The following is a 72,089-nucleotide window of genomic DNA, read 5'->3' on the forward strand; positions in this document are numbered from 1 at the left end:
TTGGTTTGGGGGTACGTAGGTATATATAGGAGGAAGAAGTACGTCGGTGGAGCAACATGGGCCCCACGAGGGTGGAGGGCGCGCCCAGGGGGGTAGGCGCGCCCCCTGCCTCGTGCTCTCCTGGTTGCTTTCTTGACGTAGGGTCCAAGTCCTCTGGATCACGTTCGTTCCGAAAATCACGTTCCCGAAGGTTTCATTCCGTTTGGACTCCGTTTGATATTCTTTTTCTGCAAAACTCTGAAATAGGCAAAAAAAACAGCAATTTGGGCTGGGCCTCTGGTTAATAGGTTAGTCCCAAAAATAATATAAAAGTGTATAACAAAGCCCATTAATCATCCAACACAGAATATAATATAGCATGAAGCAATCAAAAATTATAGATACGTTGGAGACGTATCAAGCATCCCCAAGCTTTTGCTCGTCCTCGAGTAGGTAAATGACAAAAACAGAATTTTTGATGCGGAATGCTACTTGGCATAATTTTTTAATGTAACCCTCTTAATTGTGGTATGAATATTCAGATCCGAAAGATTCAAGATAAAAGTTTAATATTGACATAAAAGTAGTAATACTTCAAGCATGCTAACTAAGCAATTATGTCTTCTCAAAATAACATGGCCAAAGAAAGTTCATCCCTACAAAATCATATAGTTGAGTCATGCTCCATTTTCGTCACACAAGAATGCTCTCATCATGCACAATCCCGATGACAAGCCAAGCAATTGTTTCATACTTTAGTAATCTCAAACTTTTTCAACCTTCACACAATACATGAGCGTGAGCCATGGATATAGCACTATGGGTGGAATAGAATATAATGATGGGGGTTATGTGGAGAAGACAAAAAAACAGAAAGTCTCACATCAACGCGGCTAATCAACGGGCTATGGAGATGCCCATCGATTGATGTTAATGCAAGGAGTAGGGATTGCCATGCAACGGATGCACTAGAGCTATAAATGCATAAGAGCTCAACAAAAGAAACTAAGTGGGTGTGCATCCAACTTGCTTGCTCACGAAGACTTAGGGCATTTGAGTAAGCCCATTGTTGGAATATACAAGCCAAGTTCTATAATGAAAAATTCCCACTAGTATATGAAAGTGACAAAACAAGAGACTCTCTATCATGAAGATCATGGTGCTACTTTGAAGCACAAGTGTGAAAAAAAGGATAGTAGCATTGTCCCTTTTTATTTATTTTTTGGGCCTCTTTTTTTTTATTTGGCCTTTCTCTCTTTTTTTGGGGGGGGGGACAATGCTCTATGAATGATGATCATCACACTTCTATTTATTTACAACTCAATGATTACAACTCGATACTAGAACAAGGTATGACTCTATATGAATGCCTCCGGCGGTATACCGGGATAGGCAATGAATCAAGAGTGACATGTATGAAAAATTATGAATGGTGGCTTTGCCACAAATACGATGTCAACTACATGATCATGTAAAGCAATATGACAATGATGAACGTGTCATGATAAACGGAACGGTGGAAAGTTACATGGCAATATATCTCAGAATGGCTATGGAAATGCCATAATAGGTAGGTATGGTGGCTGTTTTGAGGAAGATATAAGGAGGTTTATGTGTGACAGAGCGTATCATATCACGGGGATGGATGCACCGGCGAAGTTTGCACCAACTCTCAATGTGAGAAAGGGCAATGCATGGTACCGAAGAGGCTAGCAATGATGGAAGGGTAAGAGTGCGTATAATCCATGGACTCAACATTAGTCATAAAGAACTCACACACTTATTGCAAAAATCTACAAGTCATCAAAAACCAAGCACTACGCGCATGCTCCTAGGGGGATAGATTGGTAGGAAAAGACCATCGCTCGTCCCCGACCGCCATTCATAAGGAAGACAATCAAAGAACACCTCATGTTTCAAATTTGTTACATAACGTTTACCATACGTGCATGCTACGGGACTTGCAAACTTCAACACAAGTATTTCTCAATTTCACAACTACTCAACTAGCACAACTTTAATATCACTACCTCCATATCTCAAAACAATCATCAAGCATCAAACTTCTCTTAGTATTCAGCACACTCATAAGAAAGTTTTTACTAGTCTCGAATACTTAGCATATTAGGATTAATTTTCCTATTTAAGCAAATTACCATGCTGTTTAAGACTCTCAAAATAATATAAGTGAAGCATGAGAGAATAATAGTTTCTATAAAACAAAACCACCGCCGTGCTCTAAAAGATATAAGTGAAGCACTAGAGCAAAAACTATGTAGCTCAAAAGATATAAGCGAAGCGCATAGAGTGTTCTAATAAATTCTGAATCATGTGTGTCTCTCTCAAAAGGTGTGTACAACAAAGATGATTGTGGTAAACTAAAAAGCAAAGACACAAATCATACAAGACGCTCCAAGCAAAACACATATCATGTGGTGAATAAAAATATAGCTCCAAGTAAAGTTACCGATGGAAGTAGACGAAAGAGGGGATGCCTTCCGGGGCATCCCCAAGCTTTGGCTTTTTGGTGTCCTTAGATTATCTTGGGGTGCCATGGGAATCCCCAATATTAGGCTCTTGCCACTCCTTGTTCCATAATCCATCAAATCTTTTACCCAAAACTTGAAAACTTCACAACACAAAACTTAACAGAAAATCTCGTGAGCTCCATTAGCGAAAGAAAACAAAACACCACTTCAAGGTACTATAATGAACTCATTCTTTATTTATATTGGTGTTAAACCTACTCTATTCCAACTTTTCTATGGTTTATAAACTATTTTACTAGACATAGATTCATCAAAATAAGCAAACGACACACGAAAAACAGAATCTGTTAGAAACAGAACAGTCTGTAGTAATCTGTAACTAACGCAAACTTCTGGAACTTAAAAAATTCAGCCAAACTAGAACGACCTAGACAACTTGTTTATTGATCAGCAGCAATTTGAATCAATATTTTATCACGTTCTGGTGATTTTTAACAATTGTTTTCGTGAACAGAAAGTTTCTAGAATTTTCAGCAAGATCAAATAACTATCATCCAAGAAGATCCTATAGGTTTAACTTGGCACAAACACTAATTAAAACATAAAAACAAATCTAACCAGAGGCTAGATCAAAGATTTATTCCTAAACAGAAGCAAGAAACAAAAAACTAAAAATAAAATTGGGTTGCCTCCCAACAAGCGCTATCGTTTAACGCCCCTAGCTAGGCATAAAAGCAAGGATAGGTCTAGGTATTGCCATCTTTGGTAGGCAATCCATAAGTGGCTCTCATAATAGATTCATATGGTAGTTTAATTTTCTTTCTAGGGAAGTGTTCCATGCCTTTTTTAACGGAAATTGGAATCTAATATTTCCTTCCTTCATATCAATAATTGCACCAATCGTTCTAAGGAAAGGCCTACCAAGAATAATAGGACATGAAGGATTGCAATCTATGTCAAGAACAATAAAATCTACGGGCACATAGTTCCTATTTGCAATAATAAGAACATCATTAATTCTTCCCATAGGTTTCTTAATAGTGGAATCCGCAAGGTGCAAGTTTAAAGAGCAATCATCAAAATCACGGAAACCTAGCAAATCGCATAAAGTTTTTGGAATCGTGGAAACACTAGCACCCAAATCACACAAAGCATAGCATTCATGATCTTTAATTTTAATTTTAATAGTAGGTTCCCACTCATCATAAAGTTTTCTAGGGATATAAACTTCCAACTCAAGTTTTTCTTCATAAGATTGCATCAAAGCATCAACGATATGTTTAGTAAAAGCTTTATTTTGGCTATAAGCATGAGGAGAATTTAGCACGGATTGCAACAAGGAAATACAATCTATCAAAGAGCAATTATCATAATTAAATTCCTTGAAATCCAAAATAGTGGGTTCATTAATATCTAGAGTTTTGATCTCTTCAGTCCCACTTTTACCAATTTTTGCATCAAGATCTAAAAACTCTGAATTTTTGGAACACCTTCTAGGCAAAGGTGGCTCATATTCAGTCCCATCATTATCAAAATTCATATTGGAAAACAAAGATTTAATAGGGGACACATCAATAACTTTTAGATCTTCATCTTTATTCTCGTAGAAACTAGAAGAACACGCTTTCACAAAGCAATCTTTCTTAGCACGCATCCTAGCGGTTCTTTCTTTGCACTCGTCAATGGAAATTCTCATGGCCTTGAGAGACTCGTTGATATCATGCTTAGGTGGAATAGATGTAAGTTTCAAAGAATCAACATCAAGAGAAATTCTATCAATGTTCCTAGCTAATTCATCAACTTTGAGCAATTTTTCTTCAAGCAAAGCATTGAAATTATTTTGTGAATTCATAAACTCCTTAACACTAGTCTCAAATTCAGAGGGCATATTATTAAAATTTCCATAAGAATTGTTGTAGGAATTACCATAATTATTAGAGGAATTACTAGGGTACGACCTAGGATTAAAGTTTCCTCTATACGCGTTGTTACCAAAATTATTCCTACCAACGAAATTCACATCCATAGATTCGTTATTATTCTCAATCAAAGTAGACAAAGGCATATCATTAGGATCAGAAGAAACATTTTTAGTAGCAAATAATTTCATAAGTTCATCCATCTTTCCACTCAAAACATTAATTTCTTCTATCGCATGCACTTCTTTATTAGTAGATCTTTCGGTGTGCCATTGAGAATAATTAACCATAATACTATCTAGGAGTTTAGTAGCTTCTCCTAAAGTGATTTCCATAAAAGTGCCTCCCGCGGCCGAATCCAAAAGATTTCTAGAAGCAAAATTCAATCCGGCATAATTTTTTTGTATAATCATCCAAAGATTCAAACCATGAGTAGGGCAACTACGTATCATTAATTTCATCCTCTCCCAAGCTTGTGCAACATGTTCATGATCAAGTTTCTTAAAATTCATAATATCGTTCCTAAGAGAGATGATCTTAGCGGGAGGAAAATACTTAGAGATAAAAGCATATTTGCACTTATTCCATGAATCAATACTATTTTTAGGCAAAGACGAAAACCAAGCTTTAGCACGATCTCTAAGTGAAAAAGGAAATAGCTTCAATTTAACAATATCATTGTCCACATCTTTCTTCTTTTGCATATCACACAAATCAACGAAGCTATTTAGATGGGTAGCGGCATCTTCACAAGGAAGGCCGGCGAATTGATCTTTCATGACAAGATTCAACAAAGCAGCATTAATCTCACAAGATTCAGTATCGGTAAGGGGAGCAATCGGAGTGCTAAGAAAATCATTGTTGTTGGTATTCGTAAAGTCACACAATTTAGTATTATCTTGAGCCATCATGACAAGCAAGCAATCCAACACATGAGCAAACAAGAAACGAGCGAAAAAGAGGCGAACGGAAAAAGAGAGGGCGAATAAAACGGCAAGGGTGAAGTGGGGGAGAGAAAAACGAGAGGCAAATGGCAAATAAAGTAATGCGGGAGATAAGAGTTCGTGATGGGTACTTGGTATGTTGACTTTCGCGTAGACTCCCCGGCAACGGCGCCAGAAATCCTTCTTGCTACCTCTTGAGCACTGCGTTGGTTTTTCCTTAAAGAGGAAAGAGTGATGCAGTAAAGTAGCGTAAGTATTTCCCTTAGTTTTTGAGAACCAAGGTATCAATCCAGTAGGAGGCCACGCTCAAGTCCCTTGCACATACACAAACAAATAAAAACCTCGCAACCAACACAATAAAGGGGTTGTCAATCCCTTCACGGTCACTTACGAAAGTGAGATCTGATAGATATGATAAGATAATATTTTTGGTATTTTTATGATAAAGACTAAAAGTAAAGAAAGCAAAATAAACGGCGCCAGAAATAGCTTGTTGACGGAAGATTAATATGATGGAAAATAGACCCGGGCCATAGGTTTCACTAGTGGCTTCTCTCAAGAGCATAAGTATTACGGTGGGTGAACAAATTACTGTTGAGCAATTGACAGAATTGAGCATAGTTATATATGAGAATATCTAGGTATGATCATGTATATAGGCATCACGTCCGTGACAAGTAGACTGACTCCTGCCTGCATCTACTACTATTACTCCACACATCGACCGCTACCAGCATGCATCTAGAGTATTAAGTTCAAAAGAACAAAGTAATGCTTTAAGTAAGATGACATGATGTAGAGGGATAAACTCATGCAATATGATATAAACCCCATCTTGTTATCCTCGATGGCTACAATACAATACGTGCCTTGCTGCCCCTACTGTCACTGGGAAAGGACACCGCAAGATTGAACCCAAAGCTAAGCACTTCTCCCATTGCAAGAAAGATCAATCTAGTAGGCCAAACCAAACTGATAATTCGAAGAGACTTGCAAAGATAACCAATCATACATAAAAGAATTCAGAGAAGATTCAAATATTGTTCATAGATAAACTTGATCATAAACCCACAATTCATCGGTCTCAACAAACACACCGCAAAAGAAGATTACATCGAAGAGATCTCCACGAGAGAGGGGAGAACATTGTATTGAGATCCAAAAAGAGAGAAGATGCCATCTAGCTAATAACTATGGACCCGAAGGTCTGAGGTAAACTACTCACACATCATCGGAGAGGCTATGGTGTTGATGTAGAAGCCCTCCGTGATCAATGCCCCCTCCGGCAGGACGCCGGAAAAGGCCCCAAGATGGGATCTCACGGGTACAGAAGGTTGCGGCGGTGGAATTAGGTTCTCGTGGATGCTTCTGTTGGTTTGGGGTACGTAGGTATATATGAGGAAGAAGTACGTCGGTGGAGCAACGTGGGCCCCACGAGGGTGGAGGGTGCGCCCAGGGGGGCTAGGCGCGCCCCCCTGCCTCGTGCTTTCCTGGTTGCTTTCTTGACGTAGGGTTCAAGTCCTTTGGATCACATTCATTCCGAAAATCACGTTCCCGAAGGTTTCATTCCGTTTGGACTCCGTTTGATATTCTTTTTCTGCGAAACTCTGAAATAGGCACAAAAAAAGCAATTTGGGTTAGGCCTCCGGTTAATAGGTTAATCCCAAAAATAATATAAAAGTGTATAACAAAGCCCATTAATCATCCAAAATAGAATATAATATAGCATGAAGCAATCAAAAATTATAGATACGTTGGAGACGTATCAGCCAGTTGCAAGGCTACTGGCGCACCTTGACTTGCACAGTCGACATGGTGGTGGTGGTGGCGCCATTTTCCTAAAGCAATATGAGCAAAGGATTAATGATCCACTTCATAGGAAAGAAAAACAGTAGCATGTGATATTTTTGGTTCTTCTTCAGTTATATTTTCATAGCTTACTAACACGTAGAATAGAACCAACAGCTAGCAGGCAAATGCCAAATCTTGCCTAATAAGATTTGGTTCTTCTTCCGCGAGAAGCAATTTGATTCTTCTTCTGCGAGAAGCAATTTGATGGAAAATTATAATCCTAAGATCTAGTAACATATAAGATGACAAGGTACCACCTACCAAAGCATTTCAGTGGCACCTATTGCCGGAGAAACTTTTCACAAATATCTACCAAATCAGGGTACCACCTACCAAGACATTTCATCTAATTTGGCCCCTATTGCCTAAGATAATTGATTAAAAAACAAGTGGCAAATTTAACTAAATTGGCACCTACATTTTGCCAAAAAAATAACTTATTACAGGAAAACAAAAGCATCTAGCTATCCATGTACAGAAAAAATAACAATAAAATGGTGCATTTCTTTCCAAGCATCTAGCTAGGTGGTGCCAAATCTTCAGAGCTATCAACTAGCGTACTAAATCAACTAAATCAAAATGTTCTATAAATCAACTAGCCTACTAAATCAACTAAATCATATCAACTAAATCAAAATGTTGCATATGAACTAGCCTACTAAATCAAAATGTAGCAGGGAGGAGGGTTTGTGGATGGAGGAGGGAGGAGGGAGACGGAGGGCGACTAGAGGAGGGAGGATAGAGTAGGACGGAGCAGGAAGGCGGAGCGAGGAGGGGCCGGCCGGCGGCGAACGGAGGAGTGGAGGGAGGACGGAGGAGGAGGGCGGTACCGAGTCCAGCGAGGAGGAGGAGGTGACGACGGCACAGAGGGAGGAGGGGTAGGCGACGGCGGTCCGCGGGGGCGAGGGCGGCCGGCGGGGGAGGACCGACACGGGGGGGTTGAGGAGGGAGATCGAGTGAGTGTGATTGGATCGGAGAGAGGAGAGTGAGGGGTGGAAAATATAATGGCTTAGCAGTAGCGTGCTACAGCCAAACGCGCTACTGCTAAATGACCTAGCAGTAACGCCTTTTAGTCACAACGCGCTACTGCTATATGCCAGCACATAAAAATTAACATAAAAAATACATTGATCATCAATGATCTTTTTGTGTATAATCTGATTTGTCAATATGAGTCCTCACCAGTTTAGGAACTGGTGAAGACTCATATTGCGGCCATAAATTCTACACATAGAGTTCAATGAAGACCAAGTGGTTGTGATAGTTTGAGAAATAACATATTTAAGGCGGTACAAACCCTGTTCGCGAAGCAAGGTGGGACTAATTTTTTTAGTAAACTTAGCAGTAGCGGGTATTAAGGGAATGCGCTACTGCTATGGTCTGTAGCAGTAGCGCTCTTCGTATTAACGCGCTGCTGCTAAAACTAGCTTTGCGGCGGGGTCATGGCAATTATAGCAGTAGCGCGGCATAGAGGAGGCGCACTACTGCTACTTTTGTTTCAGCAGCGAGTTCTGCTGGAGCGCGCTGCTGCTATATAGCAGCAGCGCCTTATTTTAAAACACGCTGTTGGTAAGATTCTGTGTATAGGCTTTTCCCTAGTAGTGATCGTATACTATTTTCTCGAGAGAAGCCACTAGTGAAATCTACGGCCCCCGGGTCTATCTTTTATCATATTTGCTTTTAGATCTATTTTTCACCGCATTTGTTTTCAGATCTATTATTTCAAAAACCCAAAAATTCTTTGGTGCACTTTTTATTTGCATCTTTTATTCCGTGTTTTATTCAAATCTATTTATCCAATATCATACAAACCAATCTATCTTTTTACCGAGGAGGGACTAACAACCCCTCTTACGCGTTGGGTTGCGAGGATTTGTTCTTTGTGTGCATGTACCGTTTACATATATAGTGTTGCTTGGTTCTCCTACTGGATTGATACCTTGATTTCATAACTGAGGGAAATACTTACCATAGTTGTGCTGCATCATCCCTTCCTCTTTGGGGAAATACCGACGCAGTCTCAAGCCGCGTCAGAGCGCTTCGTGGACTCACACAACCGTCACCCTTTGTGGGTTGAAGTCTCCATCAGCGTTGATATACGATAACACCACCTATCGGAACCAAGCCAAAAATCACCGTGTCTTCGTTGCGTTTGATTTTCTCCAAACTCCACCCCATTACTTTCTCGCAATTGCATGTCATTTACTTTCCATTGCCCATACTCTAGATATGCATGTGTAGGTTGTATTGCTTCACTTAACTTGTGCTAAAATATGCCTAAGTACCAAGGAAATTAAAAATAGCACATTTTGCCTTGTTAGTGTCTATTCACCCCCTCTAGACCTATTCTTTCGATCCAACAACTATCCCAATCACCAAGAACATATGAGTATGACCTATATGTAGAGAATTTTCTCAAAATAAGCAAATTTACCCAGCTCACAGGTCAAAATTTTCACTACACCTTAATAACCAAGGACAAATAGTTCATTCACAATTCAAGTTTGCATCGCCTCAATCTCGCAAAATAAACACAAATAAATAGAAACAAACATAATTTGTCCTTTTTTCTCTAGAGACGACTTTGGTAATCTTGCTAAGTAGAGCGACCAGTAAAAACTAAAATGGTAAGCCTACAATCATGCCAACACACAATAAAACAAGAAAAAAATGTATAGAAATGGTTGAATTTACTTGTATCTGAACTATTATTTCACTTGTCTCGGTCTAGTATCTTCTATAAGGGATGAGGACTCCAATTTGCATCAGCTTACATCCTGATGGCTTTTGCAATCGTCACAATCATTGACTTCTCGTTGTAGATGAATTGCAAGTCCCTGTTTGCAGCCAGAGCCAAGAGCTCACACTCATCGGACCCCCGTGCCATGCTGATGCTGCACATGTTTGGTCCTGCTTTTGCAAGGGCATCCTTGAACTTCTTGATCTGTAATTCGATCGGATTGCAGCAGGCATGCCAACATTCCTCAATTTCATGTCTAAAAAACATATACACTTGATATTTTGTATTGTGAGTTGAGTACAAATTCTAAGGAGACTTAGAGATGCGTTGATGTAGTTGAAAATGTTGATCGTGCTCTGAGCTCTCCGCAGCTTGGCATGCATCACCCGCCTTTCACATGTGTAATCAATGGGAAACCCATCTTATAGATACATGGTTGTAAAACATAACCTCAAATACAGCTGAGTTGAAAACCAAACCAAAGACCGAGAGAAAGATATGAATGTCTATTGGTCTATACTGTAATTACTAAAAATTAGGAAACAACATCATTTGTTGGTAATACAATGGAAATTAAGAGGCATGATAGTCATAACATACTACATTAAAGATTATAACAAGTTGAAAGTGCTATTTATTTATGTATGCCCAACCTAGAGACGAATTATGGCTGAAATGACATGCCATGAAATTGGAGGTGTAGTGCATGTTGGGGAAACATGATGGAAGTTCTTCTCAGAGTAAATACAGGAGCCACATTAGTAATAACATAATGATCACGTATCATGGAAAGACTTGTTAGCCAAGTACTATTATTTTCGCATACTACAGAGCTAATGTAATCATTCCATAGACATAGAATAAAGCTAGAAATACAAAGAAGCACACATGCACAAATGGACATTACTTACATTCAAATTATCACACAGAGATCATAATTTAAAGATTCACGGAAGAAACTATATGCTAACCTGCATTGTGGAAATATATAGTAGCATGGTAGAAAATAAATAGCAATGATATATCACCTTGTAATGGAGATAGATATCAAAGGCGCCGATCATGGTGTTGTCAAGAGCAGACTGTCTATGTTGATGAGGTTACGCTTCTCCTTCTACCATACATTGTTGAACATGTATCACCAACACTTCTAAAACAACATAGAAAGGAATCTCATCATCTAAAAATTGGGTTATATAATAATGCTACATAGGCAATCCGAGTAGGACATGATAATAAATACACATGATCCGTAAACTTCAAAACCATACAACAAATGAGCATATTGCAGAAAGATAGAGATGCTACATGAAGGATGCATATGAAGAAACTTAGGGAAAACACCTTCACATCATCAAATGTATGATGCATGTTGTCAATGCCAAGGAACACCCAACAAAGAGTATAGAGAGTCTATCACAACCCTAGTCCTATTAAATCCCTAAGACAACATCAAACCTCAATCATAGCCAAGAATATAGCCACAACAATCAATAAATGAAGAAACCATGTAATACCAACTGACTGCATCAATATGACACTTTCCTGCCCAACTTGCTAGCATTCTTCTTACTAAGACCTGGCTACCCCAGTGAGTCAATCATAACTATTATCACCTGAAATAAAAGCCAGTGAACCATAACAATTTATTCTACGATGTAGGATTTGAAAGCTAGTCAACATTCACACTGTTTAGAAAATAAAAAAGGTGAATGGACACCTTAATTAGTTGTACATATTCAAAGCACACACCCAGGATTTGAAAGTTCATCAACATTCACACATATTTAGAGAATACAAAAGGGTGAATTGACACCTTAGGTGTACATATTCAAAGCACACACCCAACCAGATACTTCCAAAAATTATGCAAAAACAAACCATATTCATGATCTCTTTACTTTGCTATTCCCTTCCATGTTCATGGCACACACCTATATGAGAAGAAATTAAGTAGCTTTGTAAACATGCTCCAAAAACAGTGCTAACAGTTTTAGTTTCTAACACAACACACATGGATGGGGCATAGATTGTGACATTGCAGAATATGGTAACTGCAGATCACAACAACTGTACAAAAAGCATTTATACACATACCATTTAACCGAGCGGACAACGATGGATCCTTCCCAGCTGGAGAAGAATTTGTCTCGCCAAAATTGATTTATCGCATGTCGAAAACCAAATTTTGTGCTACCCTAAAATGAAGCTAATTTCGTGAAAGCAGGAACGAAACCTAAGCAATGACAAAGAAAAGAAGCTAATTTGCGCCACAATTTGCATCCAAAGGAGGAGGGGGAGGAGCACCCTCAAAGGTCTCTCTCATAGTGCCATATGAGGAAGAAGCCCTTCACCGTGACGTGCTCCATGGCTGCTGGGTCGGAGCTCCATGCCCCTCACTCCTCAGCCGGAACAGACTTGTGAGGGTTCCGCCTCCATGATGCGACTCCTCATGTGAGGTGGGATCTGACCCCCTCACTCCTCTCCCGGAACGAATTTGCATGACCACAACGGAAACAGTGCTTTGGGCGTGGTGGATCTAGCCTCCGCCTCACCCGCTCGAGAAGGGGAGACAACAGCGATGGGCACTAGCGTTGATGGGAGAGAGGGTAGGGGCGGTGCTGTGGTTGGGGGTTGGGAGAGAGGAGATCGTCTGTGTGGGCTGAGGGCGGCGGCAGGTTTGAGATGGGAGAGAGAAGGAATCGGCAGGGGAGGAAGGGCTGGTTTAGGTTTGGGGAGAGGGAGAAAGAGGCGGCTAGGTTTTCCATCGCAAACGTTTGGGCCTTGTACATACCTCGTGGTGAAATGACGAAAATGCCTCGGTGGGGCCGGATATTACGAGGGCTCACAACACAAGGGTAAAAATCCGATGATCGGGATCGCGTTGTAAATCGAATCTGACGGCTCGAGAGGTGCGGTGATTTCTAGGGTTTGCTTTTACCCCCCTCTTAACTTTTGGGATTGCGTGAGAATCCCTTGGGGCCCGCACCACCTACCACCATCGCTTGTTCCCTCCCCACAAAACACAATTATAAACAAATAGAGGGGGCCATTCGAAAGAGGCCACACCTCGGAGACGGCGCGTGGGGGGGGGGGGGGGGGGGGGGGTTCTCCTGGGTTAAAACCATGCCCTCCTCCACCGCACCGCGACACCTGCCGTTCCTCCTCCCCACCCCACCCCATTCCCCACTCCCCACACTCGCTCTGATCCCCTCCGCCCCCACCATGGCGGTGAAGGGGAAGGGCAAGCAGATCGCCACCGACGACCCGGGCTCCTCCTCGGGCTCCAAGCGGCGCGGCGCCGGCCGCGGTGGCGCGGGCCCCTCGTCCTCCTCCGCCAAGCGCCGCCGCGGCCGCTCCGGCGTCCTCCAGTTCGTCGACGACGCCGCCGGCGTCGACGACGAGTACGAGGAGGACGAGGAGGAGGAAGAGGAGGAGGAGGCGGAGGAGTTGCAGGACGACCTCGACGACGGTACGGAACCACGGATCGGCTTTCCCGAGGCGGCGAACCCTACCCGCGTTGGTTGGGTGGCATTGATTAGTTGGTTCGGCTGGGGTCTAGGGTTCGGAGCAATGCATTCTCCGTTGTGCTTCGATGTCCTTGTTAGGTCTATGTGCTGATTGGGGTTTTTTGTTTGTCTTTGGTTGGGATTTCGTTGGTTGGGGTTTTTGTTTCCCCATCCTTTAACAGCAGTAATCTCTAGATAGCCGTGGCAAAATTCAACCTAACCCCAGTGTTGCATTTTAGAAGTCCGGTCTTGGGATCCCAACCAATAGATTTCCAGAAGTTCTTGTTTTTTCGGTGTTATGATGCGTGGCCAATTGATTCGCGGTATCGTATTTTTTTCTGGGAATGGAAGGTTTCTAGCAAGCGATTTTGGGAAGTGAAGTGATGATATGTTTATTGGCGTGGTATGACTACAAAGGGGGGTTACGATTTGTTGCTTCTCCTTTTGCTTGAACCACCTGTTAGGAAAGCTCACTTACAATACAGTTTAATGGTACGCAAGTAAGTTTGCTTGCGTACCATAATTTACTAGTGTAGTGTCAAAAAAATTCTTATATTATGGGACAGAAGGAGTACGTGCGATTGAGTTGGTGACCATTGCATTAGCCATCAGGGATAGAGCATGTCTTGTATATATATTGTATTATGTGTCGTTGATGGTTGCCACAGCAGTTTGGATTTTACATGAACCATTGTAATAATGGTTTTAAGATACATAACTATGTTAGCTTTTGCACTTCATTGGATGTGGGTCCTAATCGAGTTGTTTTCTTGCATGAAGTTTGTTGTGAGTTACTAAGTCAGACATGTTAGAGGTCATTGGAGCCTTTTCCTTTTACAATGATGGCACACATTTAGGGGCACATATCAACATTCTGCAGATTTGCAACTTTTTACAAGGACACAAGGGGCAAAATTATTAAATTCATGTTTGTGCACTTGCCCTTGTTTGTCTGTAAGGTGTTTTTTCATAAAAATATGAAATAATCTCAGATTATAAGGGTGACATCTTTTTCGTTCATAATTTTTGAGTAACCAAGGAGTGAATAATATTTATAGTTAGTTTCATCTGCTGGCTTTTGTGGTGCATAGTGAGGACTATGTTTATAACTTTATAAGTTGTCACCTTGTGGTCGATCAGGTATCAAGGTGCCTGGGTTGCTGCCCCGCCTTGCTTGCTGTAGTAAAGATAAAAAGGGGAGAGTGGGAAAAATAAAATGGCAAGGGAAGGGAGAGGGATAGATGGTGGGAGGCGAAGGGAGAGGGTGAAAAAGAGGAGAGGAGGCGAGGGGCATGAGGGGTGATTGTAAATTACTGGTTTTGATGTACAGGGTCCATAGACCGGTTATAAAGTTGACGTTTTCTTTTGAACAATTACCAGGGAGTTGTAGGTTCTTTTCCTTTCTAGGCACCAACAATCAGTTTACCTTCACCATCTAAACAATTCTTTTGCAACTTCTGCTGATGTCATCCCACTGATGAATATTGCAGGTTTCTTTACTGCGGGGAGGACAAAAGGTGTAAGAGTTGAAAGGTCACACCCTCTTCCATTTCTTGGAAATGTAAAGGAAGAGGAGCTGAGCGGTGATGAACTTGAGCAATTTATCAATGACCGTTACTCTAATCGTGTGAGATATGCCGGTTATGGTGGCTCTACTGAACAATATGATGATGATGAGTCTACCATGGATGGTGTAAAAGATCCTATCATCTGGAGGGTCAAATGCATGGTTTGTGATTGCTAGATGTTTTGACTTTATGACGTCCTAGCATTTAATAGCCGGAGACTTATTTATGTAGCTGCATTTCAGGTTGGGCGGGAGCGCCAAATGGCTTTCTGCTTCATGCAGAAGTTTCTTCATCTGCAAAAGTTCGGTACCAAAGTGCCAATTATCTCAGCATTCGCACTTGATCATGTGAGAGGATCTGTTTTTGTTGAAGCTGAGAAGGCTTGTGACGTTACTGAGGTACGTAGTTTGATCCTTCCATTAAAGAATAAACATATCCATGCTCCTAAGAACAATTTAAACAACATGAGATGATGTATATCCAGCTATGCATTACACTATGTGGTATCAGATAATATTGGGTGATACTTCAACATCAGATTTGTTAAAGGTTTAAAATGTCTTGTTTTCTCTGTGCATTGCAATTCATTTTTCCTTCTACTTCTCACACACTCCAATTCAATTTTCTCTTCCATATAAATTAATAAAATTGGAAGGTCAGAATGGAGAATAAATGCTTCTCATTGGATATTCGAAAAACAAAATTTATCTACAGTTGATAAAGCTTTCTTCCCCTCCTAAGATTTGCCCATTTATATGCTGTACAGAATTTTTTGGTTGCAAAATGACCCACTGACCATATGGGCACCTCTTGCTACAGGCATGCAAAGGATTTTGCGATGTTTATGTAAACCGAACTAGTACTGTCCCAGTAGCTGAAGTTCGTAGCTTGCTATCAACTCGTGCAAAACCATTTGAAGTCTCTCCAGGTACATGGGTGCGCATGAAAAGTGGAAACTATAAAGGAGATCTAGCACAGGTATCATAATAGGGGTGTGGGATATCTTAATATATTCTCAAATTCTTTGTTCATCAATGCCTTTTCTTTTAGGTTGTCAGTGCGGATGATGGGCGGAAAAAAGTGCTGATAAAGCTTATACCAAGAGTTGATCTCCATGCTATTTCAAAAAAATTCGTAATGCTCTTACACCTTTGTCTGCATCCTAAATTTTCATTATTGCAGTGAAAGCTCTGGAACTTTTTTATTGGCTTGAGTTCAATTTATGCCTGCTTATGCCATCCGGTTTTGTAGTTTGATAATACTTCCTGTAGCTGCAAACTTGTTTTGTTGAACTTGTTGCCTTTCAATCATGAGATTATGTCTGCTGATTTTTACTATGTGTTGGTCTCTACTTCCTGTAACTCTTGCGTCGCCATTTGCCAGCAGTGATGAACTATGTACTGCATTTAAGTTTGTATTTATTGGGGGCTTTAGCATCAAGCTCAGACCTTTGTCCTAGAAACTTAATTTTCATATTATTTTATAGCACAATAGAAATTATGACACGTGAGCCCTTGCGATGTGCATTGCCTGTGATACCATGTGACCTGAATGTTTAATTCTATTCATGTGCTTGTTAACAACTACTCCCTCCGTTCCTAAATATTTGTCTTTCTAGAGATTTCAATAAGTGACTACATACGGAGCAAAATGAGTGAATCTACACTCTAAAATATGTCTATATACATCCGTATGTGGTAACCATTTAAAACCTCTAGAAAGACAAATATTTAGGAACGGAGGGAGTACTTCCTCCAATCATGAATATAAGGTGTTATAACTTTTTTCTGAATCGGATTTCTGTGGACACATTTTTAGTGTGTTTGTTCACTCATTTCAGTTCGTATGTAGTCCATATTGAAATACCCAAAACATCTTATATTTATGAACGGAGGGAGTATTTCTTTTCACTTCCCCTTTGCATCTTGTATGGCTGACAGTTGGAATTACCACTACGGAACTCATGTTATGTGCGTTGGCTTTTGCAGGGTGGTGCTATTCCCCTAAAAGGTGCGGCAGTTCCTGCACCGCGACTAATCAGCTCGCAGGAGCTAGAGTAAATGCTTCTGTCCAATGTTTCTTTGTCCCACACCCAGTAGCCTTCTGCTACCATTTGTTTCTAATCAGGCTCTGCCATTGTTTCCATGATCTTGTTGATCCTAGGTTCTTTGGACCTCATATCGAAAGTAAGCGTGATCGTCAGACTGGTGATGTTTTTGAAGTGCTTGATGGTCTGATGTTCAAAGATGGTTTCCTGTATAAGCGAGTTGCACTTAGTTCTTTGATTTACTGGGGGATACAACCAACGGATACCGAGATTCTCAAGTTCTCTTCTAGTCCAAGCATTAAAAGTTCTGCCGATGACATGGATTGGGTCTCCGGCATCTATGGTCATAATAAGAAAAGAAATGTGCCCAGAGAACCGGATATGAAGAAATCAGCATCTTCTAAAGACAAAAGCTCCAAGGCATCAAATCTTAAAGGTTCCACTTCTACTGAAAACTGTGACGATGATGACGATGATGCTCAATTCAACCTCCACGATCTTGTAACCTTTGGGTGAGTCTCTGTTTTCTGGTTTTTATTCACTAGTCACTATCAACTACTCCCTCTGTTCCAAATTATTTGAAGTTCTGGCTTTGTCCTAAGTCAAACTTCTTTAAGTTTGGCCAAGTCTAGAGAATAATGTATCAACAGCCACAGCACAAAATCAGCTTCATCATAAAAATGTACTTTCGTACTATATATATTTGATGTTGTAGTTATTAGCACATTTTCCTATAGACTTGGTCAAATTTCTTTTAAGTTTTGACTTGGGACAAAGCTTGAACTTCAAATAATTTTGAACGGAAGGAGTAAGTACTTGCTACAGGATGCAATAATTATTTCTATTTCCTAATGAGCAGCCGAAAAGATTTTGGAGTGATTATTGCTGTTGAGAAAGATGGTTTTAAGGTAGTATTCTTCTCATGCACTCTCGAGTTCCGCATTTTTGTGTCGTACCATTCTAAGAATGATTGGTTTTCTCGTAGATTTTAAAAGGTGGCCCTGAAGGATCTGCTGTGACAGTTAGAAAGCAAGATATTAAGAAAGGAATTGTAGACAAAATGTTTACAGCTGTTGACCATCAGAACAAGTCAATATCCATGAATGACACTGTTAAAGTTCTGGAAGGACCAGTTCAGGTGAAATTTTTATTTCCATTCAATCAGGAGTCTGCTATTATGAAGTGTCTTATTTTCTGGGCAGTATGTGGAATTATGCATTTTTTCTTCTATTGATTAAAATGATTGGTGTATTGAATGTACTTTTGTCAAGTATCTGCTAATTGTTCTAACCTTGCAGTTTGTAAGATGAGTTTTTGTTCTACTAACATGCTCCATAGCTGCAAATTATGATTTTGCAGTTCCTGTAATTATTTAATAAACCAATTCCTTCCGTCTGGCACCTTTTTGATCTGTTTGATGTTATCTTGCAGGGCAAGCAAGGAGTTGTTAAACACTTGTATATGGGAATACTTTTTATATATGATGAAAGCGAAAGTGAGAACAATGGATTTTTCTGTGCTCAGTGTGGGTCATGTGAAAATGTCAAGAAAAGGAGGGACGTGACAAATTCGGTATGTTTAATGCACTATGTCCACTTGTCAATGAATCAGAAATGTTCTTTTGGTCACTTTGTTTTTGATGTATCAGGACAACCCTGTTCCCATGTTCTCGGAGTCAGCTTTCATATCATCCGAGCAAAATGAACAACGAAATAGTAAGTGTTCCATGATTTTTTTCTATGTATTGTCGTTTGAAGTTTGATGTTTGTCAGCAGAAGTTAAGTTCTGTTCTGATTTCCTTGATCATACAGATGAAAGGCCTTACAGGGCACCCAGAGAACAACTCTTCCAAGTCGGAGAGGTGCTGCGTTTTCGAAGGGGTCCTTTGAAGGGTTATCTCTGCCGTGTAGTTCGGATATTTAGAAATGATGTAACTGTTAAGCTAGATTCTCTACTGAAGATTGTTACAGGTTAGTTTGTAAATATGCTTGTACTGGAGCCATTCTATGGACAATGCCTTACTCTTTTGTATTATGTTGCAGTGCAAGCAGAGTTTCTCTCAGTCCCAACTAAAAGAGGGTAAGCAGACAAATCATGTTTCAAGCTTCTCTTACTTATTGTTGCTTGTTTTAGTGACGTGTGACTGCATGAGTAGTCATTGATGTATAATTTCATTTCCACATTTGCTTCTCATTGTGTTATATGTCACACCAGGGATAACTCGTCCAGTGCTCCATCTGGTAACTTTGGAACTCAGGATACACCATTCACCGGTAAGTTTGTGTTCATATGTATACCAGTTATTTGTACTTGCTAGATTAGTTTCTATTGCGTGTACAAGGGAAAAGTGTTGCCGATCTTCTCCAAAACTATTTGCGGTGGACCTACTGCCTATAATGAGACCATCTGCCCAGTCTGATTGAGTTTTTAAGTTGTGAGAAACTGAAAACTGAATGTAGAACTGTTTATAAGGTGTAGAAGACTTTTTTTAATTATAGCACCTCATAAGTTTGGTCTTGTAATACATTCTTTTTGTTACTTACATTGATTCTAAATTTATTTTCAGAAGCTGCTAAAACCTCATGGGACAATGGATTTGCATCTCTTGGCAGGTTTGTTTCATATTTTTCAGTTCCTTGCTGGTTTCTTTTAAACAAGCCGAACTGGGTTAGGGGATGGGAGCAGTTTAGAGCTACCCATCCATCAAAATGGTGTTGTGAGGTTGACTTGCTAATGTAACTGCTACCAACCATGAGAAAAAGGTTACTAACGAAGGGTAGCAACCTTAACCTTTCGTTGAACTTACTTTGTCGTTTTTGTGTAATGCTATCATTTATACGCAATTATATTTTTCATAGTCACGTTCCAAAATATAAGGTGCATATTTTTTTTTGAGAAGTCAATCTTCTCTATGTTTTGAGCAAGTTTATAGAGAAAAATATCGATATCTAGAATACTAATTCAGATCATTATGTTCATTATGAAATATATTTCATATTTATTTATTTGCTAAATGTTTATATTTTTTCTATGAACCTAGTCAAACATGGACATGTTGGAGTTTGGAAAAAATAATACACTGTTTTGGAATGGCGGGAGTATTAAATTCTTTCTTGTTGGGATCACTACATTTACAGAATCTGTACAATATCGCTCGGAGGAATAAATGGCCTGTGTACCTATTATTTGCATCAGTACTAATTACCAGTCACATAATAGTTTTATTATCTGCTGCAGTGATTCTTGGCAACCTTTTTCAAGTTCTGCGTTACCAGCCCAGAATGCAGGTAATATGTAGTGTTAGGCCTACCCTTCGCCTTCCTATTTGGTAGCATGGTTGGGAGCCTCCCTTTTTCGTATAATTTGGAGCTTCATTGATTTTTGTGTTGTTTGATCACAATGATAGTTCATCACTGCATCATTTTTATCCATTGGAAATGCTTGCCAGAATATCAGACATCTCATCAGCTATCCAGTCTGTAATTTAAATAAGGCCTTGAATTGGTGCAAGAAGTGGACCAATTAAGGGATAGGTTTGGCCCAGTAGGAGTGGTATGAGACATATCAATTTAGTTTGTGTGCGGGTCAACAGTACTAACAGGCAGGATGGAAAGGGGCATTTCCTCATAAACAAATCACAAATTAACTTGTCTGTATAAGAGGTTCATTCTGGTTAGAAGATTATTAATCAAAAAATGTTGCAGTAGATGATTATGTTGTAGAAGGGTTGCCAAGTTTTCCAACTTCTCTAACCCTTCGACCGGCATGTTTTTATTTTGCCATCTTTAATATTGCACAGATCATTTACATATGTTGCATCTACACATTACGTGTCCGTATTTGGATATATTAGAGACTTGTATTGCTTTCTTGTGATAAATATTCCCTAAAAAATATAATTATTTATATAGTACTCCCTCTGTTCCTAAATACAAGTCTTTTTAAAGATTTCAATATGGACTACATACGGATGTATATAGACGTAGTTTAGAGTGCAGATTCACTCATTTTGCTCTGTATGTAGTCCATATTGGAATCTCTACAAAGACTTATATTTAGGAACAGAGGGAGTATGTTGCAGCAATGTCTTGTGTCATCAAAATATAACAACTGGTATTTACATGCGTTGCAGCAATTATTCGTAAGCATTGCAATTTATAAACCTACATTTTACGCCTTTGCACTAGGGAGTTGGGGATATATTATGTGTAAGTTGATACATGTATAAAGTAGTCATGCATACAATAATTGTCCACTATTCAAAGGCAAGTTCTTATTTGATGTTCTTATACCCTCTAGAATAATCTTTACACCTCTTATCATCTGTCAACCACACTCCATCAGCTATGCTATCTACTAGAGTTTACTGGATGTTGCACGTGTAACACCATGCTCTACTCATGTCAAGAGCTTGTTTGTCCCCTGATTCATCTGATCATAAGGCTACAGAGTACTCCCTCTGTCCGGAATTACTTGTCGCTCAAACGGAGTAGTAGTATCATTTATGGTAAAGCTGTGAGTGGATAAAAAACTGCATGGGTTAGTTCATAGGGGACTTGCTTCCGAGGAAAGGAAAACTCGGGCTTTAAAACTGGATGGCACTGGATTTTTCTAGGTTGTTATAGATTTGGATGAGCACATGCCCACACAGTTAACAGACAATTTTGCCTTCTCTTTATGTCACTGTTGAGCTGCATCATGTGGTATAAAACAAAACCAGCAACACAAGTATGGCTTCAAATTCTAAGTCATGATATTAGCTATAGAAATAAGTTTAGTCCAGAATATCAAGGTTATTTCCTTTGTCTGATTTGCTCACTAAGGTGGCTGGTTCAGTTTCTGTTTATAAAAAAGCAGTTGGTATCACCCTTCCTCTGTGTGTTGTGCGTGTTATCAGTAGAGTCCAGATAACTGTGGACTGAGGGTAGATATATATGTCGTAAAATCCGCGATACGTTAATACTGTGCCTGTAGTGTCATTGTTTTTAAGGCGGTAAGGCGACCTAAGGCGAGCACCACCCGCTCTAGCGCCTAGGCGACGCCTAAGTGCCTAAGGCGGGCATATTTGTAAGGCGCTGACCGGGCGCCTTATCGCCTAAGCGTCCAAGGCAGGACGCCTTAAAAACAATGTGTAGTGTAGCAAATAATGTCTTGCATATTGGTTTCTAATGGGTGTAACTGGTAACTTTTTTTTTTTGCATCAATGAATGCACCTTGAGCCTTGAAGGTAAGCACACAGTAGGATTTTATGTCATGGTGCATTGTAAAGCATTAGAGGGATGCAAAGCGTGTACATTCATCTGTAGTATAATCTTGATTTTCAGTTTCTAGGAAGTAAAAAATATCATATTTCTGCAGGAGTGACAAATCTTATGTGGAAAGTTTCCTCTATCTTGAGGTTTTTATAATTTTGCTGATTCAGTAATTTCTACATCTTCAGATGGAGAAACAGAAGCTGATCCCTGGTCTAAGAAACCAACATCTTCTGCTGATGGTGATTCTGATCCATGGGGTAACAAAACAACATCTGCAGCTGTTGATATGTGGAACAACAGCACTACACAAAAGGAAAGCTCCACCGACAATGCCTGGGGTAAAGAAGCCGGAGGTGGTGGATTTGATGCTGGTGGCAGCTCTTGGGGTGGAGGAGCAGTCAACAAGGATAGTGAAAAGAGTGGCAACTGGGGTGAGGCGTGCAAGCAGGTGGACATGGCAACTGGTGGTGATACAGATCCTTGGGGCAGTAAGGTCAAAGAAGTAGTTACGAAAGAAGCAGATAGCTGGGAGAAGTCATCATGGTCACCAGAGAAGAAGTTGGAGGGTGATGGTCAAGGATGGGGCCAACCTTTTGGCAAGTCAAACCAAGATCAAGAAAAAGGCACAGTTCCGAAAGACGCAGACAAGGGTGGGTCTTGGGATACCGCTGTTGCTATTTGTGTTGGCTCAGATGATAATGATGCCTGGGCTAAATCTGCTGCTTTGCCTGTTGCTCAAGATGATGCTTGGGGGAAGTCAAAAGAGTCGGGCCAAAACAGTGGCTCTGGAGGTTGGGATACTGTTGCTGTGGGCCAAGGACAAGATGAAGCATGGGGCAATCCAAAAGATTCAGGTGCCAAGTCTGAAGAAACAAATAATGGAAGTGGGAACTGGAACAAAGCTGGCTCATCAGACCAAGTTGGTGGCAGTGATTGGGGTAAACCGACTGGCGGTGCTGGTTCATCAAGCTGGAACAAGGGAGAGGCAGCTGAGGGGGATAATCAGAATAGCACCTGGAGCAGACCTGCTGGAAACTTTGAAGGTGGCCGTGGGTTCGGGCGAGGACGTGGGAGAGGCCGGGGCCGGGAATCTTGGGATTCTGGTGACAGAAATGACGAAGAAAGCTGGAAGGGCTCATGGCGTAATGACAGTTCTGCAAAGCCCTCTTGGGGGTCTGATACACAGGTAGGTAATGAAGGTGGAGATTCTGGTGGATACCGTGGGAGGGGAAGAGGGAGGGGCCAATATGGAGGACGAGGGGGAGGAAGAGACAATGGTTGGAGAAATGGAGATCGAGGTAGTTCTGAGTTTGGAAAGGAAAGGAGCAGTAGTGATACACCAAACTGGGGAAGCAGTCAGCCTTGGAGTGCCAATGAAGGCACCAAGCCATGTGATGAAAATCAGACTCCCGCTTGGAACTCCTCGGAGGATAAAAAACTGTCTGGAGGTGAGCAGCCCCATTCAGAGTTGTAGCTTTATTAATGATCATTGTTGGTAAATGTGTACTTCTATGTTCTGGATCACATACATCAAATTTGATATTCTCCATAAAAAATTCCGTCAATGCCATACATATTTTAATCTCATGCTACTTTAATGATGTTCAACAGGAATACACAAGTAAATATCTCATGCTGCTTAGAATTGTGCCTCTTTTATTACTCTTGATTGACTAGCTGACTGTGAGTGTTGGTAAAGCACACATTGATCCTTTGGCTTTAGCAAGATGACTTCTATTGCATGTGCTGATTATTGGTAGTATTTAAAATCGTGGCACAAGTACTCGATATGCTGCAAGTTTCACTCTTATATGCTCTTGTGTAGGCGAGCAAGGTGATCCTTGGGCGAGCAAGGTGACTGCTAAAGGTGATGAAGATATAATTGGAATGACCATTTTGTATTTGGTTTGATGCTTCGAGCTATAGTTATGTGCTGACTTCTGTATCTTGTAGGCCAAGAACAACAAACTGATGCTTGGTCAAGCAAGGCTGCAGGTGCTGAGAACAATGATGGCTGGAATACGAAGGCGAAAGAGTCTTCCTGTACCACTGGGGCAAAATGGGAGGATGCTGCATCAGGTAGTTCTGAAGCAAAGTTGTTCTTTTTTGCTTGATAGTTGATGTATGTACCACAAGCTTATCTTTTGTTCTCATGTTTAGGTGAAAAACAACAAGATGATCCGTGGTCAAACAAGACCAGCTCTACTACTAAAGGTGCTTAGGGACTAATTCAATTGATCATATTTGATACCCTGCTTGACATTTGGGCTAAACTTTGATTATATTTTCCTTGTGGCACCTTGCGGTGCTTGTATTTGATTCTCTCGGTGGGCAAAGAGCAAGAAACTGATCCGTGGGCAAGCAAGGTGTCTTCTACTGCAGCAGAGGAAAAAGCTGACCCCTGGAGTACTAAAGGGGGCAATGGGAATGATGGGGGTTGGAACAATGCTGGCTCGTCTTCTTGGGGCAAACCAAGTTCCTCAAGTGGAGATCAAGAACCTGCTTGGAACAAGCCAAAATATGGTGATGATAATGCTGGATATGGTAGGGGTGGATTTGGACGTGGGAATCGTGGCAGAGGTAGGGGAAGGTTTGGGGACAGTGGATCTTCATGGAATGGAGGAGGCAACACAAATGATGGATCAGGTGGAGGAAGGTCTGAAGATCAGTGGAACAGTAGGGATTCCGATGGTGGCAGAGGAAGGGGTAGAGGCCGCTTTGGTCGAGGTGATCGCAATCAAGGTAACAACTTTGGGTCAGGAGACGGGGATGGTGGCAGTTGGGGCTCTGGCAGGGGAAACAGAGGCCGTGGTGGTGGTTACAGAAACAATGGAAATGACAACAATGAGGGAAGGGCCTCCAGTCAAGACCGAGGTGGTGGCTGGTCTCACTCTTCTGCCTGGAATGCTGATAAAAAGGGAAGCACTGAAGAGGATCAATCTTTCTCAAAGGGCAAGTCCAGCTGGGGGAGTGGCAACAACGATAGCTGGGGAGCTCCAAAACCATCTGGTGGAGATGATCAGGCAGGAAAGAAGGATGGAAACAACACCTGGAGTCAAAACAAGCCATTTTCTGGCGATGGGTCCTCTATCCTGGGCCAGTGGGCTCCTGCTGGCGGCACCACCGCTGGTACTGGAGGATCCGCAGGCGGAGGAGGATCATGGGGAAAGAGCAATGAAGATAGCTGGAATTCTTCAAAAGGAACTGGAGGCTCAGGTATGACCACTTAAGGATCCTTCACCGCAAAGAGTGAAAGACTCCATTTTGTTTTAGCTAAGTGCTTTTGCCTTTTTATGCCCCCTGGCATTCATCAATTTTCTCCCACTTCAGTCTGTTCAATGCCCCTGTCTATTGACATTTCTTATGCTAATCTCACAATCCAATTCGAAGCGCTAAACTCTGTCTTCCATGCCATTTCAGAAGGTGGTTCGAAGAAGGAAGGATCCTGGGACAAGGCCGAAGGGGGCGGGAGCCAAGGCGGCGGTGGCGGCAGTTCCTGGGACAAGGCGGCCAGTGGCGGATGGGACAGCAACAAGGGCGGGGATGCCGGCAATGGTGGTGGCAGTGGGTGGTAAGCTTGTTCCAGAATCAGCTGTGCCTGATTTTGGTGTGTACATAAGGGTTAGCGCTATGCACGTCTCGGCGCTCTAGCACCCTGTGCTGGTTGGTTCCATTGGCCATGCTAACTGAACCTTTAGAAGAACATGGCCTAGCTGGGCAAAACGTCCCCTCATGCTGGCAGTAATATACTAGTAGTGCCAGCAGAACGTTTCGTGGTACCTGCAGTAACTTATATAAGTACCTTATTATATCCCATCGTGTCTGAGATTTGCATGTGGTCTTTGACTGGTTGCTATTGCTCTGTGATGGCGATGCCCTGGGTTGGATGCAAGTGTATTTTCACAAGTAGCTCTGAGCTTTTTATGAGTGTTTTCATTTCCACTGGCTTAGTTCGATTCTCTACTGTCTACGGTGACACTAGTTTTTAGAAATAGATCCATATGAAAAACACATTTCAAAATAAAAACCTGCTCTGTGTTTCTCCCGACATGTTCATCTCTTTTGTGTAGCCTACAAATGACCTAACACTTTTGGTCAAAGTTTGTGGATATAAAAGGGCATCTAAGAACACGATGGATTTTTCTGGAGGCTTCTAACTATGTAATTTCTTTGTTATTTTAAAAACTTGGTCCATGGAACCTGCGAACTAACCGTCCAAACTCTGTTCTATGGGCTATTTTATTTTATTTTGGGCGGGTTGAAGATGAGATACCCCGGTTAATATATACTCCCTTCGTTTCAAAGTAAGTGTTTGAATTTTAGTACAACTTTATACTAAAGTTAGTACAAAGTCGAGACACTTATTTTGAAACGGGGTTAACACATATTTGTAGAGCATTAAATCCAATTCAACAAAGATTAGCTAGGCAATGCTTATGATTTAAACTCTGTTTTATTTGGGGATGGAGACCCCATTAACTTTCTTGTTCAGGATGTAACCATTACCTCAAATGAATAAAGTGCACCACAAGGCATTTCCCTCAATAAAATCCAATCAACCATGCCAATTTCTTCTAAAATTTGTCCGCCATTTGCAAAACATGCAAATCTGTATGACTTGAATTTTGTAATACATATCTGAAACTAGATTGTGAGAGAGCGAGACCAGAAAATTATTTGCACATTGCTGAAGTTGGGCTTAAACAATTCCCAGCTAAATGATATCTTCGGCTGTGATTGTTTATTTTTGTGGGACCTGTGTACTTTGGACTTCTTATTTTTGAGTTGTTTATTTTTTTCGAACCGAGGCAAAAGATTTGCCTCATATATTAATTAAGAGAGAATAGAGTTTTTACACGAGCCCAACAAATACAAAGTGGTGTTACTCTCCTGATATTATAGTACCTAGCTTCTTAGCCCCGGCGGTGACCCAGGTGAGGGATTCACTCTTGATGTTGCTTAGCAGAATTGGGGGTGGCATGCTCTTGTTGCGGAAAATGCATACGTTCCTCTCATTCCAAATGGTCCATCTGATGAGCATGGTGAGGAATGCCATGGCTTTCCTGTTGGGAGTGCACAAACTCGATTGGCTCACCCACCAATCCTTAATGGAGTCCTGAAGGTGCCATGTCGAAGTGTCAAGGTTGTTGAGGTTTAGCCACCCGTTGACCAAATTCCAAAGGCGAAGGGTGAAAGGACACTTGATGAAGAGGTGTAGTCTAGACTCCGGCTCCCGTTTGCAGAGGGGGCAAAGATGGCAATTCGGCCATCCCCGGCGTGCTAGGCGATCAGCGGTCCAAATCCGGTCCTGGATGGCAAGCCACGCAAAGAACTTCACCTTAGGCGGTGCCCAGGCTTTCCACACCGTGTGATCCATTGAAGAGTAGAAGGTTCCGAAGAATTGCGCCGAGTAAGCAGACGCCGCCGAGTATTGACCATCCGTAGTGTGCTTCCAAGAGATCTCGTCCTCCGCATGCTCCTCTAGGTGGAATTCTGAAATGAGCATCCAAAGCTCCAAAAATTGGTGGATGTGAGCCATAGTGAAGGTGATAGCCATCTTGATTTTGGAGATCCATGCGCCCTCGTTGAGTGCTTCCTTGACCTTCCAGTTTTTCCTTGTGGATGCGTCGTGGATGAGCGGTGCAATATCCTTCGGTTTGCGGCCATGAACCCAAGGCGCATCCCAGAAGGGTGTTTTAGCCCCATTCCCAACGGTGATAACGGTGGAGGCATAGAAAAAATTGTAATCCTCTTCATCACATGGGTTGCCCAAGCCCACCCACATTTTGGATGGCACCGTCCACTCAAACCATATCCAACACAAGCATAGTGCACGCGCGAATTTGACGGTGTTTGGCACGCCGAGGCCTCCACGCTCGTAAGGGCGGCAAACTAAGTCCCACTTGACCTTGCATTTTGCTCCAGAGGTTTTGTCTGAGCCAGACCACAGAAAAGCGCGTTGTAACTTGCTTGTGTTATGTAGGGTGCTCAGCGGGACGTGGATAGATGTGATGAAGTAAACCAACAAGGAGGATAGCACAGACTTCACCAAGGTGGTGCGACCAATAGCGGTGATGTTGTTGCCGTCCCACGGAATAAGTTTGGCCGCCACCTTGTCTTCGAGGAACTGGAAGTCTACTTTCTTTAATTTCCAAACCGAAAGCGGAAGACCCAAATATTTCATGGGAAAGGATGCTCTTTTTGCAGGTTGATTTTGAAGGATGGGCTCAAGGTTGAGGTGGCGACATCGAATCGGAACGACCGAGCTTTTGTGGAAGTTGGTGGTCAGACCGGTGGCATCTCCAAAGCAGTCCAAAATGCCAACAAGGTTATCAATGTCTCTCTTGATGGGTGCCATGAACACCGCTGCATCATCCGCATAAAGAGAGGTTCTCATAATGGTGCCATGGCCACGGACTTTGTGGAGCAACCCCTTGCGAGTGGCCAAGTCAAGAAGATGTTGGAGCGGATCAATAGCAATGACAAATAGGAGGGGCGACATCGGGTCCCCTTGTCGCAACCCCTTTCCATGGTGGATAGGAGTGCCAGGCACCCCATTCAGGAGGATACGGGATGAAGATGTGACAAGAAGCGCGACGATCCAGTTTCTGAACTTGCTGGGAAAACCTTTTCTTTGTAGGAGTTCAATGAGGTACTCCCATTTCACGGAATCAAAAGCCTTGCGGATGTCCAACTTGAAGAGAAGCGAGGGTGTTTTGTTTTTGTGCAACCGGCACGCAAGGTTCCTGACATGCATAAAGTTGTCATGGATACTTCTCCCTTTTATGAAGGCACTTTGGGCGTTGGAGACAACAGAGTACATGAGTGGACGAAGGCGGTTTGCGAGAATTTTGGCAATGATCTTCGCAATCGCATGGATGAGGCTAATAGGTCGGTAGTCCGAGATCCCCTCCGCACCTTCTTTTTTGGGCAGCAGCACGACATTTGCAGAATTTAGCCAATGGAGATTGGAGCCGTGAAGGTTCTCGAAGAGATGAATAACCCACATGATATCACCCTTGATGATATTCCAACATTTCTTGAAGAAGATACCGGTGAAGCCATCGGGGCCAGGAGCCTTGTCGTTGTGCATATCATTGATAGCCGCCTTAACCTCCTCCTCGGAGATTGGGTCTGCAAGCTCACCCAACTCGTGGGTCTCTAACTGTAGTTCCTCCCAATTTAGGTCCCTTGCTCTTGGGGGCCCTCTTCCCATCACCTCGGAGAAGTGCTCAAATATTACTTCCTCCTTTGCATTGTGGTCAGTGACCCACCCCTGATTGTGGTGGATCCTGTAGATGTGGTTCTTTCTTATCCTAGCGTTAATACGGCGGTGAAAGAATTTTGTATTTGCATCTCCTTCCTTCGGGTTTGACATTCTCGCACATTGTTTCTTCCGTGATCTCTCGAGCACCGAAATACAGATGACCCTTCTTTTAAGTTTTGCTCTGAGGTCTCTCTCATCAGGGGAGAGTGTCCGCTCTTCTTGAGCCAAGTCAAGATGGAGAATGACAAGCAGGGCTGCATGAAGATGAATCTTAGCCTTTGAAAAAAGGCCCCTACTCCGTGCAGCGAGCCAAAGGCCAGTCGTCTTGAGTTTATGGTGGAGCACTTGGCATGGCTCGACGTGGTTCGTTTGCTCGTTCCAAGCATTGTGAACGATCTCAGTGAAGCCCGGCATAGATGCCCAAAAATTTTCAAACTTAAAAGCACGGGGCCTTCTAGGCCCCCTCACATCGGCAAGGAGCAGAGGGCATGGTCCGAAAGCGAGGATGACAGGGCATGGAGGATGTGAGTGTTGAATTGGAGATCCCACTCGGCGTTGCAAAAGAAGGAGTCCAACTTGCACAACGTCGGGTTCATCCTCTCGTTACTCCATGTGAAACGCCTATTCTGTAGGTGAATCTCTTGCAGCTCACAATTTTGAAGAGTTGCCCGGAAACGGTTTATGCGGCTACGGTTAACATTTCTCTTGTTTTTGTCACGTGCCCGGTATATTTGATTGAAGTCACCAAGCGCCAACCATTTCACCCCACTTGGTGGTTTTTGATCGATGAGCTCCGCAAAGAACACATCTTTGCAAGAGGAATCAGTAGGGCCGTAGACGGTTGTGATTTTAAAGTGGACCTCGGTGTCCCTGATGTGGACCATGGCCGAGAGGTAGTAAGTGGAAATCGCAATGTCATGCACATCAACGATAAGGTCGTCCCAGAGCAAGAGGATCCCACCTGTTGTCCCAGCTGCCGGGCGTTGTTTAAGCTAGACTTGATACTGTGCGAATTGGAAAAATAGCCTCGGAGGAGTGTTAAAAAAGAAGTTTACAAGGTGTGGGAGCAAAGCTTTAGTTCGAGCCGACGAGGGCAAAATCTCCTACAAAATGCAGGGCGTCCAAGCGGTGGTTCGGACTGCACATAGAGCAGTTCGGTGGCCTACCAATATCTGCGGCAAGTGGGAGTAGCTACGTCGGCAACACAACTTGGTGGAAAGGCATCTCAACCAGCATGCATATCGTTGGATTCACCGAAGATGTTCAGGTACCACCAACATGACTTGGTGGAACAACACTTTGAGTCGGGAGATGAGTAAGAGAGATGTGTGTGCCGGTACTGTACACCGTCACTTTTGGGAATACCGTACCGCTCAAATTCTTGATGCATCCTATTCCCTACTGATCTTCTTGGGCACCGGTTCTGTTCTACCTCCTGACCGGCGACCCAGATCTTTTCCCTTTGTTATCCTCTCGGCTAAAGTTTTCTTGTGAGCCATCGAGCACGGAAACATGCAATGTATTTATGTACTGGGTGTAGATGGATGGAGGGACACAAACTTTACTAATGCCTCAGTAGCCACATGTATTGTTATTTAGGTCGTGAGTACAACCGGCACTTAATAAAAAACTGCAATTGTGATGACGAGAGATTGATAATGCACGTGAGAGCATCGCCTTATAAATAAGGAATGCCAGAATCTCAAAGAAAAACATGAAATATTTTACATGTACTCCCTCCATTCCTAAATATTTGTCTTTCTAGAGATTTCAACAAGTGACTACATACGAAGCAAAATGAGTGAGTCTACATTCTAAAATATATCTATATAAATCCATATGTGATAGTCCATTTGAAATCTTTAAAGACAAATATTTAGGAACAGAGGGAGTAATAAATATGCCGAATATCTAGCAGTTGAGAAAACAATGCCATGAGGCATGTAAATATATACCGAGTCACCTCATGCACATATTGTTCGTTTATAAATAGGAGTATCTCGCAAATAACTTCAGATCGATCTAGTAGTATTAAGTCTAGGCAATGCAAGCCCGTCGCTTGGCACCTCACTTCTAGTCGGAGAAGTAAATTGTTCATGGATTTTTGCGTGGCGCGATCTCTTTGGAATGAGATGCATCGAGGCTTTAAGCCCATGCTACTCGGGTTAGAGCGTAAGCTAGTGATGCTTTCGGCTACTGGACTTTAGCCATCTAGGGTGCGGCACTCAACCGCTTCGCCTAGCAGCACAATGCTTGTATTGCTCTCCCATAACCCCGTTTTCACGGTTTAGGCTGCTCCCATTTCGCTCGCCGCTACTACGGGAATCGCTTTTGCTTTCTTTTCCTGTGGCTACTAAGATGTTTCAGTTCGTCAGGTTGTCTCTCGCCTGCTCATGAATTCAGCAGGTAATTTAAAAGGTTGATTTATTTGGGAATCTTCGGATCTATCTTATTTTCAACTCCCCGAATGCTTCGTCGCTTGCTACGCCTTAAAGTTACATGATGCTAGAGATTTCAATGTTGTCCCAGAGTCAGCTGTGCTTGATTTTGGCATGTGCATAAGGGTCGGCGCTACGCACATCTGAGCAGTCTAGGACCCTCCTCTGTTGGTTGGCTCCGTTTACCATGCTACCTGAACCTTAGAAGAACATTGCCAGCTGGACAAAACGTCCCCTCATGCTTGGCACCGATATAGTAGTAGTGACAGTACAATAAATTTGTGCTACCTTAAAAAAAAGAGAAATACCCCTGACCTCTACATCAAGTGATGCGCACAGAGATTTATTTAGCTAAACGAACTATCAAAGTAGAACAACATCTCAAAACAAAATAAAGAAAGCAATAAAATAGTTATAACCAACAAAAATAGGACATAAGGCCTACACCCCTGTTCTATTATTGGACCGCGATCCAAACCGGTTTTATGTGTCCCGTGCTACCGTCTTCCACCGGTTGCACCGAAAAGCCACATGCTCCTATCTTTCGCACGGCGTAGTAACAATCATGTACAAATCCATCTAGATGCGCGATATATAACCTGCAAAAAGTTTGTGATATTTTTTAAGCCATTGAAGCGGTGCGTTGGCCGAGGGTGCCACCCGCTCCGCGTCCCCGGTGTCCGCGCTTGTTCAATGCCGGCAACGCGTTACTGGTGGGGACGGGACGTATGTCTACCATGCATGTTCAATGCCCCCTTCATCCGTATGCCGCCATTAAGCAGGCTTGCTGGCCGAGAAACCCATTCCGAAGTCGCGCATTGACACACTCGGACGCCTGGCCTCACCGGAATCCTCTATTTAAAGGCGTCCACACCCTCCTACTCCATGCAACAACACAAGCCACTCGCCATCCTCCTTCCTTGCACTGCATCCGCCATGACTGCATGCGGTGAAGCTCTGCGGGAGAGATTTTCCACGGAGATGAAGCATGCGGTGGCCGCCCTTGCTGCCTTCGGGCAGAGCTACCGTGCCAGGACGATTGAGGCCGGCTTGTCGGCCAGCTCGCCCGAGGTCTCCGACGACGAGGACGACCTCACGATGGAAACGGGCTTCGACGACACTACATCGGACCTGCACCCATGCACATCGGCTTCACCATGGAGTAGGCACACTAAAACGCCTCCATGGCGGAGGTGCAACCTGCGCCGGCACCTATGTCAGAGTTTCAGTAGGCGTAGGAGGAATAACAACCTGTTCCTCCTAGAGCAGCATCGGCTGGCGAAGGGCCAGATCTACAGTGAGCACACGTGCGAGTAGGCCGCGATGAACCCCAACTTGGTCGCGGAGCAGCGTGCCATCTACGACGCCATACGCGCTCAAGTCGCCGCTGACCAGGAAGCGGCCTCCATGGAGGCGCAACTCTAGGAGATTGCGGAGTAGAACAACACCAGCTGCGCCTCCTACGCGCTGGAGATGAACCATTCGGCGGCCCGATGGGACAACGACAGCAGGAGCGCCATCATTTCCATCATGGACCTCACGTCCACCTGTGACGGACAAGGCGCGGACTCCTCCGAAGATGAGTAGGAACGGGAGGCAGCAGCGCCTTGTGTCCCATGTGGGTCGGTCCGTCTCCCGTGTTCTACTTCTCCTCGTCGGAGGCCGCAGCTTTACTTCATCGGTCTTATCACCGGTGGTGATGGAGACGGCGGATGAAGGACGTCAAGGGGTTGGACGCCGCCCGCCGCCGTAGGATAGGTTTAGGGTCGGGTCGCAATGGTTTTTTTGTTCTGAATGTTTGAAATCTATTGAAAATACGCCTTGTTTGCATGAATGTGGTATGTATGAAATCCGCCACGTTTTTACAAATTTCATCTGGTTTGTTGCCAAAGTGTTTGAAATGAATGCATGCAGCATTGGATGTCGGCCTCACGCATCCGTGTCCCCGGACTGGCCCCCCACACCATGGATATTTGTGGGTTGATGTTGGAGATGCCCTTAGTAGCCACATGCATTGTCCTAGTTTGTGAGTACAAACCGACAATTATAGAAAGGACTGTGCTAAAATTTGGATAATCGGGCCATAGCAACATATCCGAACGCATGCATGTGTGCATGCATGCTGATACTAGCTTCGATGTTGTTTTCCTTTTCTTTGTGCGGTGTCCATCATGTTTATTTAATTAGATGCTTCTAACTATATGCATGCAGAAAAACAAAAGTGATGATGTTAGCAGATTCTTTTTAAAATTAAAAATTAAAAATGGTTTTTAGCTCAAATCGTCCGTCGGATTAAAAAACTGTCTTCACATAAAAGATTTATCATGACGAGACCATCGAAACTAGATCCCATGCCGGTATGTTTTTCGACGACTTTTTTTAGTCCAAAGTTACCATGCATGTACTAGGTATGTTATCACGTATGTGAGACATAAGTTACCAAACTATTTTTCATAGAAATTACACGGCATGAAACATGGTCTTCAAACCTTCCCACGGAACATGCATGCATGCACTAGATGACAAAAAACGCCAATGTCATTTTAGATTCTTTCTATTTTAAAATTTCAAATTGTTTTGTAGCTCTAAGCATAGCTCTGATCGAAAAACTATTTTCACATAAAAGATTCGTCGCAATGAGATCTTCGAAACTAGATCCCACGTTGGTATATTTCGACAACTTCTTTTGAGTAAAAAGTTATCATGGATGTGCTACGCAAGTTATCATGTCAGTTGAGCATAAGTTATCACGTTTTTTAGACAGAACTTACCGAGGCATAAAAAATGGTTCCTTTGACCTTCTGCCGGCATGCACATTCACGCATGCCCTAGGGGATGAAAAATGCTAATGCCAGGAAGATTCTACTGAATTTCAAAAAAATTGAAATATTTTGTAATTCAAACCGTCGCTTCGATAGAAAAATCATTTTCACATAAAAACTTCGTTGCGATGATACCTTCAAAATTTGATCTCATGTTGGCATGTTTCGACAAAAAGTTGTCAGACCTGGGATAACTAAGTTATCGGCTCTGTTGTGTGTATATTATCAGCTCTTTTGAAATGGTTCTCTATTCACACATGAGTTACCGAAGGGTGTTTTTCAGATAAGTCCCTCCCACCCTCTCGGTCAAAAATTATCACACCTGGACTAAGGTACATTATCAACTCAGTTGTGTATGTATTAACATGTTATTTACACAAGAGTTACCGGGTCAAAGTTATCACCGTGTTTGTACATAAGTTATCAGGTCTGTGGTGCATAAATTGCTATGTTTTTTTGCGGGATTTTTTTTGCGTAAATTGCTATGTTATTCGCACATAAATTACCGGGGGCATGTTTCTTCAACTTTATTTTCCTGGGTCAGAAGTTATCAACGTGTTGCACATAAGTTATTAGGCCTATTGTGCATAAATTACCACGCTATTCATACAGAAGTTATCGGGGGTGTATTACAACAACCTCCACCCCCGTCAAAGTTATCACAGTGTTTGTACGTAAATTATCAGGTGTGTGATGCGTAAATTACCGTGCTACTCAAATTGTTGCGATCGAAAAGTCATTTCCACATAAAAAATCCGACACAGTGAGAACTTCGAAACTAGGTCTCATGTTGGTATGTTCCGATGAGTTTTTTCGATCAAACAATTATCAAACCTAGGCTAAGTAATTTATCAGCTCTGTTGTGCATATATTACCATGCTATTTACACATGAGTTATCAGGATATTTTTTAACAACTTTTTTTGGGTCCAAAAGTTACCACGCCCGAGCTAAGTGAGTTACCAACTCTACTTGTACGTATATTACCATGCGTACACATGAGTTACCGGGGGTGTTTTTCAACAACTTTTTCCCCGGGTCAAAAATGGTTACCATGTCTGGGCTAAGTAAGTTATCATCCCTACTGCGTATATTACCATGCTAGTATGCATAAGTTACCAGGGTGCTTTTCAACAACTTTTTCCTTGAGTTACCACGTCTCGGCTAAGTAAGTTATCAGTTCTGTTGTGTGCATATTACCGTGCTAGTACACACGAGTTACCGATTGAGGGGGGGGGGCAACAATTTTTTCCCTTGGTCAAAAAATTATTGCGCTTCGACTAAGTAAGTTATCAGTTTCGTTGTGCATATACTACTGCGATATTTACATATAAATTATCCAGGTTGTTTCAATAAACCCCCGTTAGCAGGCTCACGGACCATTTTTCATGGCCCACGAGCATGTGGGCCCTTCACGTACCGTTCGTCGAGGCAAGACTCGTGGGTCTGCATGACATTTTATGTTATTTACACAGAAGTTGCTGGAGATATGTTTCTAATTTTTTTCCAAGATCGAAACTATAATGATGTTTGTACGTTCCGCGATTCATAACTTATCATATTGTTTCAATAGAAGTTACAGTGTATGTTCCAAAACAATTTTTCTTTCTGGGGTCAAAGTTACCGCATTGTTTCCACGTAAATTGAGACCGCGGTGCATAAAAATACCGTGATATTTACATAGAAGTTACCCGGGCATATTTTCAACAACTTGTTTTTCCTTGGGTCAAAGTTACCAATAAAATTGTTTGTATGTATGCCTAATTCCGCAAGTTATAATGTGTACGAAATGATAGACTAGAGAAGGCCAACAAAGCAAAACAAAACAAAAATAGCTTATTTTTGCGTGGTAAAAAACAACTTTTCTTTCACTGGCGTGGGGTTTAAAAAGGTCACATAGGTATTTTCCATTTATAGGACAGCAAATGAAGTTTGGTGAGTTGGTTGTTGGCATCTATCAAAACCCATGCGACCTAGGTTCGATCCCCATTTGACGCAAATACCAAACATTCGGTCATTAGATTTCTCGTTATAGAAAAACCTGTTGTGAAGGCATGAGATTTGAAATGTACTTCCTCCGTTTCTAAATATATGTCTTTCTAAAGATTTTAATATGGACTACATATAGATGTATATAAACGTAGTTTAGATGTAGATTCATTCATTTTACTCCATCTGTAGTCTATATTGGAATCTCTAAGATTACTTATATTTAGGAACAAAGAGCACCGGCTTGGTAAATATGGCATGCAATAATTTGAATATGTTTTTATAATTATGGGCACCATGGAACCCGTGACCTAAACGGGCATGGTATGTCATGTCTATTTTTGGCGATGCGGAGCTTGTGGGCTCGGTGCCGTCGTAAGGATGGACGTGTTGAAGATGATACCCTGATTAATATATAATATATCATTGAAGAGCATTTAATCCAATGCAATGTGTTATTTTTTTAAATTCAATCATTATATAAAGCATACTTTTTATCTGAAGCTAAATTGTGAGAGAGTGACATCCAAAAATGCTTTGCACTCTGTCGGAAAAAAGAAGTTGGGGTTAATAATTCCTGGCAAAATGTTCTCTTCGGTTGTGACAGTTCATCATCGTTACCTTGATACTTTTTTGCGGGCTCGCGTACTTTGGACCTCTATCTTTCGGGATGTGTACTTTGGGCTTGATACCATACAAAATGAAAAAATTTCAGCGCAATGAAAGATAGTCTCACAGATGAAAAACCGGTGTACGCGAACCAACCTATGGTTGGATGGTTAGAGGAACAGTGATATCCCCAGCCCATCAGGGATCTAGTCTTGATGCTCGCATTATTTCTGGATTTATTTCAAGATTTCCAAAGATGTGCTTTTAGTGAGAGAAAACGTTTCCGTCGACGACGAGGCGCCGTGTTCTGCTTACGCCGGCCGGTTAACCGCATTGTTAGGCCTAATTAACCACCCACTCAGTCGCTCACAAAAGGGCCACAGTGTCCCTACTGGTCAGTTTGACTTGGCCACATCACCCGTTGACCGGACCCCACACGTCAGTCACTGTAGCTGACCGTGGTTGACTTGATGATGTCATCTTTGACTTGGTGATGCAGTAAAAGCTTTTTCGACATTTTATACAAGTCAGGAAATTTCAGAAAATACTCAAAACTTCTAAAATTCATAGAAATTAAACCGCAACTCAGATGAAAATAATTTATATATGAAAAGTGATTAGAAAAATATGAAGAATCTATTTAAGGCATTTTCATGCATGTTTGAACAACTTAAAGATGTTGTATATGACAATTTGAATAAATAGCATTTAAATAATCACATATGGAGTTTGAATTTGAACCTTTGGTTCAAACCAACTTCATTTAATCTGGTTGCCACTTGCATTACACTAGTAGAAAACAGGGCTTAGGTCACAGGGCAGTTTTCACATTAGCCCCGGTTCAGTCACGAACCGGGACTAATGTGAGCATTGGTCCCGGTTCCTGAGCCCAGGAGGCCGGCCGGGGCCTCGTGGGCATTGGTCCCGGTTCGTATGGACCCTTTGGTCCCGGTTGGTGGTACAAACCGGGACCAATGGGCCACGCTCTTGGCCCACCACCCTTTAGTCCCGGTTCATACCACAAACCGGGACTAAAGGGCTGGTCCTAGTTGCGGCCAGTGTTTAGTCCCACCTCGCCAACCGAAGGGGGCTCACACCAGTTTATAAGCCCGTCCCTCTCTGCCTTTTAAAGTGAAAATAGATGCCCTTATACAGGGATTTTGACCTAAAGTCAGAAAGGATTGACAAATGATGATGTGGCTTTGAATGGTGCATTTTGAACACACACAAAGTCAGGAGTTCAAATAAGGTTTAAAAAATGAAATCCCTTTGTAACAGACGAGTTTTCGGATGAAATCCTGATACTTTGAAAGAGATTGTCCGTTTTGTACACGAAGTGCATCCAGTTTTTGCCGTAACCCTCTCAACTTTCTTGCACATGCTATGTGGATGAAATGATGATATCATGCCAACTTTCAACCATTTCAGAGTTCATTTGAAATGCTTTTCAATTTTAGGGTCTTATAGCTCAAAATAATTAGTAAATGCATGAAAAATAACAAATGAAGTCAGAAAGGATTGACAAATGATGATGTGGCTTTGAATGGTGCATTTTGAACACACAAAAAGTCAGGAGTTCAAATAAGTTTTAAAACATGAAATCCCTTTGTAACAGACGAGTTTCCGGATGAAATCCTGATACTTTGAAAGAGATTGTCCGTTTTGTACACGAAGTGCATCCAGTTTTTGCCGTAACCCTCTCAACTTTCTTGCACAAGCTATGTGGATGAAATGATGATATCATGCCAACTTTCAACCTTTTCAGAGTTCATTTGAAATGCTTTTCAATTTTAGGGTCTTATAGCTCAAAATAATTAGTAAATGCATGAAAAATAACAAATGAAGTCAGAAAGGATTGACAAATGATGATGTGGCTTTGAATGGTGCATTTTGAACACACAAAAAGTAAGGAGTTCAAATAAGTTTAAAAAAATGAAATCCCTTTGTAACAGACGAGTTTCCGTATGAAATCCTGATACTTTGAAAGAGATTGTCCGTTTTGCACACGAAGTGCATCCAGTTTTTGCCGTAACCCTCTCAACTTCTTGCACATGCTATGTGGATGAAATGATGATATCATGCCAACTTTCAACCTTTTCAGAGTTCATTTGAAATGCTTTTCAATTTTAGGGTCTTATAGCTCAAAATAATTAGTAAATGCATGAAAAATAACAAATGAAGTCAGAAAGGATTGACAAATGATGATGTGGCTTTGAATGGTGCATTTTGAACACACACAAAGTCAGGAGTTCAAATAAGGTTTAAAAAATGAAATCCCTTTGTAACAGACGAGTTTCCAGATGAAAGCCTGATACTTTGAAAGAGATTGTCCGTTTTGTACACGAAGTGCATCCGGTTTTTGCCGTAACCCTCTCAACTTTCTTGCACATGCTATGTGGATGAAATGATGATATCATGCCAACTTTCAACCTTTTCAGAGTTCATTTGAAATGCTTTTCAATTTTAGGGTCTTATAGCTCAAAATAATTAGTAAATGCATGAAAAATAACAAATGAAGTCAGAAAGGATTGACAAATGATGATGTGGCTTTGAATGGTGCATTTTGAACACACACAAAGTCAGGAGTTCAAATAAGGTTTAAAAAATGAAATCCCTTTGTAACAGACGAGTTTCCAGATGAAAGCCTGATACTTTGAAAGAGATTGTCCGTTTTGTACACGAAGTGCATCCAGTTTTTGCCGTAACCCTCTCAACTTTCTTGCACATGCTATGTGGATGAAATGATGATATCATGCCAACTTTCAACCTTTTTAGAGTTCATTTGAAATGCTTTTCAATTTTAGGGTCTTATAGCTCAAAATAATTAGTAAATGCATGAAAAATAACAAATAAAGTCAGAAAGGATTGACAAATGATGATGTGGCTTTGAATGGTGCATTTTGAACACACACAAAGTCAGGAGTTCAAATAAGGTTTAAAAAATGAAATCCCTTTGTAACAGACGAGTTTCCGGATGAAATCCTGATACTTTGAAAGAGATTGTCCGATTTGTACACGAAGTGCATCCAGTTTTTGCCGTAACCCTCTCAACTTTCTTGCACATGCTATATGGATGAAATGATGATATCATGCCAACTTTCAACCTTTTCAGAGTTCATTTGAAATGCTTTTCAATTTTAGGGTCTTATAGCTCAAAATAATTAGTAAATGCATGAAAAATAACAAATGAAGTCAGAAAGGATTGACAAATGATGATGTGGCTTTGAATGGTGCATTTTGAACACACAAAAAGTCAGGAGTTCAAATAAGTTTTAAAAAATGAAATCCCTTTGTAACAGACGAGTTTCCGGATGAAATCCTGATACTTTGAAAGAGATTGTCCGTTTTGTACACGAAGTGCATCCAGTTTGTCCGTAACCCTCTCAACTTTCTTGCACATGCTATGTGGATGAAATGATGATATCATGCCAACTTTCAACCTTTTCAGAGTTCATTTGAAATGCTTTTCAATTTTAGGGTCTTATAGCTCAAAATAATTAGTAAATGCATGAGAAATAACAAATGAAGTCAGAAAGGATTGAAAAATGATGATGTGGCTTTGAATGGTGCATTTTGAACACACAAAAAGTAAGGAGTTCAAATAAGTTTTAAAAAATGAAATCCCTTTGTAACAGACGAGTTTCCGTATGAAACCCTAATACTTTGAAAGAGATTGTCCGTTTTGTACACGAAGTGCATCCAGTTTTTGCCGTAACCCTCTCAACTTTCTTGCACATGCTATGTGGATGAAATGATGTATCATGCCAACTTTCAACCTTTTCAGAGTTCATTTGAAATGCTTTTCAATTTTAGGGTCTTATAGCTCAAAATAATTAGTAAATGCATGAAAAATAACAAATGAAGTCAGAAAGGATTGACAAATGATGATGTGGCTTTGAATGGTGCATTTTGAACACACAAAAAGTCAGGAGTTCTAGTAAGTTTTAAAACATGAAATCCCTTTGTAACAGACGAGTTTCCGGATGAAATCCTGATACTTTGAAAGAGATTGTCCGTTTTGTACACGAAGTGCATCCAGTTTTTGCCGTAACCCTCTCAACTTTCTTGCACATGCTATGTGGATGAAATGATGATATCATGCCAACTTTCAACCTTTTCAGAGTTCATTTGAAATGCTTTTTAATTTTAGGGTCTTATAGCTCAAAATAATTAGTAAATGCATGAGAAATAACAAAAGAAGTCAGAAAGGATTGAAAAATGATGATGTGGCTTTGAATGGTGCATTTTGAACACACAAAAAGTAAGGAGTTCAAATAAGTTTTAAAAAATGAAATCCCTTTGTAACAGACGAGTTTCCGTATGAAATCCTGATACTTTGAAAGAGATTGTCCGTTTTGTACACGAAGTGCATCCAGTTTTTGCCGTAACCCTCTCAACTTTCTTGCACATGCTATGTGGATGAAATGATGATATCATGCCAACTTTCAACCTTTTCAGAGTTCATTTGAAATGCTTTTTAATTTTAGGGTCTTATAGCTCAAAATAATTAGTAAATGCATGAAAAATAACAAATGAAGTCAGAAAGGATTGACAAATGATGATGTGGCTTTGAATGGTGCATTTTGAACACACAAAAAGTCAGGAGTTCAAATAAGGTTTAAAAAATGAAATCCCTTTATAACAGACGAGTTTCCGGATGAAATCCTGATACTTTGAAAGAGATTGTCCGTTTTGTACACGAAGTGCATCCAGTTTTTCCCGTAACCCTCTCAACTTTCTTGCACATGCTATGTGGATGAAATGATGATATCATGCCAACTTTCAACCTTTTCAGAGTTCATTTGAAATGCTTTACAATTTTAGGGTCTTATAGCTCAAAATAATTAGTAAATGCATGAAAAATAACAAATGAAGTCAGAAAGGATTGACAAATGATGATGTGGCTTTGAATGGTGCATTTTGAACACACACAAAGTCAGGAGTTAAAATAAGGTTTAAAAAATGAAATCCCTTTGTAACAGACGAGTTTCCGGATGAAATCCTGATACTTTGAAAGAGATTGTCCGTTTTGTACACGAAGTGCATCCGGTTTTTGCCGTAACCCTCTCAACTTTCTTGCACATGCTATGTGGATGAAATGATGATATCATGCCAACTTTCAACCTTTTCAGAGTTCATTTGAAATGCTTTTCAATTTTAGGGTTTATAGCTCAAAATAATTAGTAAATGCATGAAAAATAACAAATGAAGTCAGAAAGGATTGACAAATGATGATGTGGCTTTGAATGGTGCATTTTGAACACACAAAAACTCAGGAGTTCAAATAAGTTTTAAAAAATAAAATCCCTTTGTAACAAACGAGTTTCCGGATGAAATCCTGATACTTTGAAAGAGATTGTCCGTTTTGTACATGAAGTGCATCCAGTTTTTGCCGTAACCCTCTCAACTTCTTGCACATGCAATGTGGATGAAATGATGATATCATGCCAACTTTCAACCTTTTCAGAGTTCATTTGAAATGCTTTTCAATTTTAGGGTCTTATAGCTCAAAATAATTAGTAAATGCATGAAAAATAACAAATGAAGTCAGAAAGGATTGACAAATGATGATGTGGCTTTGAATGGTGCATTTTGAACACACACAAAGTCAGGAGATAAAATAAGGTTTAAAAAATGAAATCCCTTTGTAACAGACGAGTTTCCGGATGAAATCCTGATACTTTGAAAGAGATTGTCCGTTTTGTACACAAAGTGCATCCAGTTTTTGCCGTAACCCTCTCAACTTTCTTGCACATGCTATGTGGATGAAATGATGATATCATGCCAACTTTCAACCTTTTCAGAGTTCATTTGAAATGCTTTTCAATTTTAGGGTCTTATAGCTCAAAATAATTAGTAAATGCATGAAAAATAACAAATGAAGTCAGAAAGGATTGACAAATGATGATGTGGCTTTGAATGGTGCATTTTGAACACACAAAAAGTCAGGAGTTCAAATAAGTTTTAAAAAATGAAATCCCTTTGTAACAGACGAGTTTCCGGATGAAATCGTGATACTTTGAAAGAGATTGTCCGTTTTGTACACGAAGTGCATCCAGTTTTTGCCGTAACCCTCTCAACTTTCATGCACATGCTATGTGGATGAAATGATGATATCATGCCAACTTTCAACCTTTTCAGAGTTCATTTGAAATGCTTTTCTATTTTAGGGTCTTATAGCTCAAAATAATTAGTAAATGCATGAAAAATAACAAATGAAGTCAGAAAGGATTGACAAATGATGATGTGGCTTTGAACGGTGCATTTTGAACACACAAAAAGTCAGGAGTTCAAATAAGGTTTAAAAAATGAAATCCCTTTGTAACAGACGAGTTTCCGGATGAAATCCTGATACTTTGAAAGAGATTGTCCGTTTTGTACACGAAGTGCATCCAGTTTTTGCCGTAACCCTCTCAACTTTCTTGCACATGCTATGTGGATGAAATGATGATACCATGCCAACTTTCAACCTTTTCAGAGTTCATTTGAAATGCTTTTCAATTTTAGGGTCTTATAGCTCAAAATAATTAGTAAATGCATGAAAAATAACTAATGAAGTCAGAAAGGATTGACAAATGATGATGTGGCTTTGAATGGTGCATTTTGAACACACAAAAAGTCAGGAGTTCAAATAAGGTTTAAAACATGAAATCCATTTGTAACAGACGAGTTTCCGGATGAAATCCTGATACTTTGAAAGAGATTGTCCGTTTTGTACACGAAGTGCATCCAGTTTTTGCCGTAACCCTCTCAACTTTCTTGCACATGCTATGTGGATGAAATGATGATATCATGCCAACTTTCAACCTTTTCAGAGTTCATTTGAAATGCTTTTCAATTTTAGGGTCTTATAGCTCAAAATAATTAGTAAATGCATGAAAAATAACAAATGAAGTCAGAAAGGATTGACAAATGATGATGTGGCTTTGAATGGTGCATTTTGAACACACACAAAGTCAGGAGTTCAAATAAGGTTTAAAAAATGAAATCCCTTTGTAACAGACGAGTTTCCGGATGAAATCCTGATACTTTGAAAGAGATTGTCCGTTTTGTACACGAAGTGCATCCAGTTTTTGCCGTAACCCTCTCAACTTTCTTGCACATGCTATGTGGATGAAATGATGATATCATGCCAACTTTCAACCTTTTCAGAGTTCATTTGAAATGCTTTTCAATTTTAGGGTCTTATAGCTCAAAATAATTAGTAAATGCATGAAAAATAACAAATGAGGTCAGAAAGGATTGAAAAATGATGATGTTGCTTTGAATGGTGCATTTTGAACACACAAAAAGTAAGGAGTTCAAATAAGTTTTAAAAAATGAAATCCCTTTGTAACAGACGAGTTTCCGTATGAAACCCTGATACTTCGAAAGAGATTGTCCGTTTTGTACACGAAGTGCATCCAGTTTTTGCCGTAACCCTCTCAACTTTCTTGCACATGCTATGTGGATGAAATGATGATATCATGCCAACTTTCAACCTTTTCAGAGTTCATTTGAAATGCTTTTCAATTTTAGGGTCTTATAGCTCAAAATAATTAGTAAATGCATGAAAAATAACAAATGAAGTCAGAAAGGATTGACAAATGACGATGTGGCTTTGAATGGTGCATTTTGAACACACAAAAAGTCAGGAGTTCTAGTAAGTTTTAAAACATGAAATCCCTTTGTAACAGACGAGTTTCCGGATGAAATCCTGATAATTTGAAAGAGATTGTCCGTTTTGTACACGAAGTGCAACCAGTTTTTGCCGTAACCCTCTCAACTTTCTTGCACATGCTATGTGGATGAAATGATGATATCATGCCAACTTTCAACCTTTTCAGAGTTCATTTGAAATGCTTTTCAATTTTAGGGTCTTATAGCTCAAAATAATTAGTAAATGCATGAGAAATAACAAATGAAGTCAGAAAGGATTGAAAAATGATGATGTGGCTTTGAATGGTGCATTTTGAACACACAAAAAGTAAGGAGTTCAAATAAGTTTTAAAAAATGAAATCCCTTTGTAACAGACGAGTTTCCGTATGAAATCCTGATACTTTGAAAGAGATTGTCCGTTTTGTACACGAAGTGCATCCAGTTTTTGCCGTAACCCTCTCAACTTTCTTGCACATGCTATGTGGATGAAATGATGATATCATGCCAACTTTCAACCTTTTCAGAGTTCATTTGAAATGCTTTACAATTTTAGGGTCTTATAGCTCAAAATAATTAGTAAATGCATGAAAAATAACAAATGAAGTCAGAAAGGATTGACAAATGATGATGTGGCTTTGAATGGTGCATTTTGAACACACAAAAAGTCAGGAGTTCAAATAAGGTTTAAAAAATGAAATCCCTTTGTAACAGACGAGTTTCCGGATGAAATCCTGATACTTTGAAAGAGATTGTCCGTTTTGTACACGAAGTGCATCCAGTTTTTGCCGTAACCCTCTCAACTTTCTTGCACATGCTATGTGGATGAAATGATGATATCATGCAACTTTCAACCTTTTCAGAGTTCATTTGAAATGCTTTACAATTTTAGGGTCTTATAGCTCAAAATAATTAGTAAATGCATGAAAAATAACAAATGAAGTCAGAAAGGATTGACAAATGATGATGTGGCTTTGAATGGTGCATTTTGAACACACACAAAGTCAGGAGTTCAAATAAGGTTTAAAAATGAAATCCCTTTGTCACACACGAGTTTCCGGATGAAATCCTGATACTTTGAAAGAGATTGTCCGTTTTGTACACGAAGTGCATCCGGTTTTTGCCGTAACCCTCTCAACTTTCTTGCACATGCTATGTGGATGAAATGATGATATCATGCCAACTTTCAACCTTTTCAGAGTTCATTTGAAATGCTTTTCAATTTTAGGGTCTTATAGCTCAAAATAATTAGTAAATGCATGAAAAATAACAAATGAAGTCAGAAAGGATTGACAAATGATGATGTGGCTTTGAATGGTGCATTTTGAACACACAAAAACTCAGGAGTTCAAATAAGTTTTAAAAAATAAAATCCCTTTGTAACAAACGAGTTTCCGGATGAAATCCTGATACTTTGAAAGAGATTGTCCGTTTTGTACATGAAGTGCATCCAGTTTTTGCCGTAACCCTCTCAACTTTCTTGCACATGCTATGTGGATGAAATGATGATATCATGCCAACTTTCAACCTTTTCAGAGTTCATTTGAAATGCTTTTCAATTTTAGGGTCTTATAGCTCAAAATAATTAGTAAATGCATGAAAAATAACAAATGAAGTCAGAAAGGATTGACAAATGATGATGTGGCTTTGAATGGTGCATTTTGAACACACACAAAGTCAGGAGATAAAATAAGGTTTAAAAAATGAAATCCCTTTGTAACAGACGAGTTTCCGGATGAAATCCTGATACTTTGAAAGAGATTGTCCGTTTTGTACACGAAGTGCATCCAGTTTTTGCCGTAACCCTCTCAACTTTCTTGCACATGCTATGTGGATGAAATGATGATATCATGCCAACTTTCAACCTTTTCAGAGTTCATTTGAAATGCTTTTCAATTTTAGGGTCTTATAGCTCAAAATAATTAGTAAATGCATGAAAAATAACTAATGAAGTCAGAAAGGATTGACAAATGATGATGTGGCTTTGAATGGTGCATTTTGAACACACAAAACGTCAGGAGTTCAAATAAGTTTTAAAAAATGAAATCCCTTTGTAACAGACGAGTTTCCGGATGAAATCGTGATACTTTGAAAGAGATTGTCCGTTTTGTACACGAAGTGCATCCAGTTTTTGCCGTAACCCTCTCAACTTTCATGCACATGCTATGTGGATGAAATGATGATATCATGCCAACTTTCAACCTTTTCAGAGTTCATTTGAAATGCTTTTCAATTTTAGGGTCTTATAGCTCAAAATAATTAGTAAATGCATGAAAAATAACAAATGAAGTCAGAAAGGATTGACAAATGATGATGTGGCTTCGAACGGTGCATTTTGAACACACAAAAAGTCAGGAGTTCAAATAAGTTTTAAAACATGAAATCCATTTGTAACAGACGAGTTTCCGGATGAAATCCTGATACTTTGAAAGAGATTGTCCGTTTTGTACACGAAGTGCATCCAGTTTTGGCCGTAACCCTCTCAACTTTCTTGCACATGCTATGTGGATGAAATGATGATATCATGCCAACTTTCAACCTTTTCAGAGTTCATTTGAAATGCTTTTCAATTTTAGGGTCTTATAGCTCAAAATAATTAGTAAATGCATGAAAAATAACTAATGAAGTCAGAAAGGATTGACAAATGATGATGTGGCTTTGAATGGTGCATTTTGAACACACAAAAAGTCAGGAGTTCAAATAAGGTTTAAAAAATGAAATCCCTTTGTAACAGACGAGTTTCCGGATGAAATCCTGATACTTTGAAAGAGATTGTCCGTTTTGTACACGAAGTGCATCCAGTTTTTGCCGTAACCCTCTCAACTTTCTTGCACATGCTATGTGGATGAAATGATGATATCATGCAACTTTCAACCTTTTCAGAGTTCATTTGAAATGCTTTACAATTTTAGGGTCTTATAGCTCAAAATAATTAGTAAATGCATGAAAAATAACAAATGAAGTCAGAAAGGATTGACAAATGATGATGTGGCTTTGAATGGTGCATTTTGAACACACAAAAAGTCAGGAGTTCAAATAAGGTTTAAAAAATGAAATCCCTTTGTAACAGACGAGTTTCCGGATGAAATCCTGATACTTTGAAAGAGATTGTCCGTTTTGTACACGAAGTGCATCCAGTTTTTGCCGTAACCCTCTCAACTTTCTTGCACATGCTATGTGGATGAAATGATGATATCATGCAACTTTCAACCTTTTCAGAGTTCATTTGAAATGCTTTACAATTTTAGGGTCTTATAGCTCAAAATAATTAGTAAATGCATGAAAAATAACAAATGAAGTCAGAAAGGATTGACAAATGATGATGTGGCTTTGAATGGTGCATTTTGAACACACACAAAGTCAGGAGTTCAAATAAGGTTTAAAAATGAAATCCCTTTGTAACACACGAGTTTCCGGATGAAATCCTGATACTTTGAAAGAGATTGTCCGTTTTGTACACGAAGTGCATCCGGTTTTTGCCGTAACCCTCTCAACTTTCTTGCACATGCTATGTGGATGAAATGATGATATCATGCCAACTTTCAACCTTTTCAGAGTTCATTTGAAATGCTTTTCAATTTTAGGGTCTTATAGCTCAAAATAATTAGTAAATGCATGAAAAATAACAAATGAAGTCAGAAAGGATTGACAAATGATGATGTGGCTTTGAATGGTGCATTTTGAACACACAAAAACTCAGGAGTTCAAATAAGTTTTAAAAAATAAAATCCCTTTGTAACAAACGAGTTTCCGGATGAAATCCTGATACTTTGAAAGAGATTGTCCGTTTTGTACATGAAGTGCATCCAGTTTTTGCCGTAACCCTCTCAACTTTCTTGCACATGCTATGTGGATGAAATGATGATATCATGCCAACTTTCAACCTTTTCAGAGTTCATTTGAAATGCTTTTCAATTTTAGGGTCTTATAGCTCAAAATAATTAGTAAATGCATGAAAAATAACAAATGAAGTCAGAAAGGATTGACAAATGATGATGTGGCTTTGAACGGTGCATTTTGAACACACAAAAAGTCAGGAGTTCAAATAAGTTTTAAAACATGAAATCCATTTGTAACAGACGAGTTTCCAGATGAAATCCTGATACTTTGAAAGAGATTGTCCGTTTTGTACACGAAGTGCATCCAGTTTTGGCCGTAACCCTCTCAACTTTCTTGCACATGCTATGTGGATGAAATGATGATATCATGCCAACTTTCAACCTTTTCAGAGTTCATTTGAAATGCTTTTCAATTTTAGGGTCTTATAGCTCAAAATAATTAGTAAATGCATGAAAAATAACTAATGAAGTCAGAAAGGATTGACAAATGATGATGTGGCTTTGAATGGTGCATTTTGAACACACACAAAGTCAGGAGTTCAAATAAGTTTAAAAAAATGAAATCCCTTTGTAACAGACGAGTTTCCGGATGAAATCGTGATACTTTGAAAGAGATTGTCCGTTTTGTACACGAAGTGCATCCAGTTTTTGCCGTAACCCTCTCAACTTTCATGCACATGCTATGTGGATGAAATGATGATATCATGCCAACTTTCAACCTTTTCAGAGTTCATTTGAAATGCTTTTCAATTTTAGGGTCTTATAGCTCAAAATAATTAGTAAATGCATGAAAAATAACAAATGAAGTCAGAAAGGATTGACAAATGATGATGTGGCTTTGAACGGTGCATTTTGAACACACAAAAAGTCAGGAGTTCAAATAAGTTTTAAAAAATGAAATCCATTTGTAACAGACGAGTTTCCGGATGAAATCCTGATACTTTGAAAGAGATTGTCCGTTTTGTACACGAAGTGCATCCAGTTTTTGCCGTAACCCTCTCAACTTTCATGCACATGCTATGTGGATGAAATGATGATATCATGCCAACTTTCAACCTTTTCAGAGTTCATTTGAAATGCTTTTCAATTTTAGGGTCTTATAGCTCAAAATAATTAGTAAATGCATGAAAAATAACAAATGAAGTCAGAAAGGATTGACAAATGATGATGTGGCTTTGAACGGTGCATTTTGAACACACAAAAAGTCAGGAGTTCAAATAAGTTTTAAAAAATGAAATCCATTTGTAACAGACGAGTTTCCGGATGAAATCCTGATACTTTGAAAGAGATTGTCCGTTTTGTACACGAAGTGCATCCAGTTTTTGCCGTAACCCTCTCAACTTTCTTGCACATGCTATGTGGATGAAATGATGATATCATGCCAACTTTCAACCTTTTCAGAGTTCATTTGAAATGCTTTTCAATTTTAGGGTCTTATAGCTCAAAATAATTAGTAAATGCATGAAAAATAACTAATGAAGTCAGAAAGGATTGACAAATGATGATGTGGCTTTGAATGGTGCATTTTGAACACACAAAAAGTCAGGAGTTCAAATAAGTTTTAAAAAATGAAATCCCTTTGTAACAGACGAGTTTCTGGATGAAATCGTGATACTTTGAAAGAGATTGTCCGTTTTGTACACGAAGTGCATCCAGTTTTTGCCGTAACCCTCTCAACTTTCATGCACATGCTATGTGGATGAAATGATGATATCATGCCAATTTTCAACCTTTTCAGAGTTCATTTGAAATGCTTTTCAATTTTAGGGTCTTATAGCTCAAAATAATTAGTAAATGCATGAAAAATAACAAATGAAGTCAGAAAGGATTGACAAATGATGATGTGGCTTTGAACGGTGCATTTTGAACACACAAAAAGTCAGGAGTTCAAATAAGTTTTAAAACATGAAATCCATTTGTAACAGACGAGTTTCCAGATGAAATCCTGATACTTTGAAAGAGATTGTCCGTTTTGTACACGAAGTGCATCCAGTTTTGGCCGTAACCCTCTCAACTTTCTTGCACATGCTATGTGGATGAAATGATGATATCATGCCAACTTTCAACCTTTTCAGAGTTCATTTGAAATGCTTTTCAATTTTAGGGTCTTATAGCTCAAAATAATTAGTAAATGCATGAAAAATAACTAATGAAGTCAGAAAGGATTGACAAATGATGATGTGGCTTTGAATGGTGCATTTTGAACACACACAAAGTCAGGAGTTCAAATAAGTTTTAAAAAATGAAATCCATTTGTAACAGACGAGTTTCCGGATGAAATCGTGATACTTTGAAAGAGATTGTCCGTTTTGTACACGAAGTGCATCCAGTTTTTGCCGTAACCCTCTCAACTTTCATGCGCATGCTATGTGGATGAAATGATGATATCATGCCAACTTTCAACCTTTTCAGAGTTCATTTGAAATGCTTTTCAATTTTAGGGTCTTATAGCTCAAAATAATTAGTAAATGCATGAAAAATAACAAATGAAGTCAGAAAGGATTGACAAATGATGATGTGGCTTTGAACGGTGCATTTTGAACACACAAAAAGTCAGGAGTTCAAATAAGTTTTAAAAAATGAAATCCATTTGTAACAGACGAGTTTCCGGATGAAATCCTGATACTTTGAAAGAGATTGTCCGTTTTGTACACGAAGTGCATCCAGTTTTTGCCGTAACCCTCTCAACTTTCTTGCACATGCTATGTGGATGAAATGATGATATCATGCCAACTTTCAACCTTTTCAGAGTTCATTTGAAATGCTTTTCAATTTTAGGGTCTTATAGCTCAAAATAATTAGTAAATGCATGAAAAATAACTAATGAAGTCAGAAAGGATTGACAAATGATGATGTGGCTTTGAATGGTGCATTTTGAACACACACAAAGTCAGGAGTTCAAATAAGGTTTAAAAAATGAAATCCCTTTGTAACAGACGAGTTTCCGGATGAAATCCTGATACTTTGAAAGAGATTGTCCGTTTTGTACACGAAGTGCATCCAGTTTTTGCCGTAACCCTCTCAACTTTCTTGCACATGCTATGTGGATGAAATGATGATATCATGCCAACTTTCAACCTTTTCAGTGTTCATTTGAAATGCTTTTCAATTTTAGGGTCTTATAGCTCAAAATAATTAGTAAATGCATGAAAAATAACAAATGAGGTCAGAAAGGATTGAAAAATGATGATGTTGCTTTGAACGGTTCATTTTGAACACACAAAAAGTCAGGAGTTCAAATAAGTTTTAAAACATGAAATCCATTTGTAACAGACGAGTTTCCGGATGAAATCCTGATACTTTGAAAGAGATTGTCCGTTTTGTACACGAAGTGCATCCAGTTTTTGCCGTAACCCTCTCAACTTTCTTGCACATGCTATGTGGATGAAATGATGATATCATGCCAACTTTCAACCTTTTCAGAGTTCATTTGAAATGCTTTTCAATTTTAGGGTCTTATAGCTCAAAATAATTAGTAAATGCATGAGAAATAACAAATGAAGTCAGAAAGGATTGAAAAATGATGATGTGGCTTTGAATGGTGCATTTTGAACACACAAAAAATAAGGAGTTCAAATAAGTTTTAAAAAATGAAATCCCTTTGTAACAGACGAGTTTCCGTATGAAACCCTGATACTTTGAAAGAGATTGTCCGTTTTGTACACGAAGTGCATCCAGTTTTTGCCGTAACCCTCTCAACTTTCTTGCACATGCTATGTGGATGAAATGATGTATCATGCCAACTTTCAACCTTTTCAGAGTTCATTTGAAATGCTTTTCAATTTTAGGGTCTTATAGCTCAAAATAATTAGTAAATGCATGAAAAATAACAAATGAAGTCAGAAAGGATTGACAAATGATGATGTGGCTTTGAATGGTGCATTTTGAACACACAAAAAGTCAGGAGTTCTAGTAAGTTTTAAAACATGAAATCCCTTTGTAACAGACGAGTTTCCGGATGAAATCCTGATACTTTGAAAGAGATTGTCCGTTTTGTACACGAAGTGCATCCAGTTTTTGCCGTAACCCTCTCAACTTTCTTGCACATGCTATGTGGATGAAATGATGATATCATGCCAACTTTCAACCTTTTCAGAGTTCATTTGAAATGCTTTTTAATTTTAGGGTCTTATAGCTCAAAATAATTAGTAAATGCATGAGAATTAACAAAAGAAGTCAGAAAGGATTGAAAAATGATGATGTGGCTTTGAATGGTGCATTTTGAACACACAAAAAGTAAGGAGTTCAAATAAGTTTTAAAAAATGAAATCCCTTTGTAACAGACGAGTTTCCGTATGAAATCCTGATACTTTGAAAGAGATTGTCCGTTTTGTACACGAAGTGCATCCAGTTTTTGCCGTAACCCTCTCAACTTTCTTGCACATGCTATGTGGATGAAATGATGATATCATGCCAACTTTCAACCTTTTCAGAGTTCATTTGAAATGCTTTTTAATTTTAGGGTATTATAGCTCAAAATAATTAGTAAATGCATGAAAAATAACAAATGAAGTCAGAAAGGATTGACAAATGATGATGTGGCTTTGAATGGTGCATTTTGAACACACAAAAAGTCAGGAGTTCAAATAAGGTTTAAAAAATGAAATCCCTTTATAACAGACGAGTTTCCGGATGAAATCCTGATACTTTGAAAGAGATTGTCCGTTTTGTACACGAAGTGCATCCAGTTTTTGCCGTAACCCTCTCAACTTTCTTGCACATGCTATGTGGATGAAATGATGATATCATGCCAACTTTCAACCTTTTCAGAGTTCATTTGAAATGCTTTACAATTTTAGGGTCTTATAGCTCAAAATAATTAGTAAATGCATGAAAAATAACAAATGAAGTCAGAAAGGATTGACAAATGATGATGTGGCTTTGAATGGTGCATTTTGAACACACACAAAGTCAGGAGTTAAAATAAGGTTTAAAAAATGAAATCCCTTTGTAACAGACGAGTTTCCGGATGAAATCCTGATACTTTGAAAGAGATTGTCCGTTTTGTACACGAAGTGCATCCGGTTTTTGCCGTAACCCTCTCAACTTTCTTGCACATGCTATGTGGATGAAATGATGATATCATGCCAACTTTCAACCTTTTCAGAGTTCATTTGAAATGCTTTTCAATTTTAGGGTTTATAGCTCAAAATAATTAGTAAATGCATGAAAAATAACAAATGAAGTCAGAAAGGATTGACAAATGATGATGTGGCTTTGAATGGTGCATTTTGAACACACAAAAAGTCAGGAGTTCAAATAAGTTTAAAAAAATAAAATCCCTTTGTAACAGACGAGTTTCCGGATGAAATCCTGATACTTTGAAAGAGATTGTCCGTTTTGTACATGAAGTGCATCCAGTTTTTGCCGTAACCCTCTCAACTTTCTTGCACATGCTATGTGGATGAAATGATGATATCATGCCAACTTTCAACCTTTTCAGAGTTCATTTGAAATGCTTTTCAATTTTAGGGTCTTATAGCTCAAAATAATTAGTAAATGCATGAAAAATAACAAATGAAGTCAGAAAGGATTGACAAATGATGATGTGGCTTTGAATGGTGCATTTTGAACACACACAAAGTCAGGAGATAAAATAAGGTTTAAAAAATGAAATCCCTTTGTAACAGACGAGTTTCCGGATGAAATCCTGATACTTTGAAAGAGATTGTCCGTTTTGTACACGAAGTGCATCCAGTTTTTGCCGTAACCCTCTCAACTTTCTTGCACATGCTATGTGGATGAAATGATGATATCATGCCAACTTTCAACCTTTTCAGAGTTCATTTGAAATGCTTTTCAATTTTAGGGTCTTATAGCTCAAAATAATTAGTAAATGCATGAAAAATAACAAATGAAGTCAGAAAGGATTGACAAATGATGATGTGGCTTTGAATGGTGCATTTTGAACACACAAAAAGTCAGGAGTTCAAATAAGTTTTAAAAAATGAAATCCCTTTGTAACAGACGAGTTTCCGGATGAAATCGTGATACTTTGAAAGAGATTGTCCGTTTTGTACACGAAGTGCATCCAGTTTTTGCCGTAACCCTCTCAACTTTCATGCACATGCTATGTGGATGAAATGATGATATCATGCCAACTTTCAACCTTTTCAGAGTTCATTTGAAATGCTTTTCTATTTTAGGGTCTTATAGCTCAAAATAATTAGTAAATGCATGAAAAATAACAAATGAAGTCAGAAAGGATTGACAAATGATGATGTGGCTTTGAACGGTGCATTTTGAACACACAAAAAGTCAGGAGTTCAAATAAGTTTTAAAACATGAAATCCATTTGTAACAGACGAGTTTCCGGATGAAATCCTGATACTTTGAAAGAGATTGTCCGTTTTGTACACGAAGTGCATCCAGTTTTTGCCGTAACCCTCTCAACTTTCTTGCACATGCTATGTGGATGAAATGATGATATCATGCCAACTTTCAACCTTTTCAGAGTTCATTTGAAATGCTTTTCAATTTTAGGGTCTTATAGCTCAAAATAATTAGTAAATGCATGAAAAATAACAAATGAAGTCAGAAAGGATTGACAAATGATGATGTGGCTTTGAATGGTGCATTTTGAACACACACAAAGTCAGGAGTTCAAATAAGGTCTAAAAAATGAAATCCCTTTGTAACAGACGAGTTTCCGGATGAAATCCTGATACTTTGAAAGAGATTGTCCGTTTTGTACACGAAGTGCATCCAGTTTTTGCCGTAACCCTCACAACTTTCTTGCACATGCTATGTGGATGAAATGATGATATCATGCCAACTTTCAACCTTTTCAGAGTTCATTTGAAATGCTTTTCAATTTAAGGGTCTTATAGCTCAAAATAATTAGTAAATGCATGAAAAATAACAAATGAGGTCAGAAAGGATTGAAAAATGATGATGTTGCTTTGAATGGTGCATTTTGAACACACAAAAAGTAAGGAGTTCAAATAAGTTTTAAAAAATGAAATCCCTTTGTAACAGACGAGTTTCCGTATGAAACCCTGATACTTCGAAAGAGATTGTCCGTTTTGTACACGAAGTGCATCCAGTTTTTGCCGTAACCCTCTCAACTTTCTTGCACATGCTATGTGGATGAAATGATGATATCATGCCAACTTTCAACCTTTTCAGAGTTCATTTGAAATGCTTTTCAATTTTAGGGTCTTATAGCTCAAAATAATTAGTAAATGCATGAAAAATAACAAATGAAGTCAGAAAGGATTGACAAATGATGATGTGGCTTTGAATGGTGCATTTTGAACACACAAAAAGTCAGGAGTTCTAGTAAGTTTTAAAACATGAAATCCCTTTGTAACAGACGAGTTTCCGGATGAAATCCTGATAATTTGAAAGAGATTGTCCGTTTTGTACACGAAGTGCATCCAGTTTTTGCCGTAACCCTCTCAACTTTCTTGCACATGCTATGTGGATGAAATGATGATATCATGCCAACTTTCAACCTTTTCAGAGTTCATTTGAAATGCTTTTCAATTTTAGGGTCTTATAGCTCAAAATAATTAGTAAATGCATGAGAAATAACAAATGAAGTCAGAAAGGATTGACAAATGATGATGTGGCTTTGAATGGTGCATTTTGAACACACAAAAAGTAAGGAGTTCAAATAAGTTTTAAAAAATGAAATCCCTTTGTAACAGACGAGTTTCCGTATGAAATCCTGATACTTTGAAAGAGATTGTCCGTTTTGTACACGAAGTGCATCCAGTTTTTGCCGTAACCCTCTCAACTTTCTTGCACATGCTATGTGGATGAAATGATGATATCATGCCAACTTTCAACCTTTTCAGAGTTCATTTGAAATGCTTTACAATTTTAAGGTCTTATAGCTCAAAATAATTAGTAAATGCATGAAAAATAACAAATGAAGTCAGAAAGGATTGACAAATGATGATGTGGCTTTGAATGGTGCATTTTGAACACACAAAAAGTCAGGAGTTCAAATAAGGTTTAAAAAATGAAATCCCTTTGTAACAGACGAGTTTCCGGATGAAATCCTGATACTTTGAAAGAGATTGTCCGTTTTGTACACGAAGTGCATCCAGTTTTTGCCGTAACCCTCTCAACTTTATTACACATGCTATGTGGATGAAATGATGATATCATGCAACTTTCAACCTTTTCAGAGTTCATTTGAAATGCTTTACAATTTTAGGGTCTTATAGCTCAAAATAATTAGTAAATGCATGAAAAATAACAAATGAAGTCAGAAAGGATTGACAAATGATGATGTGGCTTTGAATGGTGCATTTTGAACACACACAAAGTCAGGAGTTCAAATAAGGTTTAAAAATGAAATCCCTTTGTAACACACGAGTTTCCGGATGAAATCCTGATACTTTGAAAGAGATTGTCCGTTTTGTACACGAAGTGCATCCGGTTTTTGCCGTAACCCTCTCAACTTTCTTGCACATGCTATGTGGATGAAATGATGATATCATGCCAACTTTCAACCTTTTCAGAGTTCATTTGAAATGCTTTTCAATTTTAGGGTCTTATAGCTCAAAATAATTAGTAAATGCATGAAAAATAACAAATGAAGTTAGAAAGGATTGACAAATGATGATGTGGCTTTGAATGGTGCATTTTGAACACACAAAAACTCAGGAGTTCAAATAAGTTTTAAAAAATAAAATCCCTTTGTAACAAACGAGTTTCCGGATGAAATCCTGATACTTTGAAAGAGATTGTCCGTTTTGTACATGAAGTGCATCCAGTTTTTGCCGTAACCCTCTCAACTTTCTTGCACATGCTATGTGGATGAAATGATGATATCATGCCAACTTTCAACCTTTTCAGAGTTCATTTGAAATGCTTTTCAATTTTAGGGTCTTATAGCTCAAAATAATTAGTAAATGCATGAAAAATAACAAATGAAGTCAGAAAGGATTGACAAATGATGATGTGGCTTTGAATGGTGCATTTTGAACACACACAAAGTCAGGAGATAAAATAAGGTTTAAAAAATGAAATCCCTTTGTAACAGACGAGTTTCCGGATGAAATCCTGATACTTTGAAAGAGATTGTCCGTTTTGTACACGAAGTGCATCCAGTTTTTGCCGTAACCCTCTCAACTTTCTTGCACATGCTATGTGGATGAAATGATGATATCATGCCAACTTTCAACCTTTTCAGAGTTCATTTGAAATGCTTTTCAATTTTAGGGTCTTATAGCTCAAAATAATTAGTAAATGCATGAAAAATAACTAATGAAGTCAGAAAGGATTGACAAATGATGATGTGGCTTTGAATGGTGCATTTTGAACACACAAAAAGTCAGGAGTTCAAATAAGTTTTAAAAAATGAAATCCCTTTGTAACAGACGAGTTTCTGGATGAAATCGTGATACTTTGAAAGAGATTGTCCGTTTTGTACACGAAGTGCATCCAGTTTTTGCCGTAACCCTCTCAACTTTCATGCACATGCTATGTGGATGAAATGATGATATCATGCCAACTTTCAACCTTTTCAGAGTTCATTTGAAATGCTTTTCAATTTTAGGGTCTTATAGCTCAAAATAATTAGTAAATGCATGAAAAATAACAAATGAAGTCAGAAAGGATTGACAAATGATGATGTGGCTTTGAACGGTGCATTTTGAACACACAAAAAGTCAGGAGTTCAAATAAGTTTTAAAACATGAAATCCATTTGTAACAGACGAGTTTCCGGATGAAATCCTGATACTTTGAAAGAGATTGTCCGTTTTGTACACGAAGTGCATCCAGTTTTGGCCGTAACCCTCTCAACTTTCTTGCACATGCTATGTGGATGAAATGATGATATCATGCCAACTTTCAACCTTTTCAGAGTTCATTTGAAATGCTTTTCAATTTTAGGGTCTTATAGCTCAAAATAATTAGTAAATGCATGAAAAATAACTAATGAAGTCAGAAAGGATTGACAAATGATGATGTGGCTTTGAATGGTGCATTTTGAACACACAAAAAGTCAGGAGTTCAAATAAGGTTTAAAAAATGAAATCCCTTTGTAACAGACGAGTTTCCGGATGAAATCCTGATACTTTGAAAGAGATTGTCCGTTTTGTACACGAAGTGCATCCAGTTTTTGCCGTAACCCTCTCAACTTTCTTGCACATGCTATGTGGATGAAATGATGATATCATGCAACTTTCAACCTTTTCAGAGTTCATTTGAAATGCTTTACAATTTTAGGGTCTTATAGCTCAAAATAATTAGTAAATGCATGAAAAATAACAAATGAAGTCAGAAAGGATTGACAAATGATGATGTGGCTTTGAATGGTGCATTTTGAACACACAAAAAGTCAGGAGTTCAAATAAGGTTTAAAAAATGAAATCCCTTTGTAACAGACGAGTTTCCGGATGAAATCCTGATACTTTGAAAGAGATTGTCCGTTTTGTACACGAAGTGCATCCAGTTTTTGCCGTAACCCTCTCAACTTTCTTGCACATGCTATGTGGATGAAATGATGATATCATGCAACTTTCAACCTTTTCAGAGTTCATTTGAAATGCTTTACAATTTTAGGGTCTTATAGCTCAAAATAATTAGTAAATGCATGAAAAATAACAAATGAAGTCAGAAAGGATTGACAAATGATGATGTGGCTTTGAATGGTGCATTTTGAACACACACAAAGTCAGGAGTTCAAATAAGGTTTAAAAATGAAATCCCTTTGTAACACACGAGTTTCCGGATGAAATCCTGATACTTTGAAAGAGATTGTCCGTTTTGTACACGAAGTGCATCCGGTTTTTGCCGTAACCCTCTCAACTTTCTTGCACATGCTATGTGGATGAAATGATGATATCATGCCAACTTTCAACCTTTTCAGAGTTCATTTGAAATGCTTTTCAATTTTAGGGTCTTATAGCTCAAAATAATTAGTAAATGCATGAAAAATAACAAATGAAGTCAGAAAGGATTGACAAATGATGATGTGGCTTTGAATGGTGCATTTTGAACACACAAGAACTCAGGAGTTCAAATAAGTTTTAAAAAATAAAATCCCTTTGTAACAAACGAGTTTCCGGATGAAATCCTGATACTTTGAAAGAGATTGTCCGTTTTGTACATGAAGTGCATCCAGTTTTTGCCGTAACCCTCTCAACTTTCTTGCACATGCTATGTGGATGAAATGATGATATCATGCCAACTTTCAACCTTTTCAGAGTTCATTTGAAATGCTTTTCAATTTTAGGGTCTTATAGCTCAAAATAATTAGTAAATGCATGAAAAATAACAAATGAAGTTAGAAAGGATTGACAAATGATGATGTGGCTTTGAATGGTGCATTTTGAACACACACAAAGTCAGGAGATAAAATAAGGTTTAAAAAATGAAATCCCTTTGTAACAGACGAGTTTCCGGATGAAATCCTGATACTTTGAAAGAGATTGTCCGTTTTGTACCGAAGTGCATCCAGTTTTTGCCGTAACCCTCTCAACTTTCTTGCACATGCTATGTGGATGAAATGATGATATCGTGCCAACTTTCAACCTTTTCAGAGTTCATTTGAAATGCTTTTCAATTTTAGGGTCGTATAGCTCAAAATAATTAGTAAATGCATGAAAAATAACTAATGAAGTCAGAAAGGATTGACAAATGATGATGTGGCTTTGAATGGTGCATTTTGAACACACAAAAAGTCAGGAGTTCAAATAAGTTTTAAAAAATGAAATCCCTTTGTAACAGACGAGTTTCTGGATGAAATCGTGATACTTTGAAAGAGATTGTCCGTTTTGTACACGAAGTGCATCCAGTTTTTGCCGTAACCCTCTCAACTTTCATGCACATGCTATGTGGATGAAATGATGATATCATGCCAACTTTCAACCTTTTCAGAGTTCATTTGAAATGCTTTTCAATTTTAGGGTCTTATAGCTCAAAATAATTAGTAAATGCATGAAAAATAACAAATGAAGTCAGAAAGGATTGACAAATGATGATGTGGCTTTGAACGGTGCATTTTGAACACACAAAAAGTCAGGAGTTCAAATAAGTTTTAAAACATGAAATCCATTTGTAACAGACGAGTTTCCGGATGAAATCCTGATACTTTGAAAGAGATTGTCCGTTTTGTACACGAAGTGCATCCAGTTTTGGCCGTAACCCTCTCAACTTTCTTGCACATGCTATGTGGATGAAATGATGATATCATGCCAACTTTCAACCTTTTTAGAGTTCATTTGAAATGCTTTTCAATTTTAGGGTCTTATAGCTCAAAATAATTAGTAAATGCATGAAAAATAACTAATGAAGTCAGAAAGGATTGACAAATGATGATGTGGCTTTGAATGGTGCATTTTGAACACACACAAAGTCAGGAGTTCAAATAAGTTTAAAAAAATGAAATCCCTTTGTAACAGACGAGTTTCCGGATGAAATCGTGATACTTTGAAAGAGATTGTCCGTTTTGTACACGAAGTGCATCCAGTTTTTGCCGTAACCCTCTCAACTTTCATGCACATGCTATGTGGATGAAATGATGATATCATGCCAACTTTCAACCTTTTCAGAGTTCATTTGAAATGCTTTTCAATTTTAGGGTCTTATAGCTCAAAATAATTAGTAAATGCATGAAAAATAACAAATGAAGTCAGAAAGGATTGACAAATGATGATGTGGCTTTGAACGGTGCATTTTGAACACACAAAAAGTCAGGAGTTCAAATAAGTTTTAAAACATGAAATCCATTTGTAACAGACGAGTTTCCGGATGAAATCCTGATACTTTGAAAGAGATTGTCCGTTTTGTACACGAAGTGCATCCAGTTTTTGCCGTAACCCTCTCAACTTTCTTGCACATGCTATGTGGATGAAATGATGATATCATGCCAACTTTCAACCTTTTCAGAGTTCATTTGAAATGCTTTTCAATTTTAGGGTCTTATAGCTCAAAATAATTAGTAAATCCATGAAAAATAACTAATGAAGTCAGAAAGGATTGACAAATGATGATGTGGCTTTGAATGGTGCATTTTGAACACACACAAAGTCAGGAGTTCAAATAAGGTTTAAAAAATGAAATCCCTTTGTAACAGACGAGTTTCCGGATGAAATCCTGATACTTTGAAAGAGATTGTCCGTTTTGTACACGAAGTGCATCCAGTTTTTGCCGTAACCCTCTCAACTTTCTTGCACATGCTATGTGGATGAAATGATGATATCATGCCAACTTTCAACCTTTTCAGAGTTCATTTGAAATGCTTTTCAATTTTAGGGTCTTATAGCTCAAAATAATTAGTAAATGCATGAAAAATAACAAATGAGGTCAGAAAGGATTGAAAAATGATGATGTTGCTTTGAACGGTGCATTTTGAACACACAAAAAGTCAGGAGTTCAAATAAGTTTTAAAACATGAAATCCATTTGTAACAGACGAGTTTCCGGATGAAATCCTGATACATTGAAAGAGATTGTCCGTTTTGTACACGAAGTGCATCCAGTTTTTGCCGTAACCCTCTCAACTTTCTTGCACATGCTATGTGGATGAAATGATGATATCATGCCAACTTTCAACCTTTTCAGAGTTCATTTGAAATGCTTTTCAATTTTAGGGTCTTATAGCTCAAAATAATTAGTAAATGCATGAAAAATAACTAATGAAGTCAGAAAGGATTGACAAATGATGATGTGGCTTTGAATGGTGCATTTTGAACACACACAAAGTCAGGAGTTCAAATAAGGTTTAAAAAATGAAATCCCTTTGTAACACACGAGTTTCCGGATGAAATCCTGATACTTTGAAAGAGATTGTCCGTTTTGTACACGAAGTGCATCCAGTTTTTGCCGTAACCCTCTCAACTTTCTTGCACATGCTATGTGGATGAAATGATGATATCATGCCAACTTTCAACCTTTTCAGAGTTCATTTGAAATGCTTTTCAATTTTAGGGTCTTATAGCTCAAAATAATTAGTAAATGCATGAAAAATAACAAATGAAGTCAGAAAGGATTGACAAATGATGATGTGGCTTTGAATGGTGCATTTTGAACACACAAAAAGTCAGGAGTTCAAATAAGTTTTAAAAAATGAAATCCCTTTGTAACAGACGAGTTTCCGGATGAAATCCTGATACTTTGAAAGAGATTGTCCGTTTTGTACACGAAGTGCATCCAGTTTTTGCCGTAACCCTCTCAACTTTCTTGCACATGCTATGTGGATGAAATGATGATATCATGCCAACTTTCAACCTTTTCAGAGTTCATTTGAAATGCTTTACAATTTTAGGGTCTTATAGCTCAAAATAATTAGTAAATGCATGAAAAATAACAAATGAAGTCAGAAAGGATTGACAAATGATGATGTGGCTTTGAATGGTGCATTTTGAACACACACAAAGTCAGGAGTTAAAATAAGGTTTAAAAAATGAAATCCCTTTATAACAGACGAGTTTTCGGATGAAATCCTGATACTTTGAAAGAGATTGTCCATTTTGTACACGAAGTGCATCCAGTTTTTGCCGTAACCCTCTCAACTTTCTTGCACATGCTATGTGGATGAAATGATGATATCATGCCAACTTTCAACCTTTTCAGAGTTCATTTGAAATGCTTTTCAATTTTAGGGTCTTATAGCTCAAAATAATTAGTAAATGCATGAAAAATAACAAATGAAGTCAGAAAGGATTGACAAATGATGATGTGGCTTTGAATAGTGCATTTTGAACACACACAAAGTCAGGAGTTCAAATAAGGTTTAAAAATGAAATCCCTTTGTAACACACGAGTTTCCGGATGAAATCCTGATACTTTGAAAGAGATTGTCCGTTTTGTACACGAAGTGCATCCGGTTTTTGCCGTAACCCTCTCAACTTTCTTGCACATGCTATGTGGATGAAATGATGATATCATGCCAACTTTCAACCTTTTCAGAGTTCATTTGAAATGCTTTTCAATTTTAGGGTCTTATAGCTCAAAATAATTAGTAAATGCATGAAAAATAACAAATGAAGTCAGAAAGGATTGACAAATGATGATGTGGCTTTGAATGGTGCATTTTGAACACACAAAAAGTCAGGAGTTCAAATAAGTTTTAAAAAATAAAATCCCTTATTAACAGACGAGTTTCCGGATGAAATCCTGATACTTTGAAAGAGATTGTCCGTTTTGTACATGAAGTGCATCCAGTTTTTGCCGTAACCCTCTCAACTTTCTTGCACATGCTATGTGGATGAAATGATCATATCATGCCAACTTTCAACCTTTTCAGAGTTCATTTGAAATGCTTTTCAATTTTAGGGTCTTATAGCTCAAAATAATTAGTAAATGCATGAAAAATAACAAATGAAGTCAGAAAGGATTGACAAATGATGATGTGGCTTTCAATGCTGCATTTTGAACACACACAAAGTCAGGAGTTCAAATAAGTTTTAAAAAATGAAATCCCTTTGTAACAGACGAGTTTCCGGATGAAATCCTGATACTTTGAAAGAGATTGTCCGTTTTGTACACGAAGTGCATCCAGTTTTTGCCGTAACCCTCTCAACTTTCTTGCACATGCTATGTGGATGAAATGATGATATCATGCCAACTTTCAACCTTTTCAGAGTTCATTTGAAATGCTTTTCAATTTTAGGGTCTTATAGCTCAAAATAATTAGTAAATGCATGAAAAATAACAAATGAAGTCAGAAAGGATTGACAAATGATGATGTGGCTTTGAATGGTGCATTTTGAACACACAAAAAGTCAGGAGTTCAAATAAGTTTTAAAAAATGAAATCCCTTTGTAACAGACGAGTTTCCGGATGAAATCCTGATACTTTGAAAGAGATTGTCCGTTTTGTACACGAAGTGCATCCAGTTTTTGCCGTAACTCTCTCAACTTTCATGCACATGCTATGTGGATGAAATTATGATATCATGCCAACTTTCAACCTTTTCAGAGTTCATTTGAAATGCTTTTCAATTTTAGGGTCTTATAGCTCAAAATAATTTGTAAATGCATGAAAAATAACAAATGAAGTCAGAAAGGATTGACAAATGATGATGTGGCTTTGAATGGTGCATTTTGAACACACAAAAAGTCAGGAGTTCAAATAAGTTTTAAAACATGAAATCCATTTGTAACAGACGAGTTTCCGGATGAAATCCTGATACTTTGAAAGAGATTGTCCGTTTTGTACACGAAGTGCATCCGGTTTTTGCCGTAACCCTCTCAACTTTCTTGCACATGCTATGTGGATGAAATGATGATATCATGCCAACTTTCATCCTTTTCAGAGTTCATTTGAAATGCTTTTCAATTTTAGGGTCTTATAGCTCAAAATAATTAGTAAATGCATGAAAAATAACTAATGAAGTCAGAAAGGATTGACAAATGATGATGTGGCTTTGAATGGTGCATTTTGAACACACACAAAGTCAGGAGTTCAAATAAGGTTTAAAAAATGAAATCCCTTTGTAACAGACGAGTTTCCGGATGAAATCCTGATACTTTGAAAGAGATTGTCCGTTTTGTACACGAAGTGCATCCAGTTTTTGCCGTAACCCTCTCAACTTTCTTGCACATGCTATGTGGATGAAATGATGATATCATGCCAACTTTCAACCTTTTCAGAGTTCATTTGAAATGCTTTTCAATTTTAGGGTCTTATAGCTCAAAATAATTAGTAAATGCATGAAAAATAACAAATGAAGTCAGAAAGGATTGACAAATGATGATGTGGCTTTGAATGGTGCATTTTGAACACACACAAAGTCAGGAGTTCAAATAAGGTTTAAAAAATGAAATCCCTTTGTAACACACGAGTTTCCGGATGAAATCCTGATACTTTGAAAGAGATTGTCCGTTTTGTACACGAAGTGCATCCAGTTTTTGCCGTAACCCTCTCAACTTTCTTGCACATGCTATGTGGATGAAATGATGATATCATGCCAACTTTCAACCTTTTCAGAGTTCATTTGAAATTCTTTTCAATTTTAGGGTCTTATAGCTCAAAATAATTAGTAAATGCATGAAAAATAACAAATGAAGTCAGAAAGGATTGACAAATGATGATTTGGCTTTGAATGGTGCATTTTGAACACACAAAAAGTCAGGAGTTCAAATAAGTTTTAAAAAATGAAATCCATTTGTAACAGACGAGTTTCCAGATGAAATCCTGATACTTTGAAAGAGATTGTCCGTTTTGTACACGAAGTGCATCCAGTTTTTGCCGTAACCCTCTCAACTTTCTTGCACATGCTATGTGGATGAAATGATGATATCATGCCAACTTTCAACCTTTTCAGAGTTCATTTGAAATGCTTTTCAATTTTAGGGTCTTATAGCTCAAAATAATTAGTAAATGCATGAAAAATAACAAATGAAGTCAGAAAGGATTGACAAATGATGATGTGGCTTTGAGTGGTGCATTTTGAACACACACAAAGTCAGGAGTTAAAATAAGGTTTAAAAAATGAAATCCCTATGTAACACACGAGTTTCCGGATGAAATCCTGATACTTTGAAAGAGATTGTCCGTTTTGTACACGAAGTGCATCCAGTTTTTGCTGTAACCCTCTCAACTTTTTTGCACATGCTATGTGGATGAAATGATGATATCATGCCAACTTTCAACCTTTTCAGAGTTCATTTGAAATGCTTTTCAATTTTAGGGTCTTATAGCTCAAAATAATTAGTAAATGCATGAAAAATAACAAATGAAGTCAGAAAGGATTGAAAAATGATGATGGGGCTTTGAATGGTGCATTTTGAACACACAAAAAGTCAGGAGTTCAAATAAGTTTTAAAAAATGAAATCCCTTTGTAACAGACGAGTTTCCGGATGAAATCTTGATACTTTGAAAGAGATTGTCCGTTTTGTACACGAAGTGCATCCAGTTTTTGCCGTAACCCTCTCAACTTTCTTGCACATGCTATGTGGATGAAATGATGATATCATGACAACTTTCAACCTTTTCAGAGTTCATTTGAAATGCTATTCAATTTTAGGGTCTTATAGCTCAAAATAATTAGTAAATGCATGAGAAATAACAAATGAAGTCAGAAAGGATTGAAAAATGATGATGTGGCTTTGAATGGTGCATTTTGAACACACACAAAGTCAGGAGTACAAATAAGTTTTAAAAAATGAAATCCCTTTGTAACAGACGAGTTTCCGTATGAAATCCTGATACTTTGAAAGAGATTGTCCGTTTTGTACACGAAGTGCATCCGGTTTTTGCCGTAACCCTCTCAACTATCTTGCACATGCTATGTGGATGAAATGATGATATCATGCCAACTTTCAACCTTTTCAGAGTTCATTTGAAATGCTTTTCAATTTTAGGGTCTTATAGCTCAAAATAATTAGTAAATGCATGAGATATAACAAATGAAGTCAGAAAGGATTGACAAATGATGATGTGGCTTTGAATGGTGCATTTTGAACACACAAAAAGTCAGGAGTTCAAATAAGTTTAAAAAAATGAAATCCCTTTGTAACAGACGAGTTTCCGCATGAAATCCTGATACTTTGAAAGAGATTGTCCGTTTTGTACACGAAGTGCATCCAGTTTTTGCCGTAACCCTCTCAACTTTCTTGCACATGCTATGTGGATGAAATGATGATATCATGCCAACTTTCAACCTTTTCAGAGTTCATTTGAAATGCTTTTCAATTTTAGGGTCTTATAGCTCAAAATAATTAGTAAATGCATGAGAAATAACAAATGAAGTCAGAAAGGATTGAAAAATGATGATGTGGCTTTGAATGGTGCATTTTGAACACACAAAAAGTAAGGAGTTCAAATAAGTTTAAAAAAATGAAATCCCTTTGTAACAGACGAGTTTCCGTTTGAAATCCTGATACTTTGAAAGAGATTGTCCGTTTTGTACACGAAGTGCATCCAGTTTTTGCCGTAACCCTCTCAACTTTCTTGCACATGCTATGTGGATGAAATGATGATATCATGCCAACTTTCAACCTTTTCAGAGTTCATTTGAAATGCTTTTCAATTTTAGGTCTTATAGCTCAAAATAATTAGTAAATGCATGAAAAATAACAAATGAAGTCAGAAAGGATTGACAAATGATGATGTGGCTTTGAATGGTGCATTTTGAACACACACAAAGTCAGGTGTTCAAATAAGGTTTAAAAAATGAAATCCCTTTGTAACACACGAGTTTCCGGATGAAATCCTGATACTTTGAAAGAGATTGTCCGTTTTGTACACGAAGTGCATCCAGTTTTTGCCGTAACCCTCTCAACTTTCTTGCACATGCTATGTGGATGAAATGATGATATCATGCCAACTTTCAACCTTTTCAGAGTTCATTTGAAATGCTTTTCAATTTTAGGGTCTTATAGCTCAAAATAATTAGTAAATGCATGAAAAATAACAAATGAAGTCAGAAAGGATTGACAAATGATGATGTGGCTTTGAATGGTGCATTTTGAACACACACAAAGTCAGGAGTTCAAATAAGGTTTAAAAAATGAAATCCCTTTGTAACAGACGAGTTTCCGGATGAAATCCTAATACTTTGAAAGAGATTGTCCGTTTTGTACACGAAGTGCATCCAGTTTTTGCCGTAACCCTCTCAACTTTCTTGCACATGCTATGTGGATGAAATGATGATATCATGCCAACTTTCAACCTTTTCAGAGTTCATTTGAAATGCTATTCAATTTTAGGGTCTTATAGCTCAAAATAATTAGTAAATGCATGAAAAATAACAAATGAAGTCAGAAAGGATTGACAAATGATGATGTGGCTTTGAATGGTGCATTTTGAACACGCAAAAAGTCAGGAGTTCAAATAAGTTAAAAAAATGAAATCCCTTTGTAACCGACGAGTTTCCGGATGAAATCCTGATACTTTGAAAGAGATTATCCGTTTTGTACACGAAGTGCATCCAGTTTTTGCCGTAACCCTCTCAACTTTCTTGCACATGCTATGTGGATGAAATGATGATATCATGCCAACTTTCAACCTTTTCAGAGTTCATTTGAAATGCTTTTCAATTTTAGGGTCTTATAGCTCAAAATAATTAGTAAATGCATGAGAAATAACAAATGAAGTCAGAAAGGATTGAAAAATGATGATGTGGCTTTGAATGGTGCATTTTGAACACACAAAAAGTAAGGAGTTCAAATAAGTTTTAAAAAATGAAATCCCTTTGTAACAGACGAGTTTCCGTATGAAATCCTGATACTTTGAAAGAGATTGTCCGTTTTGTACACGAAGTGCATCCGGTTTTTGCCGTAACCCTCTCAACTTTCTTGCACATGCTATGTGGATGAAATGATGATATCATGCCAACTTTCAACCTTTTCAGAGTTCATTTGAAATGCTTTTCAATTTTAGGGTCTATAGCTCAAAATAATTAGTAAATGCATGAGAAATAACAAACGAAGTCAGAAAGGATTGAAAAATGATGATGTGGCTTTCAATGGTGCATTTTGAACACACAAAAAGTAAGGAGTTCAAATAAGTTTTAAAAAATGAAATCCCTTTGTAACAGACGAGTTTCCGTATGAAATCCTGATACTTTGAAAGAGATGGTCCGTTTTGTACACGAAGTGCATCCGGTTTTTGCCGTAACCCTCTCAACTTTCTTGCACATGCTATGTGGATGAAATGATGATATCATGCAAACTTTCAACCTTTTCAGAGTTCATTTGAAATGCTATTCAATTTTAGGGTCTTATAGCTCAAAATAATTAGTAAATGCATGAGAAATAACAAATGAAGTCAGAAAGGATTGAAAAATGATGATGTGGCTTTGAATGGTGCATTTTGAACACACAAAAAGTAAGGAGTTCAAATAAGTTTTAAAAAATGAAATCTCTTTGTAACAGACGAGTTTCCGTTTGAAATCCTGATACTTTGAAAGAGATTGTCCGTTTTGTACACGAAGTGCATCCAGTTTTTGCAGTAACCCTCTCAACTTTCTTGCACATGCTATGTGGATGAAATGATGAGATCATGCCAACTTTCAACCTTTTCAGAGTTCATTTGAAATGCTTTTCAATTTTAAGGTCTTATAGCTCAAAATAATTAGTAAATGCATGAGAAATAACAAATGAAGTCAGAAAGGATTGAAAAATGATGATGTGGCTTTGAATGGTGCATTTTGAACACACAAAAAGTAAGGAGTTCAAATAAGTTTTAAAAAATGAAATCCATTTGTAACAGACGAGTTTCCAGATGAAATCCTGATACTTTGAAAGAGATTGTCCGTTTTGTACACGAAGTGCATCCGGTTTTTGCCGTAACCCTCTCAACTTTCTTGCACATGCTATGTGGATGAAATGATGATATCATGCCAACTTTCAACCTTTTCAGAGTTCATTTGAAATGCTTTTCAATTTTAGGGTCTTATAGCTCAAAATAATTAGTAAATGCATGAAAAATAACAAATGAAGTCAGAAAGGATTGACAAATGATGATGTGGCTTTGAGTGGTGCATTTTGAACACACACAAAGTAAGGAGTTCAAATAAGTTTTAAAAAATGAAATCCCTTTGTAACAGACGAGTTTCCGTATGAAATCCTGATACTTTGAAAGAGATTGTCCGTTTTGTACACGAAGTGCATCCGGTTTTTGCCGTAACCCTCTCAACTTTCTTGCACATGCTATGTGGATGAAATGATGATATCATGCCAACTTTCAACCTTTTCAGAGTTCATTTGAAATGCTTTTCAATTTTAGGGTCTTATAGCTCAAAATAATTAGTAAATGCACGAGAAATAACAAATGAAGTCAGAAAGGATTGAAAAATGATGATGTGGCTTTCAATGGTGCATTTTGAACACACAAAAAGTAAGGAGTTCAAATAAGTTTTAAAAAATGAAATCCCTTTGTAACAGACGAGTTTCCGTATGAAATCCTGATACTTTGAAAGAGATGGTTCGTTTTGTACACGAAGTGCATCCGGTTTTTGCCGTAACCCTCTCAACTTTCTTGCACATGCTATGTGGATGAAATGATGATATCATGCCAACTTTCAACCTTTTCAGAGTTCATTTGAAATGCTATTCAATTTTAGGGTCTTATAGCTCAAAATAATTAGTAAATGCATGAGAAATAACAAATGAAGTCAGAAAGGATTGAAAAATGATGATGTGGCTTTGAATGGTGCATTTTGAACACACAAAAAGTAAGGAGTTCAAATAAGTTTTAAAAAATGAAATCTCTTTGTAACAGACGAGTTTCCGTTTGAAATCCTGATACTTTGAAAGAGATTGTCCGTTTTGTACACGAAGTGCATCCAGTTTTTGCAGTAACCCTCTCAACTTTCTTGCACATGCTATGTGGATGAAATGATGATATCATGCCAACTTTCAACCTTTTTAGAGTTCATTTGAAATGCTTTTCAATTTTAGGGTCTTATAGCTCAAAATAATTAGTAAATGCATGAGAAATAACAAATGAAGTCAGAAAGGATTGAAAAATGATGATGTGGCTTTGAATGGTGCATTTTGAACACACAAAAAGTAAGGAGTTCAAATAAGTTTTAAAAAATGAAATCCATTTGTAACAGACGAGTTTCCAGATGAAATCCTGATACTTTGAAAGAGATTGTCCGTTTTGTACACGAAGTGCATCCAGTTTTTGCCGTAACCCTCTCAACTTTCTTGCACATGCTATGTGGATGAAATGATGATATCATGCCAACTTTCAACCTTTTCAGAGTTCATTTGAAATGCTTTTCAATTTTAGGGTCTTATAGCTCAAAATAATTAGTAAATGCATGAAAAATAACAAATGAAGTCAGAAAGGATTGACAAATGATGATGTGGCTTTGAGTGGTGCATTTTGAACACACACAAAGTCAGGAGTTAAAATAAGGTTTAAAAAATGAAATCCCTTTGTAACACACGAGTTTCCGGATGAAATCCTGATACTTTGAAAGAGATTGTCCGTTTTGTACACGAAGTGCATCCAGTTTTTGCTGTAACCCTCTCAACTTTCTTGCACATGCTATGTGGATGAAATGATGATATCATGCCAACTTTCAACCTTTTCAGAGTTCATTTGAAATGCTTTTCAATTTTAGGGTCTTATAGCTCAAAATAATTAGTAAATGCATGAAAAATAACAAATGAAGTCAGAAAGGATTGAAAAATGATGATGGGGCTTTGAATGGTGCATTTTGAACACACAAAAAGTCAGGAGTTCAAATAAGTTTTACAAAATGAAATCCCTTTGTAACAGACGAGTTTCCGGATGAAATCCTGATACTTTGAAAGAGATTGTCCG

General features: G+C 38.6%; 2 protein-coding genes across 2 annotated transcripts; one reads left to right on the top strand and one right to left on the bottom strand.

Annotated features, from left to right (window-relative positions):
* The first annotated feature begins 13,076 nt into the window (after nt 1-13,076).
* On the top strand, nt 13,077-26,112 carry LOC109769326 (uncharacterized). Its single transcript, XM_020328079.4, is given in 24 exon segments — nt 13,077-13,394; nt 14,922-15,160; nt 15,242-15,397; nt 15,819-15,977; nt 16,050-16,133; nt 16,988-17,055; nt 17,163-17,558; nt 17,906-17,954; nt 18,032-18,184; nt 18,478-18,618; nt 18,695-18,761; nt 18,858-19,016; nt 19,089-19,125; nt 19,261-19,319; nt 19,613-19,658; nt 20,284-20,333; nt 22,487-23,749; nt 24,127-24,168; nt 24,255-24,380; nt 24,462-24,515; nt 24,639-25,480; nt 25,482-25,517; nt 25,722-25,875; nt 25,878-26,112. Coding segments are annotated over 24 exon segments (4,653 nt in total). The 5' UTR covers nt 13,077-13,147; the 3' UTR covers nt 25,904-26,112.
* Nucleotides 26,113-30,032: 3,920 nt separating this feature from the next.
* On the bottom strand, nt 30,033-30,452 carry LOC141036961 (uncharacterized). The gene has a single exon (XM_073506368.1). The coding sequence runs from the start codon at nt 30,450-30,452 to the stop codon at nt 30,033-30,035; it is 420 nt and encodes a 139-aa protein (XP_073362469.1).
* Nucleotides 30,453-72,089: the final 41,637 nt, after the last annotated feature.

This window comes from Aegilops tauschii, chromosome 1 (genome assembly GCF_002575655.3).
Source record: "Aegilops tauschii subsp. strangulata cultivar AL8/78 chromosome 1, Aet v6.0, whole genome shotgun sequence".
Lineage (NCBI taxonomy): Eukaryota > Viridiplantae > Streptophyta > Magnoliopsida > Poales > Poaceae > Aegilops > Aegilops tauschii.

Coding starts and splice junctions, on each gene's coding strand:
- LOC141036961 (XM_073506368.1), bottom strand. CDS start 30,452: ATGGTCCACATCAGGGACACCGAGGTCCACTTTAAAATCACAACCGTC.